The sequence below is a fragment of the Glycine max genome, chromosome 14 (genome assembly GCF_000004515.6).
Source record: "Glycine max cultivar Williams 82 chromosome 14, Glycine_max_v4.0, whole genome shotgun sequence".
Lineage (NCBI taxonomy): Eukaryota > Viridiplantae > Streptophyta > Magnoliopsida > Fabales > Fabaceae > Glycine > Glycine max.
The window spans coordinates 16342013-16414101 of record NC_038250.2 but is presented as its reverse complement, the minus strand read 5'-3'; the positions used below and the strand labels follow the sequence as shown (position 1 = coordinate 16414101).

Below are 72089 nucleotides of genomic sequence, written 5' to 3'. Positions count from 1 at the left end.
GTCAAATTGTTTCTTTACTTCTTCTTTTATTTTCAGGGACATCTCGGGCCTCATCCTCCTTAGTTTTTGCTTTACCGGGGAACACTCAGGATTCAGAGGTAGTCTGTGTTGTACGATGTCAGAACTCAAATCGGGCATATCTTGGTATGACCAAGCAAAGATGTCTTGGTAGTCTTTCAGCAGGGCCATTAATTCTTCATGGACGGGTGTGGTCATACCCGTGCCTATTTTTACTTCCTTTTTCCCACTGTCGGTTCCTAGGTCCACGAGTTTAGTCTCTTCTTGATGCAGCCTCATCTCTCGGTCCTCCTGCGCGATTATCCTTTCCAGTTCTGGGGGAAGCCCCACATCCTCGTCCTCTTCATTATCTGCCTAACTTGCATCTTGCTTGAAATCGACGACCGGGTCCCCGGTATTAGTACCTTCGTGGGACTCGTCGTCGGATCTGTATTGTTTTAAGCGTAACAAGGAAATAAACATGCAAATGAATGAGAATGAATAGAGGCGCAGGAACAGATGAAGAAAGATCTTTATATTATAACTTTAAGAACAAAAGACATAATGCCTTAACAAAAGGAAACTCTAAAGCCTAGGCCCAACCGTAGAGTTTTAAAGCTACAAAAGGTTACATTATGCTTGTCGCGTAAACGTCAGGGCGTTCCTCCACCCACCAATTTCCTAGTTGGAAACCGGGAGGGCATAGCCATACCAAATCTGATCTCGTCTAGATGTCATCATCGTATATCGCAGCAACTCAACCTTCGCGTCTTAAACCCGCACTTATGAAGCTCCTACTGATGTGGCACGGCGGGGCCTCTTTGGCTCGTTGTCCCAACCGCGGGCCCTGGCCTTTGTTCCTCCTTTCTGAGATATTTTTCCTTATGTCAGCCTGCATAGGTTTATAGCCTAACCCAAACTTCCCACGGTTTCCCCTGGTGCTTACCAGGCTGGTCCTACTGCCGTTGTTCTTGCCCAAACCCATTCTGAGCTCGTACATGCCCCAACATCACCCGGGCCACCATCATTGCCGCATTGGACAGGTGGGGCTGCCTAGGGAGGGAATCTACGGAGGCGATGCTTACTACTTCAAAACATTGGAAAGTCATATCCAATGACTCCTCCGCGGCTGCCACGTATGGCATAGAGGAGGGGCAACTTACCAGGACGTCTTCCTCGCCTGATACTATGACCAAATGTCCTTCCACTACAAACTTCAGCTTTTGGTGGAGTGTGGAGGGGACAACTCCCACTGAGTGGATCCATGGATGCCCCAAAAGACAGTTGTAGGCCGGGTTGATATCCATTACTTGGAATGTAACCTGGCAGGTATGAGGCCCTATCTGTACTGGGAGGTCAATCTCTCCCCTTACCTCTCGACGGCTGCCGTCGAAGGCACGGACCACCATGGAACTTGGCCTTAGATGGGAAGCGTTAAATGGCAATTTCTCCAACGTGCTTTTGGGCATCACATTCAGGCTTGAGCCGTTGTCAATGAGTACTTTGTCCATAATGTGTTCCATGCATTTGACTGACATATGCAGAGCCTTGTTATGTCCTCTCCCCTCGGCGGGGATTTCCTCCTCAGCGAAGGTGAGGTAGTTGTTGTCTGTGATATTATTGACGATTCCCCCAAAGCCTTCTATGGAGATGTCTTGAGCTACGTGAGCTTTATTTAAGACTTTTACCAGCAAAGCTCAATGAGGCTCAAAGCTCATGAGTAGTTCCAGAAGGGAGACCCTAGCTGGGGTTTTGTTGAGTTGTTCAATGACTTTGAACTCGCTGTGTTGGATAATGCAGAGGAATTCGCTGGCCTCCTCGAGCGATACCTCTTTCTTGCCACAGCCCTCTCTTCCCTCGAAAAGATCCTTTGTCGGAACATCCTCGTCCGGTGTGGGAATTACTTTGACATTTTGTCCTTCCGTCATCCTTGCTTTCCCTTTAGTGTTTGCGGGTTGTGTCGGCAGGCTAAGGGGTGCGAACACGCGACCGCTACGGGTTATGCCACTCAGCCCGATGATATTGGTTACTTTGGCCGATAGTGAGCTGATATCGGTGGTTTCTTCCTTCCTACGGCCCGGAGGGGCATACCTCCATGGAACTGCGTGGCTATTCTCGTAAGGAAACGAAACAGACCTATCATCCAACATTGCCGAGGGGTGTTGAGGTTTTTGGGGAGCCGTGTTCCTGGTGAAGTGTATTACCAAGGGTTTAGGCTTCTTAGGTCCTTCTTCATCTGCCGACTGCATGTATACATGTTGTTCCTCCTCCCCCTCATTGCCGATCTCAAGCCGGCCTTGGTCTATCATTTGTTGCAATAGATCTCCTATGGCTAAACATGTTTCCATATCATGCAGCATGCCCGGATGCATTAAACACGAATCCTCATTGTGCTCACCGTGGGTAATCACGCCCTCCTTTTGCAAGGCATTGTAGATAAACCATCTGGAGGTCGTTACGTCCTTCAAAAGTTTGGGCCCGTGCGACCTACTTACCTCGATGGCATTAATAGCTCCTCCTCCATGATTGGCAAGAGGGTTTGCCTTTATGTTGGGCCCATCCTCTTGAAACGTCAACCATCCGGCTTCTATCAAACTCTGGACCTTGTTCTTCAAGGCCAAGCACTACTCGATTGAGTGGCCCGGGGCTCCCCCATGGTACGCGTAGGTTGCGCTAGGGTTATACCACTTTGGGAATGGAGGCTGGGGCATCTTTCCTGGAACCAACACGGCCAATTGGTTGGTGATGAGAGACGGTAAGAGATCCACATACATCATTGGGATTGGGGCGAAAATCTGAGCTTGCCGAATGTGATCTATGCACCCTTAGGGGGCCCCTTTGTTATTATGTGCACATTCATTTTCTCCATCTATCATCAATGATCTTATTTTTCTTTGTAAAGTTCAATCTTAACTGATCACTAGTGTTGTAAGGTTATCTTTAAAGAGACCGAAAGTTAATAAACAAAACCAAGATAAAATCAACTCATAACCAACTTCTTTTTTATCAAATATCGCTTGAGATCATTTCAAGGTCCAATGCCTTAACGATTCTCTCCATTTTTCAAAATTTAAAACATTGTTTCAAGGTCCAACGCCTTAAATGACTTTTTGTTCGCAATCAAAATAAATCTTTCAAAAAACATAAAATCAATTTAACACACAAACATTCAGACTTAAAGAACTACGTAGGTCTGAATTCCTCATTGCACCTAAGGATATGTAGGAGTAAGGGCAACACCCTTGTCGACCCCAAAAAATAAAGAAACATATAAAGGGAAAATAAATAATATTGAAGTCACATTTTTGCACACTCGATTAAAGGTTGTCGTCCCTTATGATGCACACGTGACGTGCTAATACCTTCCCCATGCGTAAACAACTCTCGAACCCTTATTTTCAAAATTCACATACCTCTTTTTGGTTTTTCTAACAGTTTCCTTGAATAAATGTTGGTGGCGACTCCCACGCATTTTCCTTTTTTGGAAGACGCTCCATTGATTTTTCGCCCGCAATCCCATCGTAAGATAGGTTGCAGCAATCCGAAAAATAAAGAGATAACTTCAAACTTTCTTAATGCACGATGGTCACCATACAGAATCCAGCACACAACAATAGATGTCAGTCTATCCAAACGCTTACGATACGTTGACACTAGTAATGTCTTCCCAGAATTCCAACGGCAGGTACGTGATTTCCTCTCATCATAATCCTCAGCAGCAATAGAAGAAGCAATAGAAGAAAAGTGTTCATAGATCCAACACTACACATATTTTAAAAACAAAAAAATTCAAAACAATTCTCAATATGGAGTAAACATATAAAAATAAATTTTAAAAAATTAAAATTACTTGTAAAAGTGTGATATATCCTGCAAGTTGTCTAGCGATGCTCTTGGGCGCATCATTCAAATTCTCATACATATGCATCAGTCCAGTAGCTCTCCATGTGTAGCTTCCACCTTGCCACAGGTCACAAAATGCATCCAGGAATACCACATGAACATGTGTCGCACTCTTGTTAGCAAAGAGTGTGCAACCTACTAGATGCAACAAATATGCTTGAGCTACTATAGTCCATTGTGTTGTGTCACATTTGCTCTGATATATGTCTCGCAGCCAGGATAATCGAACATATGCCCCATGGCATTATATTGTCTTAGCTCTTGCCTCTCCAGAACTCACTTCAAGTTATTTGACTAAGAGGAAGATAACATCGTCCACATGAAGAGGCTCAAAGCTATGGAACACGCCTATAATGGGCAGATGCAGCAACGATGCCACATCATCCAGGGTGATAGTCACCTCTCCTACTGGCAGATGGAAACTACTAGTTTCCTTATGTCACCTCTCCACAAAAGCAAACAAAAATCCCCAATCAGCAGTGTCCAACGAACATGCGATCCGAGGACTTAATCTTGTGCTAGCCACTAAGCCTTCAATCTCTGGAGCAGGCCTGCAAAATTTCTGAACCTTCCTACCCTTGGAGGATAATTTCAGCTCAGGACATTCCTAAAAATCATAATTTAAATCATTTCAACAATAATAACAAGTACTTACGAAAATATGATTTATTTAAAAATATAAATACCTCTCCATTCCAAACAGTCAATGTCACATGATAAACATAGTCCATCAATACTGATAATGAGGGGCCCGCCTGGAAAACCCTCGGCATCAGAAACTACATCACCAGCAACTACTTCTTCAAGTTGTTCATGGACCTCATCATTTGCATGATCCACATGCTGAAAATCCTCAGCAACAAGTGTAGCTTCCCGTTGCCTACGTGCAGATGTTGTGGGCCTTTGCCGCTGGGGACCTTCATCGGCATCACCATTTACTTCTCTCCCTAAGGCTCTTCCTATAACCTTGCCTAAATCCTTACCCAAACCTTTGGTTTTAACCATAATCTACACATTAAAAGCATCATTAACAATTAATGACATCGTTCAAATAATAGTTCACTTTCATAAATATATATTTACTAATTTTTTATTTAACTTTTTTAATACTTTATATATTCATAAATCAATACACAAATTTTTTTTAAAAAAATAGACTACACATTACTTAAATTTTTTATTTAAATTTTTTAATACTTTTATATATTCATAAATCAATACACAAATTTTTAAAAAAAAATTAGACTACACATCACTAATTGTTGTACACTTAAATATATCATAAAAATCTTACGGCAAATTTTTAAATTTTCAATAATGAGTATTTTTTTACACTACCCAATACTATTTATATAAAAATTTATTACTATTAGTGTCAAAATACTTTATGACTACATCAATAAAAAAAAATTGTCATTTACATTTATACATTTTCTTGTTACACTAATTTGTACAATATATACTTATAAAAATTTTGATTCATTCATATTCAAATATTTTCAAAAAAATATTTCAAATTTCAAATATAATTTAATTTCTTAAACAAAAATCATACAATCATTATTTATTGAATTAATTCATTATTAAAAACCAACTTACAAAACAAATATAATAAATTAAATAAATACATATTTAAAATATATAACAATATATATTTATTAAATAAATATTATTTAAACAAAATTATTAGATTAATTTTTAAATTAGTAAGTTATTATAATAAATTAAAATTAAAAAGAAGAATACATATTAATCTGTATAAGGCATACAGATTAACAATTCGTATGGCTTATACGAATCACCAATACATATAAGTCATGCCTACGCAATAAATCCGACAAAGAGGAAGAAAGAGTTATGACGACGATGGAGAACAAGACAACAACTACGACAGTGGTCATTGGTGGCACGAACAACGGCAACGGAGGCACGGCGAAAAAGATACAAAAATAGAGGGAGAAGAAGCACAGGCATTACAGATGTGTAGCAGGAGAAGGAAACGATTATGTTTTTAAAAGTTATGTGAAAGGCATTTTTTTCACTTCACATAATTTGTTGGGTGTATCAACAATTGTGTTGGTGCCCAAAGCAACACCTGTCTCTTTTTTGTGTAATCTGTGTTCACCTTATTTCCAATTTATCTTGCACGCTAATGAGGTAGTTCAAGGACAGAATAATAAAAAGTATAAAAAAAATCTTAAAATTTCTATAAAAAAAACGTGTTATAAAAAGTTGATAAAAACTGAAAAAGTGTATAACATTAGCAAATTAGCAAAGAAAAATATAACTAATACGTAGGGATTATAAAAAATAGTAAAACATTAAATGTTAAGTTTCTATTTCTAAATTCTGATAAAAACATAAAACAACAATTAATATTATAAAAATAATTGGTCCACAGACCAACCTTGTAACTGGCAGAACCCAACTCATCTTACTTGAGTGCTAAATGAATCGAACCGCGGCAAGTACTTCCACTACCTCCCTAATTGTATGGTCTTAATTTGTTTGGATAGCGGCTTAAAACACTGCAGACCCATATATCTCGCTATAGTCTCATATACATAGAAGCTGTTATAGCAATAGTTGAGATGCAATCTCCAACTACCTAGATGACCAACAGCTTATTTTGTCGAACATTCTTAACCTATTTTGTTGTGACAGAAACCACAGCTTAATTGTTTAACATTCTTAACCTATTTAGTTGTGCCAGAAACCAAATTGTGTTGCTCCCACCCGCATATAATTCTAATTTGTATACTATATAGTCTCAACCGGCTTTTCAAAAGGATAATAGTAGAACAAGAAGTGCTCCGGTTTAGCTTGTATGTAATAGTTGCAGTTGCCTATCTTGGTTTCCCATTTGACAAATGATATTCAATTGTCAAAACGCACGTATGGGGAAAGTTGGCATTTGAAATTTTGATGAGAACATTCTCACTTGAATGTACAGAAAACGGCTTAACTAATGAACATGCCATTTTGTTTTTGAGCATGTATTGCGCAATTATAGGTAATGTGACTTACAGAAATACCTGACTCTATTATCATCTTTTGGAACATCATGGGATGGGACCCTAACACAATCATGTTCCATAACAAATTATCTGAATCTAATTGGAGCCTAACTCTGCTAGAACAGAAGTTAGCATACTCAAGGTCTTCAATCATTTGTTCAAGCAAAGCCTTCAGAACAATTCACAGCCAGGAATGGAATGCTATGAACTGATACCGAACCTGAATAGCTAAGAGGCAGAGACAGTAAAAGGATTGGCATGAGTGCATGGTTCATAATCTAATACCAAATGAGATAATTGTCTCAGAGAAATACAAGAATGATTCAGTTACAATGCAAAGGAAGCCATTAAAGGTCCTATCACTTCATTTTAGCCTCTGTAAACAGAACATGACGATTAACCCTAGGATCATATTTTCGGAACTCAAGCTTCTCTGTAAACTGCCTTGGCTTCCGCTTAACATAAAAGAATCCAGTCCCAGCAGCAGACACTAGCTTTACAAACATCTGAGCCTTCTTCTTCTTGTCACCCATTCTTTACTCTAGCAAAAGACAAATGAATCATTATCATAAACCCAAAAACTGTTCAACATGATCAACCGCAGTTCTTTTTTTTTCAATTAAAATGAAAAGAAAGCTATACATGGTACACTAGAAAACCAGTTCAAACAACAACATTGAATCAGCTAATTGTGTCTTTAAATAGGAACATCAACACATTACACATATTTCTTGTGTATGCAAGTAAGAATCAAACCCAAATCATAATTTTTATTTCCCAAATATTTAACAATTTCTTCACTTTCTTACATATTAGCACAACCACCCAGATTGAGATAACCACACATAATTTCATAATTTTCATTTCGAAATTCAATAGGTGACGTGAGGTGACGAATAAAAACCTCATGAACAAGAGTCAGTTCATAATAACGAATCTGAACAGTTGCATACGAATTTAAAAGTTGTAATAAACAAGAAAAGATGCGTCAAAAAACCAGAAATGAACGAATTTCATTTGAGACATAAAATTCACAACAAGCCTAGCGGCAAATTACAATGTGATCTAAAGGTAGAGACTAAAGAAGCCAAGTTTTCTTTTTCACAACACTGAGATTCAAACGCATTTCGCTTTATAATTTCTCTATACATGCATCCACAGAAAAAGATGGGAAAAAATGTCCATTTCTATGAACAAATAAACTATCTCCAAAAACGCATTGCACAGATAAAAAGAATTCTTTTTCTTCCACTCAACAAAAAAGGTGCTAAAGAATTGAGTGCTACACTGTCAATTAAACAAGGGAAAGGTTTATTGAACAACAGTGAACTAAATAATGGGGGAAAAAATGAAGACTGAACCAAGTTGGTGAGTTGAGAAAGCGTGCAAACAAATTTTAAGAAATGATGAGAACCATAAATGGGGTGGGAGTGTGAGATTCCAAGATCAAAGTTGTAGGGAGAGAGAAGCGTACCTTCGATGTCGCACGGAGTGAACCAAATGAATTGGGGGTGTCGGCGATTTAGGGTTTCGAATTTCGAAAGAGTGGGCTGTCCAAATCATTTTAAAAAAAATATAACTAAATTACAACTTTGGTGTCTTATGTATAATTCTTATTTTATGATTTGGACTCCTTTATTTTTTATGATTTTAATTCTTACATTTTTAAAAATTCACATCTTTTTGTCTAATTTTTAATTTTGTATATCTTTTTTTTATTTATTTTTAGTCTAATTAAATCTTAAACTTAACATATTTTGTAAAATTGAAAATTAAATCAAAAGTATGTATTTAACTAAATTTGTGAAAGAGAAAATAAATAGATCAAAATTGAAATTTAAAAAAAAATCATAAAGTTATTATTTTATATAATAATTATTCAATTTTTATTAAAAATTATTTCTAACTAATTCACAATGTAATCTTTTTATTGCTAATAATACTTATTTATTAAACTAGTAAGAATGAAAATTGTGCTTGCATTGGTTGTTGCTAGTCCAAAATAATAATATTACAAAAAATATATATGTTGAAACAATTTCAAATTATTTATCTATATTTTTTTTATGGATCAGAGATCACATGTGTCTATCAATTCACTAGATTAGACTAATCTTACTCGCAATGTATGACTGTGACCCGTTCAAAAAAATTTACACACATAAGAAATCAACCATAAATTATCTTACCAAATTGATTATTCTCCCACATGCAAGCTTGGCAGGACTTACAAGAGTGTGTCATCCCTCTAGATCTTTTTTCTATGTTATGATAGTTTTACTTAAAATTACAATTCATAAATGTTTCATGCAAGAATTTTTAAAATATACAATAATATTTTATGCTTAATAATAATATAAAATAGATTATTATAATTTAAATTTCCATAAATAACCATTATCAATTACATGATAAAAATATTAAATTACTTGTCTTAAAAATACACATTATTATATTTTTAATTACTTAAAAATTAAGGTGTAAAGACAAAAATCACAAAAGGGAGAGTTGAATTATGATATATAAAAATTTTCACAAACTTTTCATAAGGTAAACTTCGGTACAATTCAAATTTTTACAAAAGAGAGTTTGATAGGAAAAAGAATAAGCAGACGATAACTTTGAAACAAGATCAAATGAAAACATGTGAAAAGATAAAGCATAAAGACACAAAGATATATACTAATTCATCTCTTTCACTAAGATTATGCCTAGTTCTTAATAATTCACCTAGTTTCCAATGTCTACTTCAAACATAAAAGTGTTATTTTCACTAACCACTTCTAGCTTCACTCAAGTAGTGTTTGCACTAGTCTTTCCAACCTAATTTCCTACTAAACTACTTCTGATTTTACACAAATTAGCAAATTTATTTAAGGTTGGGTGCATACAAATTAAGCTAATGTCTTGTATACAAATATATAATAAGGTCATAGCCTTTTTCTCTTAGGATCGACAAGGTGTTTTGAGAGTGTTTTACAACTTTGAAGATTATTACAAGCATTTGAAAACTTAAGAGATGTGTTCGTTCAGAAATTCATAACTACAACACTTAAAAAACTTTTGGTATTTATAAACTTATTGAGAAAATAATCGTTGTCTCTAAACGACCTTTTTCATTTGTTGATTGTTTAAAGATAGATATGTTCCTTGTAGCAATTAATCAACTAGTCACATAAGACTGATAAAACATTTTGGTTATCCGTATTGAAGATCACTCCAAATTCAGCATCATAAATTATATCAACTTTTGTATTATGAAGTACAATATCTTTTGCTCTAGACATGCCTTTTGAGTTTTGATGGAATAGGTACCTTTATCTTTTGACTTTTCTCCCTCTTTTTGTTCTTCAACGGACCCTCAAAATAATCTCTAGACATTAATTGCACACAAGATCAAACAACAGAACATTAACTAGATCATAAATGTTGAGAACTTCAACACATGTTTGTTGTCATCTGATCCATCAAACACATACTCAACATTTTTCATCTATATGCATTTCAAACACAACAACTTCAGGATCTTGATTTGTCTTATGACTCAACATAAAGTTTAATTACTTGTGGGTCCATGAATGTTTACCAAAATTTTAATCAAGTTTCTAGACTTTTTATTATTATTTCAATTGGATTTTTGATTTTGTATTTATTTTTTTAATTAGATTAGCTTGAATGTCAGTTGCTTCTTCAACCTAATTCGGAATGTAAAGTTACATTCTAAGTTACATTATGGTAAGACTGATTCGAAATATAATTTTACATTTTGGATCAGTCTTTTAGGAAGTTTAAAAAGGTGCAGGAGGCAATTTTAAAGTGCTAGAAGCAATTGCCTTGCCAGTTATTCATTTTTTGTTACTTGGGCCTGTATTTGGGCCTTCAGTATCACTACACCAATAACCACCATTCAACCTCGTAAACGATACGCCGTTTTAAACACAAGTTTCGTCCCTATGAAGTATGATCCCCATCCGTAATGTTTTGTTCTTTACCCTTCTTTTTTTTTTTCCTGATTCATTAATTTGATAGCAGTTAAACGGCACCGCGTTCCGTCCCTCCTCTCTCTCTGTGTGGTTAACAGAAAGAACAACGCTGAGATCCAATCACAATCATTCATTTTCATTCATACCGTTCGCAACACGATCACTATTTCTGCGACGATGGTGGCACATTCGAGTTCTTGGGGCAGGGCACTCGTGGCCATCTCGCCCTATACCTTCTCTGCCATCGGCATCGCCGTCGCTATCGGCGTCTCCGTTCTCGGCGCCGCCTGGTAAACAAACCTCCGATCTCCGTTTTTCCGTTTCCGTTACCGTTATTCTCACGTGCGAACTCGCTTCGGTGACACGTGCAGGGGGATCTACATCACCGGTAGTAGCTTGATCGGCGCTGCAATCAGGGCTCCTCGAATCACTTCCAAAAATCTCATTAGGTAAAGTTAATAACTGGACTCTATACACACACACACACACACACACACACACACACACACATATATATATATATATATATATTTTAATTAGACTCCAAGGTTTTACATATCGGTGGCGATGGTGTTGCAGTTTGGTCGCATTTATAAATGCGCCGTTGCAGCCCTAATTGTGGTCGCGATTGGGAACCGTTAAAAATACCTTGATGTTCCTGCCCAAATCACGGTGGCGGACTGTTTTTTAAAACCCTGTTAGACTTCATAAATATTTAATTTTGGTGTTGCTCGGTTTTATTTTTCAGTAATTGTTGTAGTGGATGTGGTTGCTGAGAAATTTTACGATGTTTTTTTTTTCCCTGTAGTGCTAGGTTAGATGCGTTCGTTTTGAGATAGGGAAGTTAGGTTGTGTAGTTTTTGTTTCGGTCGAGGATTGGAAGTTGGAGATGAATTATTAGTTGCTGTGAAGAGGAGAGGACTGTGGCAGATTTGCATTGATTATAGCTTGCAATTGCCTAATAATGTGGTTCACACTTTCTCACTCGCAAAAGTGGTGTTTTTTCTTCTGATGGGTTGTGTTGTTTTCTGCTGAAAGGAAATTAGAAAAGTTATGATACAATGAAGTGTTTGGTTTGAGGAATCCATGTAGAAGTGCTCTTTTGTCAATTACTTTTACTGGATCTGTTTGCAAAGATTTTACTTTTTGGTGGCTTAATGTTCGTCTCTCTGGTAAATTGGGATTTATTGGTTGAAAAGTTATGATATATGATTTTACTATGTATTAGACTATTAGGCATAGTTTTTTCTAATAATGAATGGAAATCTTTCTTCATCAATGGGAGTAAGTGGATCATATGAAGATGTTTTCTTAAAAGCATTTTGCACACCAGGACTCCTGAGAGTAAAGATTTTCTGTAAAACAAGCATACAATCTATGTTATAGTTTATAGAGGGGAAATAACTTTAAGCCTTTATTGTTGCGTGAAACAAACATAAAGCTGAATGATATTTATGGAATGTAACATTAAAAATTCTTTGACTCATTTGTTTGTGAGAAGGAGAAAGATAGCGAGTGTGGGGATGCTTTTTTAGATTTGTCTCTTAATAAAGATCAATTGACCTTACAATAAAGATTTCAATTACTAGCAAAATCATTAAAGTGGTAAGTTAAGGTTGTTAAACCCAGTATTTGATGTAAAATTCAGAATAACTATTTCAAATGTATGATCTATTTAACTTCTGTGGAGATTCTTGTGATTAAGATCTTTGTTTGCATGTTTGGGCTATTCTTGGGATTATTGTGTCAGCTCAAGCAACATGGCTCTCAAAAGTTAGTTTGCCTTATATCAGAGCATGGAAATGCAATTACGGTAGAGCTCAATAAGTTTTTTTTTTGGCTTTGAGTGCATGTTTTGTCTCATTTGGTCAATCGTGGTAAAACTTTTAGTTTTATAAGCTCTATCAATAAGATTTTGATTGTAAGCTGTTTTGGATACACAATAAAACAATCCAAACAAACTTAATGATGATGATTCATTGACTCAACTTAAATGGTAAAATAAGGTTGTTAAACCCTATTATTAATCTGAATTCCAAAATGTGAATGTTATATTATCTACGTTTATCCTGCCATAGGTGATATAGTTCGAAATATAAACACTCGTAGCTTCTTGACAATATGGTTCTTGATGTTTGTGGTATTTCAGTGTAATCTTCTGTGAAGCTGTTGCTATATATGGTGTTATTGTGGCTATTATTCTTCAAACAAAATTAGAAAGTGTTCCAGCATCAAATATCTATGCACCTGAGTCTCTTAGGGCTGGATATGCAATCTTTGCATCGGGATTAATCGTGGGCTTTGCAAATCTTGTTTGTGGGTGTGTATTCTTTTTTATCCATCTGTCATATCTACGCAGGAAATTCTCCCGATGAATGCAGAGGGAACCTTTTCCATTCTTCTATTAAATGTTCAATTTTCCCCCTCTGGCAGGTTGTGTGTAGGAATAATTGGAAGCAGCTGTGCATTGTCTGATGCCCAGAACTCTTCTCTCTTTGTGAAAATTCTTGTGATTGAGATCTTTGGTAGTGCGCTGGGGCTATTCGGAGTTATTGTCGGAATTATTATGTCAGCTCAAGCAACATGGCCGACAAAAGTTTAGTTTCCCTTGTATCAGAATGTGGTGTGGGAATGCTATTATGGTAGAGTGCAATATATCCTCTGCACTGCCCGGGATTAAAAGTTTTCTCTGTTTCCTGTTGGTAGAAATGTAAAATCCAGCGTAATAGTTTGCCTCCATTACAACATTAGGCTGTATTATTTACCAATGAGTTGTTAGGTCTTGTGTATCATCAGATATATCTGTCTGTTGGTTGAATTTTAATATTTTTGGAGGACTAAATCTTTCATTAATCAATAAAAAAGTGAATTTATTTGTGCTTGTGAATAAACTCAACAAGCATTTTGTTATTACTAAGAACAATGCTAGTTTGATATTGTTGGGATTCAAAAGCGTTTGTGATTAACAGGGATGAGTATGAGATTATGAATGTTGGGTAGCCAAAAAATTTAAGACTAGGTGCACCAGCAATAATGCTTGTGCACCAGCAATAATGCTTGTGCACCAGCAATTTTAATTAATTCTATAAATACCCCTGCGCTTTCTTCTTTCTTTTTAAGTTGTTTTTAACTTTTTTTTTTCATTTACACTACGGTTTCTTCTTCCTTCTTCGCTTTCTCTCTTTCGTGTTGGTTTTTTATTGTTGAGAGAGGTGTTGCTTCCGTCGAGGTGAAAGTGTTATGGAGGTTCATTGATGGTGATTGTTGCAATGGTTGGTTCGGTATCGGATGTCGGTCGCAGGTACCCCGTAAATTTTTTTTGTGTTTGCATAACATACGGATTAAGTAATCCGTAAGTGTTTTTATAATTTATGGATTATATGTTCTATACGGATTATGTAATTCGTAAGTTAAATTAAAATATATGAATACTTAATTCGTATGATTTATACGAATTATATAATCCGTATAAGTCATATGGATTAGTTTATACGGATTATATAATTTGTATGAACCATACAGATTAAGTAATTCGTATGATTTATACAGATTTAAAAAAAATAAAAAGAAATATTAAAATTTTAATTTTTTAAAAATTATAAATATGTTATTATTTATTGTTTTAAATAAAAATTATTTGTTTATATGTTTATTTGAAATATAATCTGTATGTAGATTGATAATTAATTTGTAATACTTTTTTATATTTTTAAAATGGTAAGACTTGTAAGATAATTTATAGTTGTAATTTATGAATAATTTATTTGAGTTTATGTGGTCTAATATTGATTGTTTTGTGTAGTAATAATTTGATGGATTAGAATTAAGTTGAATAAAATAATTTATTTGACCACATATGATGCGGTTATAATTTTTTATGTATTATATGGTTATGAATGGTAAGTATAAAAAGTTGATGTTATTGATTTTTAATATATAGGGTTATCAATGTTAATGTTTATAAAATGGTATGTAATAAAAAAATTACGTAGGATTTTGTGTGATAGTATATGTATGGTACGGTTAGCTGTTGGTTGTTTGTGATGTTGAAAATTTTGAATGTGTTGTTAAGATGGACGAAGATTAGTGGATGTATGACAACATAATGTCTGAAAAAATTTATATGAATGATGAAAATGAAGACGAAGTTGGTGTGAATGAAGAAGAACATGTTGATTGTTCTGAGGCGTTTAATACTTATCATGTAATAATGTGATTTATTATTATTAAATTGATAAAATGAATGTTCATTTGAAAACTAAAATTGTGTGGTTTGCATTGTAGGTGTTTGCTACCCGAGATGATGTTTTGCAATGGACTTGATCAGTTGCTTATGAAATTGGATTTATGACGGTGATTATGAGGTCAAACACAAACACTGGTATGAGAGGAAGAACTTCATTTGTGTTAATTGGTTGTGAAAGAAGTAGTTAGTATAGGTCTAGGAAGAAAGATTTTGTTAGAAGAGATAATGACAGTAGGAAATGTGGGTGTCCCTTTAAGTTTCGTGGAAACCAGTGGTTGGAGGACAAGGTTGGATGGTGAAGTTAATGTGTGGGAGTCACAATCATGAATTGGTCAATCATTAGTTGGTCGATTGACTAAGGATGAGAAAATAATTATTGCTAATATGAAAAAATCAATGATGAAACTAAGAAACATTCTGCTAACGTTGAAGGAACATAATGTCAATAGTTGTACAACAATCAAACAAATATACAATGCAAGAAGTGCATATCGTTCTTCCATAAGAGGCAGTGATACTGAAATGCAACATCTAATGAAGTTTCTTGAACTGGATCAATATATTCATTGACATAGATTAAAGGATGAAGATGTTGTACGTGATATCTCCGGGTGTCACCCTGATGCAGTGAAGTTATGTAATGCATGTAATTTGGTGTTTTTGATAGATAGTACCTATAAAACAAATAGGTACAGACTCCCGTTACTTGACTTTGTTGGTGTGATACCAACGGGGATGACATTCTCTGTTGGTTTGGCATATTTGGAGGGAGAATGTGTAAATAATGTGGTATGAGCTCTAGAACGGTTTCGATATCTTTTTCTAAGACGTGATGTCCTCCTTAAAGTTATTGTGACCGACAAAGACCTAACATTGATGAATGTAGTGAAAAATGTATTCCCCGAGTGTACTAACTTGTTGTGTAGGTTTCACAACGACAAGAATGTCAAGGCAAAATGTAAATCCCTAATTGGTCAAACAAATGCATGAGAGTATGTCATGGATGCTTGGGAGACTTTGGTTAATTGTCGTTTCGAGCATCAGTTTGATGATTGCCTTAAGAAGTTTGAAATTACTTGTTCATCATGGTCAATGTTTGTTGACTATGTTAACAAAACATGGATAATTACCCACAGGGAAAAATTTGTTAAAGTCTGGACAAATAAAGTGATGCACTTAGGAAACACAACAACAAACAGGTATGAAAATGTCAATTTTTTTTATTAGGGTTGATGAATTCATAGTGTTGGACAAGTGGCATCAATAACTTAAGAGGGGGAGTGAATTAAGTCTTACAAAATGTCTCACTAACAAACTTTTAACCCTCTTTTAAATGATAGGCTCAGAATGCAGAAGAAGAAACAACAATCAATTTAATAATGTTCTTTAAACATGCAAGACAAAATTGATTGTAATAACATAAATGAGATAAGGAAAGAAAGAAATGTAAATTCAATTTATACTGGTTTGGCCACTTCCCATGCCTATGTCCAGTCCTCAAGCAACCCACTTGAGATTTTCCAATATCTCTGTAAATTTTTTACATACTTTAAACACACCTTGGGATCCCTCACCCTTGTGTTCAAATATTCTCCAAGAGACAACCTGTCTCTTGATTACAATTCTCACAATCCAAGAAACAATCAGTCTCTTGATTACAACTAACTTTCTGCGATGAACAGAAAGATTTCTCTCCTTTAGAGTGGATGATACAAATTGAAGTTCCTAGAAGAATTTTTCTCTTTTAGAGATGACAATACAATTTGAAGTTCTTGGATGAATTCTTAATAGATTTGCAAGTGTTTGTCCAAGAGTTGTTGAGAGAGCATTTGACAATTAATTTATCTTAGAATATTTCTCTCTGGATTTTCGATGTCAGACACACATATATATAGGCCATTTGTGCGTTTTCAAAATGGTTTGAAGAGATGTGTCTTTTCAAAAAAAATTTTGAAATTCTTCACTGGTAATCGATTACACAGTTATATTTTGAAGGATCATGTCTTTTCAAAGTGTTTTTCAAGAGTTCTGTTGTTGGTAAACGATTACACATCAATGGTAATCGATTACAACTTTTAAATTCAAATTTCAAAACCCTTCTAAAAGCTTCTTTTCAAAATTGTCTTCTGGTAATCGATTACACTACCTGGTAATCGACTACCAGAGCCTTGGATGTCTTGGAAACACTTTGTTTTGAGGCAAAAACTTGATCTTGAATTAATCTTGAACCAATGCTTGTTTTAATAAGCAACCTTGTATTAATCTTGAAGCAATGCTTAACCTTTGAATGTTTGTTAAAGTAATCTTGAAAGCAACCTTACTTGATTATTCTTTTGCATCATCAAAATCATGTATTCATACATTCACACATAGATTTTAATTATTGTATTTGTTTATTGGGATTTGTGTATTTGAAATGTAGGGTTGAATCTGCTCATTTGGCTTTAAAAAGACTATTACATAATAGCCTTGGAGAGTAATGTAGTGTTTAGGAAGCCATGAACAACATGATCATGCTACAACACACTGAAATTAAGGCATCCTTTGAGACAAGTACACATGTGTTTGAACATGTTTTTAAAGTTACCTTATATAGGAGGCTACTTGGCATGATTTAAAGGTATGCTTTAAATCAGATTGCTGCTGAGTATGGGCGTGTACATTATGCTGACAAAAATCCTTTTCGTTGTGGATGTGTAATGAGAATTACTCACGGTTTTCCATGTGCATGTGAGTTATACATATATTTTATTGGTACCATCCCACTTGAGACAATCCATATGTTTTGGCAGATGCTAAGTTTTTCAGACCAAAGGTTATCTGAGTCCCAAGTCACCATAACCAAAGAGATTAAAACCATATCCAAGCGATTTGAGGAGCTTGATGTTTGTGACAAAGTAACTCTAAAGAGTCAACTCCGGAAAATTTCCTACCTGATCTAAATTGTATGTGTCCTCCTCCAGAAAAGGTTAACACCAAAGGTGCATAGAAGAAACCGATGACCAAACACCAAAGATCAACAAAGCGTGATCTGTCATATTGGTAGTATGTTGATGCTTTACATTCTATGCAAAATAGTAATTCTTCAGTCAAACGTAGTGCATCATCTTCTGACCTGGCCATTCCAATACGGACCATGCCGATATTAGATCAATTTCATCCGTTCATTCACGATTCCATTGAAAACATTATGGATGTGAAAACTGGTGGTAACTGTGGATATCATGCAATTGTTGCATTATTAAGTATGAGTGAAGATTCATGGTCATTGGTGCCTAGCCGTTTGCTTAAAGAACTTGGAAAATGGTTTGATGAGTATATCAACCTCTTTGGTGGCATAGACAAATTTGAGGAATTAAAGAGATCCCTACTTGTTGATGGATTATCCATGGTATGTAATTTATGTTTTGTTTACTTTTTTAAAATTTAGTTTAAATAAATATCACCCGTATTCCTGGTTCATGTAGGTTACTATGGATAAGTGGATGGATATAACTAACATGGGATATGTCATTTGATCAAGGTATAATGTAATCCTTGTATTGTTGTCTCTGCAACAAAGCATGACATTTTTTCCTCTTATAATATGTATTGGTCACGTCTTTGGCAATCATTTTGTTCAGGTACATTCATCGTAATGATATTTTGAAATTAATCAAAATAGTTGTGTTATCATAACTTGAAATTTTTTGTGCATATGTAATAGGTTTATTTAAGAGATCGTTGTCCATTACCGGCTCTAGCTTTGTTATGGTCTAGGAATTGTCATCCTGAGGCAAAGTAGTGGCCAACTCTATGTATTAGTAGAATGCATCAGTACAGAAATTTGATGATGTTGAAAAGAGACTATGTTGATTTAAGTGAATAGTGAACATTTACACATTGATGGCATTGTAATGTACTACATTAATATATAATTGTTTCACTGCATATTCACGTAATTATGTGTTATACATTACATTAAAGTTAACTATTTAGGGTTTAGTGTTACATGGTTGTTAGAGTAAACTGTGATGTCAATACTAGGATTTAGTGATATGCTTTAGGGTTAAATAATTTTTCTTTCTTTCTTAACAATAACATTAATAGTAGCATTAAGAAAGTTCAATAAAGTTCGGTAAAACAAAAATGTTGTCAAATACAATAAAATTATAAACATAGTCTAAAAATTTTCCTAAAGAATTGAAAATGTCTTCAAGCGTGATCCGTGTGCCGCCTTCGTCGTGACCTGACATAAACATTGCGCTCTACAGTGACACCCCTAGTGATCCTTAAGCAGTCTTGCATCGTATGCTTCTTTGCCTTCGTCGTGACCTGACATAAACATCGTATGCTTCTTTGCCTTCAGTCACTATCCTTAGGTTGAGCAAATGCTCCAACCTTTGTGCAATTGCTTGACAAGCCTCACACTGACAACAATGGATAAAGTATTACCATATTGCATAATTAAATTCAATGAAATTAAAAAAAAAACATGAATATATATGTTACCGCTGCATGTCTAGGCTGCTCCACATCAGAAGGTGCATGTGTAGGTGCTTCCTCCATAGATGATGCTGCCACTGGGAACTCAAGCATATATGGTTCCACATATGTCTCATCTTGCATGCAGGTGAATGTTTGGGCGGATCCCTGGACTGGGTCTGTGTCATGAATGGATGCAAAATCATGTAGAACCAGTGGATGTAGTTCGGTGCACATTGTCCAGGCACAACACAAATCTACCCCACTGGTGCAAGGTACTCAGAGAAATGCATCAATCTGTTGTCAATATCTTCGAACGATAATCTTGATCCCAAAGAGTGTGGAGGAATGGTCTGAGCATACCTAAATTTTTGCACCACCCTCTTTGGTCGGTGTATCACGACAATAGGACCCCATCGGATATGTCCAGAAAAACATGAAATGAGGTCGAACTGCACGGTGGTCACCGTAAGGCATCTAGCAAACATCAACAATCGTCAGTTGATCTAGACACTTTCGATATGTCGATGCTGGTAATGACTTCGTAGAAGTCTAGCGGCAAGCACATGGTGACCTTTCATCATAGTCTGGGTCCGTAAAAGTGTCAACAATAGATGGAAAAGACTCATAAATCCAACACTACACAGATTTGATCAGAAGAAAACAAATTTCAAATGAACATATTAAAAACAATTAAATAACAATCATTGACCATAATTACTTGTAATAGTGTGATATATCCAGCAAGTTGTTGGTCGCCGCTCTTACAAGCATCATTCAAATTATTGTACATATGCACTAGGGCGACAACTCCTCATGCGTAGCTTCCACTCTGACTGAGGCTTGGAAGGCGTCTAAGAACACCACATGCACATGTGTTGCACTCTTGTTAGCAAAAAGAGTGTAACCTAACAAATGTAGCAAATAAGCTCGAGCGGCTACAATCCAATGTTTGGCCTCACATTTACTATCATAAATCTCTCGTAGACACGATAAGCGTATGTATGTCCCATGATATTGTACTGTCTCAGCTCTAGCTTCATCTTTAGAGACTTTAAGTAACTCGACTAACACAACACCGCTTTGTCGAAATGAAGAGTCTCGAAGCTGTGGAATGCACCTATGATGGGAAGATGAAGCAAAGAGGCTACATCATCGAGGGTGATGGTGACCTCTCCTACTGGAAGATGGAAATTGCTCGTCTCCTTATGCCACCTCTTGACAAAAGTCGATATAAGTCCCCAATCGCCAGTGTCCAATGAACATGCGATCAAAAGAGTTAATCTTGTGACAACGACTAGTCCTTCAATTTTAGCAGCAAACCTCCCAAATTTCTGAACCTTCTTTCCATGGGAGGATAACTTCAATTCAGGACGTTACTAAAAAAATTAAAATAATTTTAACAATAATAATAAATACTTATGAAATATAATTTATTAAAAACTATAAATACCTCTCCATTCCAAACAATGACTGCTACATGATCAGTATAGGCAGTCAACATTGATAGGTCACGCGGCTCGCTTGGAAAACCCTCGGCATCATCAATAACTTCTTCAACATGTTGGAATACCTCTTTAGCTGCATCACCCACGTGAGGAGCATGCTTAACAACAGCTGCAACTTCCCGTTGCCTACGTGCGGATGCTGTGGGCTTTCACCGCTGGGAAACATCATCTGAATCACGATTATCCTCTCTCCTCAAGGCTCTTCCTATAACTTTGCCTAAGATACGACCTAAATTTTTAGTTCTAACCATAATATGCAAATTTCCACATACATAATATTTTTTGTCAAAATTCAAACAATACTTAAATCAATTATAATACAATCATTCCTAAATAAAAAATTTATTTTATAGTTAAAATAAAAACAAATTCATTATATTTAGAATTAAAATAAACAACTATTTAATAACATAATTCAAAATAAACTATTTTTTATTTATCTAATAAACAATAACTATTTACAAATAAATAATAAAATAATATATTTATATTTCATACACATAAAATATTTATAAAAAGTAAAAAATTAGTATATTTACAATTAAAATTAATAACTATTTTATAACATAACAAAATATAAACTATTTTTATTTAAAACACAAACAATACCTATTTTTTTAAAAAAAATTAACAAATAAACTAACTATTTAAAAACATAATTTTTAAAACAAAATTAAAATTTTATATTTATAATTACAAATAAACTAACTATTTAAAAAAATAATTCAAAATAAACTATTTATTATTTCAAAAAATAACAATAACTATTTACAAAATAAATATTTATATTTCATAAAAAACATATTAAAAAAAAAACAAAATAACATTTTTTATATAAAAAAACTTTTTCTATTAAAAACTAAATTTTATTTTTTTAATAATTAAAAAATTAACATATGGATCCGTATGAGTTATACGGATCATATATCTCATACGGATCATATGATCCGTATGAATCCAGAAACAGCCCAACCACCAGTAGCAGTCATTAACGAAGAGCACGAAGCTCACCTCGGCGGCAAAAGCGGCAAAGATCAGTGGAGACATCCTTAATGCTGACAACAGAAGCACTCAACGGTGACGACACAGAGGAAACCAAGGAAGATAAAGCAAGAAGTAGAAGGCATAGTGTGAGGGAAGAGGAGACGACGGCGTACGAAAATGGCACATGAACAGTATCGCGCAACGATAGGGTTTTTAAACTACAAGTGAAGGGCATTTTTATCACTTCACTTAAATTGTTGGGTGCATCAACAATAATACTGGATGCACCTAGCAACACCCTAAAGTTTGTCGGCAAAGAGTTGGTGCCAGAATTATTTTTATACTTGTTGCCATAATTAATTTGATGGAATAGCAATGAAAAGGTTTGCATTAATTAATATTTATTATTGTCTTATTAAAGTAAAACCCCTTTTTCTTATTATTTTTTCCCTCTGCCCGCACTAGGGCACTAAAATTATTTGTTTATTTTATAAGATTTTAATATTCTTTGATAAGTGTTGTTAAAGAGGTGTAAGGTATAGATAAAAAAGTTTTATCTTTTACGCTTTATTTCCTGATCAGTCAGCAATAGAAAAATGGAACTCTTCAAGTAATGTACCAACTACCAAGACACTGTTAACAATTTTCTACTTGAGTTGGTTTTTTGATGTCACATCAAAGAAAAGTTATCATCTAATAGTATTTGAAAACCATGTTTGGGCACACCACCACCCTTGTATCCAAGTATTAATTTACCTAGTGGGTGTTTGGTTGGGTGTTCAGCCCACTTCATGGGCGTTAATTTAAAGCTAAAAATATTAGCTTTTACCTTATTTTTCAAATTTGGACATGGATTTGTTACAAAATATGGACCATTGACTTCGAACAAAACATGTTATTAGATTAATTGTGTTTGATTTTCATTTTCAAAAATTGCTATTAGTTTTTAAAATTAAAAAAATAATCATTTTTGTCCTTACATGTATAATTTGTTGACAAATGCGTATCTGAAAAATAAAAATGTAAAATTTAGTTTCAAAAGTGTAAAAAGTGTAACAAATATATTCGATCATTAACTTTCATTTGTCACCATTAATAAAATAGCCTATATGACACAAATGGACGAATTTGTCATTGAAATAATTGTCAACGTTAACTTCTTTTCGTTACTATTAATATTTTTTTGACTTGAATAAAAAAAAGAAGACAAACGAATAATTATGTTCTCTCAGTTATGGGAAAGGGTTGTGCAAACAGTTGTATGAATGGTTGTAAGACATCTATTTTCAAAGCATTAATAAAACACAATGCTATATCCAATCAGATGCGAAATGGAAGATGGTATTAAAGCAAGTGGCAAAGGCACATCATTAAAAAAGGGTGTGTTCCTTGGTAGAAGCTCCTGGTAGTCCTCTGGCCCAATTAATCCCTTGTTTCACCCCGCCCGAGATGCCTTGCATGCAGAACTTGCTTGGAAGTGACTGGTAGCCTAATGAACTGATACTCTTCTAAAGCTGATTCAAGCTTTTCTGCTACCCATTTCTCTATGCATTTGCCTAGCACTGCTGCATCCAATATAGACATGTTTGTGTTTCTAAAGCAGTGAGGAGTTGTAGGGTGAGCTACATCCCCTACCAATACCACATTCACCTAAAAGACCTTTTCTAAGAGTATGTTTGAATGAGAAAATTTAAAATTCTAAGAAACTTTAAATTATAAAAATTTTAAATATTTCAATTAAAATTTTTTTATTTTCAAAATTTTGTGTTTGAATAAAAAAAATTGTGAGGTGTAAGAAAATGAATGTAAAGAGAAGAATATTGATGCAACATGATATGGAGAGTCACAAGGGAACCGAGATACAACGTTGTACATCATCATACCCGACCACAACATTCAATTAACATGTAAGGCATGGCCCAGACCCTCTGCATCAGCGAGCACCTCCACTGCGTGATAGGCAGCGACGACTGTTCTCCTGATCGGCGGGTGCAATTCTATGTATTCTCCTACATCCGCACCCGATCGATGCTCTGCGAGCTCAAACATTTTCTTGAAGAGGATCATTGATGTGAGGGAAGAGTCGCAAGTTCGAGAACGAGATTTTAGGAACTTTCAGGTGGAAGAGAGGATGAAGGTTATAAAGGAAATACACGAACATTTTGGAAGATTCTTCTATCAAGAAGAGAATTCCAATTTCTCACATTTTAAAAGGAAATTAAAATTCCACATTTTTAGTTTAAAATTATGTTTTAAAATTCCAAAAATTTAAATTCTTCATTAAAAAATATCCAAACAATGAATTTTATATTAAATAAATTTAAATTCTCTAATAAATTACTTTCCTTAGTTAAAATTCTCTATCCAAACGCATTCTAAGGGATCACTATCACATATGAAATTTAAGAAAAGGTCACTTGTTTCCTTTATGACCCTTACCAACTCAGGAATCCAAACTTTTTCTGCTTCTTGGTGCATCTTCTGGATCACGTCACTATTTACTTTCATTGTCACTGATGTTCCCTTAAAAGTGAAGACTTTCGCCCCCAAGTGTTAAAATACAATTAACACAAGCCGATGTGGTAACAAATGGATGCATGAATACACACTAGATTTGAGATCAAAGTAGAGACTATGCTAGAAAGTTTATAGACCTTATTAGGAGTATGTTTTGAGGAGAAAAATGACAGAAAAATTCATTTCAGGATTATTATAAATCAAGGGTATCTCGTAAGTATAGGATGAGAGGAAAAAAGTTACCTTAACTTTAGGCTCTGGCTTCTTGTTTTGAAGCTCATACAACACAGTATGTGTGCTAGAGGCCAAGTCAAAGTACAAGCATTTTTCTAGATCAGGGTATACCTTTATGATGCCAGTGATGGTTTTTGAATTCTCAACATTTGAAAACTCAAGAACCCCTCTCCATGCACAACAGCCTGAATATCTGTTCAGATAAAAGGATAAAGAAAAGTAGATGTAAGCTCTATTTTGAAATACAAACAACAACAAAAGCATTATCCCACCAGGTGAGATTATCATTTTAAAATACAAATCTGAGTTTAAAATCAGGGAGATATTTTTAGTGGATGGAAGAGAGACAGCCATCTGCTGCAACAAGCAAATCCCCTACTATCCCTACAACCTTGTTAGTTTCTAGTACTTTGGCCTTTACTATGACTGGATCCTTATCATCAGGGTATACCTTTCTGATGCCAGTGATGGTTTTTGAATTCTCAACATTTGAAAACTCAAGAACCCCTCTCCATGCACAACAGCCTGAATATCTGTTCAGATAAAAGGATAAAGAAAAGTAGATGTAAGCTCTATTTTGAAATACAAACAACAACAAAAGCATTATCCCACCAGGTGAGATTATCATTTTAAAATACAAATCTGAGTTTAAAATCAGGGAGATATTTTTAGTGGATGGAAGAGAGACAACCATCTGCTGCAACAAGCAAATCCCCTACTATCCCTACAACCTTGTTAGTTTCTAGTACTTTGGCCTTTACTATGACTGGACCCTTATCATCAGGGTATACCTTTCTGATGCCAGTGATGGTTTTTGAATTCTCAACATTTGAAAACTCAAGAACCCCTCTCCATGCACAACAGCCTGAATATCTGTTCAGATAAAAGGATAAAGAAAAGTAGATGTAAGCTCTATTTTGAAATACAAACAACAACAAAAGCATTATCCCACCAGGTGAGATTATCATTTTAAAATACAAACCTGAGTTTAAAATCAGGGAGATATTTTTAGTGGATGGAAGAGAGACAACCATCTGCTGCAACAAGCAAATCCCCTACTATCCCTACAACCTTGTTAGTTTCTAGTACTTTGGCCTTTACTATGACTGGACCCTTATCATCAGCAAAATGGAAAGAGAGAAAAAGATGACCCCACAAAAATACATTTGATGGCAATGCATTGTACAGAAGGCCATGAAGATCAACCCAATGTGCTGCTATGAAGTAAAAACTCTCATCTTTGGTCAATGTGAAGGTGACCTTCTTCTCACTATTAGTTGCATGGTTCTGCTCAGGTGAAAAAACGTAAGACTTTTTTTTATGAGAAAGACTATAGTTTCTCATAGGATTTCTACTTCAACCACACATCAAGATAATCAAAAGGGTTCTTTTTATTGGTTTTATCCTTTGGAATTCCAAACCTAAGTGTTAACTAACTACCGCTCATTCAAATAAACACATACAACGATGACGATGACGATGGCAACAACAAAAACAACAAAAGTTTTATCCCACTAGTTGAAATCAGATACATGAATCACATGACACCATTAATCTCAATTAGACATCAAATTTAAAAAAATTCAAAGAAAGGCATAATCAAAGTTAAATGTGATCAATCTCCTGTCTCTTGGTCTCTTAAATGTTCATATATGGACTACAATATTCACTTTGGATCATCCACAAATCATTATCAGAATTCAAAGAAACTAGTTGAATTAATTAACATTTAGCAAGGGAGTGCTAGCAACACAATGTCTATCTCAATCCTTCTAAAACACTCTTTACAGTTGGTTAAAATCTATTGAAAACTAGAGATATAAGATGGGTTGGATGGTTAAGGGAGAAGGAAGATGGAAAAGGTCACGGGTTTGATCTCCTCTGCTAAAAAAACTAACATTCCAGCAAACTAACATTTGTCAATGAAAAACAAAGATTTTATTAAAAACTACAAAATCGTGACAAAATGTAGGTGCCACAAAATTTTGGAATTTCTAATAAATTTCAACCAATAGGGGAATGTGTGTGAGAAGGTGTTCCTGGCATTTCTCCAAAGCAAGGTAGTCTCTCATATCTAAGAAACACAAGCCAATCACTCATAATTAAAGCATAACAGGGATACCACACACTGGCATAAGAAATGAACAAAAGAATAGCCTCCATAGAGACAGTGAGACAACTTGAAATAAGAAAAACATACAAAAATTAAGAATAACCAGAAAACTAAGAATATATATCGACAAGTATTAATACAAATGATGAAACCAAAAAGGGTGGCACCTGGTCAATGGTGAGTGGTAAAGTGGTGTTGTGAAGGAGTTGTTCTTGTTGTGGGTGTGGTGGAAGCCAATAGTGAATGATTTGTTGGGACAAAGAGTTGAGACCAAGACCAGCACCAGTGGGTGTAACATCCCATTTTTCGTAAATTAATTTAAAAAGGATTGTTATTTATAAATAAATAGAGTTTTAGAAAAATGATGAGGTTTTTATAATTAAATAAATAAGGAGAAATAAATTTATTAATTAGAATAATGGTTTGAGAAAAAATAAAAATGGTATTTTTTTTATTCATTTGATAGGGAAGAAAATAAAATTTCTTGTTATAAAATAATAAAAATAAATAAATAGAGTAAAAAATAACCTTAACTATAAATAGAGACGTGTTAGATCAGTTTTCACACTGATTGTGCCTTCTCTTCCTCTCAATTTCGTTTTCCCTTCTCCTCCAAAAACCCTATCTTTTTCCCACATACCACCACACCTATCTTAGAAAAACGATGATCTCGAACTCATTCACCATTGGATCGTCGTGAACTTTGAGCACTAGGTTTGAAACTCATTTCTGAACCTTCTCACCGTTGGAAATTACGAAATCATATCGGAGCTGAGAGAAAAACCCTTTTTATTGAAACTTTTTCTTTCTCACAGAAACTCAAAACTGTCTCAGTAAAACTACGATCCCGGACTCGTTAACCGTTGAATTGTCGTGAAAGTTTGATATGTGGTTCACGATTCTATTCCGCAAACCTTCACCTTATGAAATAATATTCGTGGAGAGAGAACTAAATCTCACGAAGGCAGTACAAAATGGAGGCTTCAATCCCTTCTCCTTCTCTCTAACGTTTGGGAACCCTAATAGAGCAATCGGAGGAGGAGCTCTAGAGAGCACTAGAAACGCCATAATTGATAATGGAGAACACTTGAGCGACTACATCGACGTAAGGGATGAGTTATTCACAATTGGGGATTAGTGAGAACATGTGTAGGAATCCTTAGAGTATCAATTGGAATGGGTTTTGGGGTGTTTCCGCAATTTTTTATTTTATCCTTATAATTATAACTGTGAATTATATATGTTTGATGAACCAATTGATGTCCCAATGAGAAATTACTATGAAATTGATGTATTCTTGTGTTGAGTGTGAACCCTTAAAAAAATTGAGTTCTTTTTATTAACGTGAATTATATTCTAAATAATATTATTCAATGACTTATTTTATACGAATTATTATATTGTTCTAATTTTTCTACGACGATGATCAACATGTTATGTGTATATATTTATTGTAATGCTAAAATAATAAATTAAAGAATGCTGTAAGGTTAATGCCTAGTGGTAATTTCTTTTGATGTAATATTAAATTAATTGTTATAAAAACTCTCTTGATTAAAAATAATGTAGCTTGATTTGCTATATATATATATATATATATATATATATATATATATATATATATATATATATATATATATATATATGTTTTTGTCATGCAAATATGAGTATTGTGTGATGTGTATATGAGTTATGAGGTGTAATAAATTATTATAATGACATTATAATATTATTATGGAGATCGAGTAGTACAAAGTGGAATGTGTCAATTTGTGAGATACATGTAAACATGAGATACTTGATTGTGACATTATGAGATGTTAAATTGTGAACATGATATTTGGTTGTGAATAAGTGTGTGTGTTTAACACTTATGTGATAATAATTATGTTGTGAGCTGTGAATTATACAATAACTCGACCAGTGTTGATATTGAGAAAATGTTTATGCGCAGTGTTAAGAGAAAGTGTAGGTTTCCTATTTAGGAACCAATGTTAAATTGTAGCGCAATGTGTTGAACATGTTTAAAACATGAGTGTGAGGTCGTGAGTATTGTATAATTCATGAGCAGTGTCTATGAATGAAATATGTGATGAATTATGGAATAACATGTTGCTTTGAGATTATAGTATTGTTATTGAGATTGAGTATAAGTTCAAAGTTGAACATGTGTTAATTTGTGAGATACGTGTAAACATGTGATGATGGATTCTGACATTATGAGATGTGAAATTGTGAATGAGTTTTGGTTGTAAATAAGTGTGTGGTTAACACTTGATGTGACATTACTTGTGTTGTAAGCTGTGAATTGTACAATAACCCAACTAGTGTTATCTTGAGAAAAGTGTTGATGCGTAATGCTACAGAAAAAGTGTAGGTTTCCTATTTAGGAACCAGTGTTAAAGAGAAAATATAGGTTTCCTATTTAGGAACCAGTGTTAAATTGTAGTGCAATTGTGTTAAACGTGTTTAAACACACGAGTGTGAGGTTGTGGGTATTATATAATTCATGAGCTGCATGCAAAAATTATTTTAGGGGTTGGACCTCAATCAGGAGGGAGAGACATTCTCGCAAAAGAGCGTGACCCTGACTGGTCTCCCTATGATTTTATTTAGTAAGAGTGACCTGACATATCCATTGTGTGGTGTGCCTTGTTATGTACTCCTAAGAACGCTCTAACCAACTAAGTTAATGAGTCAATTACATTATAAAATAAATAATGTTACTATACATAACACTACAATTTCTAATGTATATTTAATGCACTTGTAAATTTAAATAATAAATTTTGTGACAACTAATTTTGATATAAATCATACGAATTATTTAATTTGTATATTTTTTTATAAATAAAAAATATTTACTATTACAAAATTTAATATATATTAAATTTTTTAATAGTAAAAAAATTTAATACACAAATGAGTAGTTTAACATATTAATAATTACAAAAAATAAAACTTTAAGAAATTAAAAAAAAAAACAAAAAACCAATATGGATGAACTTCATCCGTATGCTTTATACAGATGAACTTCATCCGTATTGGCTTTTTGTTTTTTTTATTCCTTAAATTTTTTTTTTAAATTACTAATATGTTAAATTACTCATTTGTGCATTAAATTTTTTTACTATTACAAAATTTAATATATATTAAATTTTGTAATAGTAAATATTTTTTATTTATAAAAAAATACAGATTAAATAATTCGTATGATTTATATCAAAATTAATTGTCACAAAATTTATCATTTAAATTTACATGTGCATTAAATATATATTAGAAATTTTAGTGTTATGTATAATAACATTATTTATTTTATAATATAATTGGCTCATTAGCTTAGTTAGTTAGAGTGTTGTGCTAATAACCTGAAAGTTATATGTTCGATTCTTGCTTGGGATATTAATTTTAAATTAATTTGTCACATATATTTTTCAAAAAAAATAAAAAAAAAAACTTTTACAGATGAACTACAAAGGACAAAATTGGAAAAAAAAATATGAAAATGCTGGGTGCGCCTAGCAACACCCAAACTTGATTAGGAGAAGCCCAGATACGATGCCTCAATTAGTCCGATCCAATGAAAAAATTATCATTGAAATGATAAATTAATTTTTTTTTGCCAGTTTTAAACATCCAGAGATGTAAAAATGAGATGGGTGAGTCAAACTAACAAATATATTTATTTAAAAAAAAACATATACATATATTTTTTACAAAAATTGTTCGTGTGATGTAAATAAGGATGAAAATAAATCAAACAGTTCAACAGACCAATGGATAAGAACTCAATGTTTTTTAATTTAGCATGTTGCATTCTTTAAGTTTACTTGAGTTATTGACGTGGTTAGGCATACTAATAAATCATCTAATTCAATGCAAATGGTAAAACTTGAAAATTTAAATAATTAAAAATAAAAACAGATATGAAATTTTTTTATTGGATTTGACTCCTCTAGACTGCATTTTAAAAGATAAAATATACCTACAATCGTTGATTACAAAATCAATTGCCGAAAATTGAGATTAAATCAAATTCATACTTAACAAAATCTAAAACTAATTATAATATGATTTTTATGTTTTGTATTATTTTTTTAATGAAAATGTGTAGAAGAGGTGAAATAAAATATATTCACGAGTTTAATAATCATACACAAATAATATAAAATAATTTTACGGCTAATTTAACATTATTATTAATATGACAATAATTATTATAAAAATCAATAAATTAATACATAATCTATTTTATCTATATTTATTACCCTCTAACAAAGTACTAGTATAACATATCTGATCCAAATGGTTTAAAATCGAATCTTTTTGAAGTTCATTGAGACATCAATCCATGGCATGCTGCAGTTTGAACAGAGTAAAAAAATACAAAAAAAAAAACAAAGAATGATGGAGTAATGAGATTTTGAGAACTCATACATTGGCAAAATATGCATATTCATGATTAATCATACATACATTCATACAAGACACAATCTCCTTTGTAAAAGGCCATATATTTAGATGAGTACATACATATTTATAAGATCTTGTTGATTGTTCAAAACTAAACAAAAGCAGTACATTAAGTGCTTAAGAAGTTAATGGTTCTAAATTGTGGTCCCCAACGGTAACTAATTAATTGTGGTGTGATTTTCAATCACACGAAATGCCACAATGCATCTCACTATTAAAAAAAAGTTATTTTTATGACATACATTTTAAGGCAGTTTCCAGAAATCATTTTAGATTGTCTCTCAGTGACATTTTTGTAAATAACAGCAACATAATTACGATGGTCTTTGAGGACTGTCTTTGTAGGCATTATGCAATGGCATTTTGGTAATTTGACGACTTATTTCTACTATGGGTGTGATTAGAAAACCGTTTCATTTTTTAAAAAATAAAAAAGGTTTTTTGATTAGGGTTCGCATTCTGCGCGACGCCGCAAAGCTCAAAATCAACGGTCACTCCTCTCTCTTTTTCTCTCCACACTCACTGCTCTGCTTGCTTCTCTTCCCTTCCCATTCCCAATCCCAATTCACTCTTCTATTGCTCCCCTCCATGCTCCGCCGCACTTTCACCTCTCCACCGCTCGTCCGCCGAGCACCACCTCCGCTCACTCCTCCGACCTCCGTACCGCCCTCCGCCTCCTCCTCTCCCACCTCCTCCTCCTCCTCTCGTCTCGTCGGCCTCCTCTCCAATCGCCACATCCTCACCGGCGCCATGGCAAAAATGATCGCAAAGCAGCGCGGTGTCCCCAACGACGACGCCGTTTTGGAGGAAACCACGATTGCGCTCAGCGCGGTGCTAACGAACGTCGTGGAGGGGCACGATAACGAATGGCGCGCCCTCGGAATCGCGGTTTTCGACCACATATTATCTTGAATCAACCATAGTTGTTCCCCCAACTGTAAAAATATACATACACTGATCTAAACATGCAAATAAATTTAAATAGCATATTTAGATCAAACAGCGGAAATTAAAAGGAATTACAAGCGTACCTCCAGCCATTGCAAATCGAACGGGAAGCGGCTCACACACGAACCTGAAAGACAGTTTTGTTCTTCCAGACCCTTACTCACTCTAAATAGATGGTGTATTTTTTTTTTTCTGAATAGAGAAGTGGGTTTGGTGATACAAAACTGAGAGCACCCCATCCTATTTATAGAGTCTGTCCATCACAGAGCTCTCTCAACTTGTTATCAGAACGTGAGATAGGAAGTTATCAGACGTGAGATAAGAAGTTATCAGTACATGAGATGATGGGTACGTGATTTGTTACTGAAGGTGGTTGCAAATATATTTTGCAAAGATATGGGATGAATGTGGATGGAAAATGGACCAGATTCAGAAGTAACAAATTTTCCAAAATAATAAAATATAAAGAAATGTGCAACGTGCACATAACGTGGGCCTCTAACATTCTCCCACTTGGTCCATTTAACTCAACATCAACCATAACAAGAAACATAATATATGAGTCATGGCGATAGGTCCTCTGATGATGAGTAGTATCTTCCATGTACCACAATATATCAAGTCTCTCAACACTAGCTCTCAACTTAATGAATAAACCATATGTTTATTCTATATCTAAACCGAATGATTTTTCTCGAAATAAATAAATATGTGCACAAAACGATATGAGAAAATATCTAACTGAATAAGAGTTTCATTGAAAATAACAAATGTACGTACAATGAAATTACATCATGGAACCAAGTCCCATTCGTACTACATGATCCTTAAAATTCTTTGGTGGCATGCCTTTAGTTAAAGGATCAGCAATCATTAACTCAGTGTTGACGTGTTCAATGACCACTTTCTTTTCTTTAACACGTTCTCTTATGGCTAAGTACTTGATGTCGATGTGCTTACTTCGACTTCCACTTTTGTTGTTTTTAGCCATAAACACTGCAGCAAAGTTGTCACAATACAACTTTAATGGCCTAGAAATAGAGTCCACAACTCTAAGGCCAGATATGAAACTCTTCAACCATACACCATGCGAGGTAGCCTCAAAACAAGAAACGAACTCAGCCTCCATAGTGGAAGTAGCAGTCAAGGTTTGTTTGGCACTTCTCCAAGATACAGCTCCACTGGCTAACATAAAAATATAACCAGATGTTGATCTTCGTGAATCAACGCAACCAGCAAAGTCTGAGTCGGAGTAGCCAATCACTTCCAGACAATCAGTTTGTCTGTACATGAGCATGTAATCTTTTGTTCCTTGAAGATATCTCATCACTTTCTTTGCAGCTTTCCAGTGGTCAATACCTGGATTACTTTGATATCTTCCCAAAACTCCAACAGCGAATGCAATATCAGGTCTAGTGCAAACCTGAGCATACATAAGGCTTCCGACTGCTGAAGCATATGGAATATTTTTCATGTGTTCCCGCTCAAAATCATTTTTGGGGCATTGACTCAAAGCAAGTTTGTCACCCTTCACAATGGGAGCTACACTTGGTGAACAATCTTTCATATTAAATCTCTCTAAAACTTTGTTGATATAGGTTTCTTGAGACAAGCCTAAAATGCCTCGAGATCTTTCTCTATGGATCTTTATGCCTATGACATAAGATGCCTCTCCCATATCCTTCATATCAAAGTTCTTTGAGAGAAATTGTTTCACCTCATATAGCATACCCTTATCATTAGTCGCAAGCAGAATGTCATCTACGTATAATACAAGGAAACAAATCTTACTCCCACTGACCTTCTGGTATATACAGTGATCCATGACATTCTCTTCAAAGCTAAATGAAGAAATGACCTCATGAAATTTTAAATACCATTGGCGGGAGGCTTGTTTCAATCCATAGATGGACTTATTAAGCTTGCAGACTAAGTGCTCACCAACACTAGATAAGAATCCCTCAGGTTGTTTCATGTAAACCTCTTCTTCTAGATCACCATTCAGGAACGCCGTTTTCACATCCATTTGATGCAGCTCAAGATCAAAATGAGCTACTAATGCCAGAATTATTCGAAGAGAGTCTTTTTTAGATACAGGGGAAAAGGTCTCTCTGTAATCGATTCCTTCTCTTTGAGTGAATCCTTTAGCAACAAGTCTTGCCTTATGTCTCTCAATGTTGCCTTCTGAGTCTTTCTTTGTTTTGAAGACCCATCTACATCCGATGACTTTTACACCAACAGGCAACTCAACGAGATCCCAAACTTGGTTAGATGCCATAGAATCCATCTCATCCCTCATAGCATTATACCACAAATTTGATTCCTTAGAACTCATGGCTTGTGAAAACGTCTCAGGATCATTTTCGGCTCCAATGTTGTAGTCTGATTCTTGTAGGTACACTACATAATCACTAGGAATTGCTGTCTTTTTTATTCTAGTAGATCTTCTTAATGTTGTTTGGTCATCTTGCTGAGGAACTTGTTCAACTGGTTCTTCACCAGTTTGTTCAATATCATCATGTTGTTCCTCACAAACAACTCGATCTACATGATCACTTTCAACAGCTTGTGGAACTTCAATCACTGGTTGTCTAACACCCATTTTAACTTGAGGGGTGGGAATGACTACCAACCTATTACTTGTCCCAGAAGGTTCAGCTTCACAGTGATCCCTTTCAGAAGAAATGTTCTGAAATTGATCACTCCCACTGATCAAGTCATTTTCAAGAAACTTTGCATTCCTTGATTCCACAATCCTAGTGTTGTGGGATGGACAATAGAACCTATACCCTTTAGACCTTTCAGCATATCCAATGAAATACCCAGTAATAGTCTTAGGGTCTAGTTTCTTCTCTTGTGGATTATAGATTCTTACTTCAGACGGGCATCCCCAAACGCGTATATGTCGCAAACTTGGTTTCCAACCCTTGAATAATTCAAAAGGTGTCTTTGAGACAGCCTTGGTTGGAACTCGGTTTAATATATACGCAGCCGTCTTAAGAGCATCAATCCACAAAAATTGAGGAAGCTTTACATTACTCCTCATGCTTCTCACCATGTCTAATAAGGTTCGATTTCTTCGTTCTGCCACACCATTCTGATCCGGAGAACCAGGCATAGTGTATTGGGCAACAATCCCATGTTCTTGAAGAAATTTCGCAAATGAACCTGGTGCTTGTCCATCCTCTGTGTATCTACCATAGTACTCCCCACCTCTATCTGATCTCACGATCTTAATTTGTTTTCCACATTGTTTCTCAACTTCAGCCTTAAAAACTTTAAAGGCATCTAAAGCTTCATTCTTAGAATGAAGTAAGTAGAGATACATATATCGTGAATAATCATCTATAAAGGTTATGAAGTATTTCGGACTATTTGCATCCATGTCTGGACAACATATGTCTGTATGTATGATTTCTAATAAATTAGAACTCCTCTTTGCACCCTTTTTAGACTTGTTAGTTTGCTTACCCTTAATGCAATCTACACAAGTCTCAAAATCAGCGAAATCCAAAGTACTAAGTACTCCTTCATTTACTAATCGCTTGATTCTTTCAATAGAGATATGTCCTAATCTCCGGTGCCACAACATAGAGGATTCTTCATTCACAATACATCGTTTTAACCCAACAGAAACGTGCATAGAAGTAGCGTCATTTTGCAATTCAATCGTATAAAGACCATCAACCAATTGACCACAACCAATAATTTCAGATTTATTTAGTAAATTAAAACCAAAGTCTGTAAAATTAAAATAAAATCCCAAAGGTGCAAGTTTAGAAACAGAAATTAAGTTTTTACAGAAACTAGGAACATAAAAAACTTTCTCCAAATGTAATTTAAAGCCACTACTTAAGACTAAGACGCACGTTCCAATGACCTCTACATGTGAGCTCATCCTACTCCCTGAGTAGATGCACTGCTCACTTCCCACTGGCTTCCTTAGGCTTTCCATACCCTGCAAGGTATTAGAAACATGGATTGTAGAACCAGAGTCAATCCACCATGTATTATGATTCACATTAATCATATTAGATTCATAAAAAACAAAGGCAAATGGTGTACCTTTCTTCTCAAACCAACTTTTAAATTTGGGGCAGTCCTTCTTCATGTGTCCTTTCTTTTTACAGAAGAAACACTTTGACTCCTTTTTAATTGTTGGTTGAGTCAGAATCTTTCCTTTATTGGTGCCTACAGACTTCTTCCTATCCTTTCCAGAATTAGAAGTAGTCAAATTTACCTTCTCACCCTCTTCCATTATCAATCTCTCCTCTTCTTGAACACACATGGTCATCAATTCATTAATAGACCATTTATCCTTATGTGTGTTGTAGGAGATTTTGAAGGGTGTATACTGTTGAGGTAGGGTGCACAAAATGAAATGTACCAGGAAGGATTCAGACATGGTAACTTCCAAGGTTTTCAATTGAGCCACTATGTCCCTTAAGCGCATGATATGTTCACGCACACCTCTCGTTCCAGTAAGCTTAATGGAAGAGAATTGCATAATGAGTGTGCTAGCAAGTGACTTCTCAGAGGTTGTAAACTGTTCATCAATGGCTTTCAACAGATCTCTGACCTTATCATACTGGTCAACTGAACCCCGGATACTAGCGGATATGTTGGTTTTTATGAACATAACGGAGAGACGATTAGATCTCTCCCACTTTTCATAAAGATCAACAGCATCAGGTTCGCTAGTTTCAGTAATAGCCGGTGGCTCATCCTTCCTTATAGCATAGTCAATATCCATCCAGCCCAAATGAAGGAGAACTCTTTCCTTCCAAACCTTATAATTATCACCTTTCAAAATGGGAAGGTCACAAGAAATATTCATAGATTGTGAAACTGCAAACAAACACACATGCTCATTAAGAAAATTTGAGACTAAACAAATGCCATGTTTTGCCAATGCAAATCATGTCTCAATATATGAATCTAGTGACACAAAACTTGCCTGTGGGCTAAAGTCCTACTCAATTAGATCCATCATGCAACTTTATGATAAAACTATTAAATCATGTTCTTTTCCTTAATTCCTGTGGGTAAATTAAGAAATATAATTTAATATTTTATCCTAATTAATCATACAAATATAACAAAATTCCTGTGGGTAGATTTCATCACATTACATATGATTAATCACAATTAATATTTCTAATGTGATTATAAATTTAGTATATAATTTTACTCAATTAAAGATGTTGTGGCTATTCTCTAATTTAATAAAATTATATTAATCACTTAACATTAAAAATAATCCTTGCATAAACATACTTAATAATGCAAATGTGCTCAATATTGAATCATAAAAAATTACATGTATACCAATTCAAAATAACATTGCACGTATATTCATTAAACATCTAATAAACTTTAAAGGATTAAATCCAATGCATACCAGTATTTAACATAATATTGCATGTTCAACATAACTTAAGAGACAAACAATTTTTAAACAGTTTGTGCATAAATGATTTATCCTTCAGAAGTTATAAATACACGTGAACTGCAGTTAATAAACAATTAAATTGCAGTAGCTTAGCGGCAAAGGGAGTCCTTTCATGCTTGTAGGGTGAGGGTTCGAAACCAGCATAAGGTGTTTTCGTTTCATTTATACTTCCTTTTAATTAATTAAAACGAAAACAAACAACAAAAGGCAACAACGAGATTCAAACCCAGAACAATGAGATAATACACATCACATCTACCACTAGACTAAGCCGTGCTTTGTTTAATATTGTTAATTTAAAATGTATATTAACAATTCCAACACAGTAAACAAAACCCACAAGACTTCGTCTTCAACCTCCAGCAGTGGTAAAAAAAAAAAAAAATATTATTACCTCAATTTCGAAAAACCCACACATTATATGCATTTTAGACACCCAAAAATACGTTTTAAATCATAGAAAAATTAGAAAACTCACATCATTCCTAATTTTGATGTTATTTTGAATTAAGGAGGCTTAAAACATAACACCCATATACTCAGAAAATAAACTCCACATAGGAACGACCCAATAAGCAAGACAGAGGTACAAATAGGCTCTGATACCAAATGTAAAAATATACATACACTGATCTAAACATGCAAATAAATTTAAATAGCATATTTAGATCAAACAGCGGAAATTAAAAGGAATTACAAGCGTACCTCCAGCCATTGCAAATCGAACGGGAAGCGGCTCACACACGAACCTGAAAGACAGTTTTGTTCTTCCAGACCCTTACTCACTCTAAATAGATGGTGTATTTTTTTTTTTCTGAATAGAGAAGTGGGTTTGGTGATACAAAACTGAGAGCACCCCATCCTATTTATAGAGTCTGTCCATCACAGAGCTCTCTCAACTTCTTATCAGAACGTGAGATAGGAAGTTATCAGACGTGAGATAAGAAGTTATCAGTACATGAGATGATGGGTACGTGATTTGTTACTGAAGGTGGTTGCAAATATATTTTGCAAAGATATGGGATGAATGTGGATGAAAAATGGACCAGATTCAGAAGTAACAAATTTTCCAAAATAATAAAATACAAAGAAATGTGCAACGTGCACATAACGTGGGCCTCTAACACCAATACCTGCTACCGCTTTGTCCTCTCTTCTTCTTCGCATTCCGAGGAAGCCAAACTTAGAATTGCTCCACACCTACAAGTGAAGTACTCTTTCTTCTCCCACTTCTTTTTGAGATTTTCTGCCCTTTTTTGTTAATTGTCGAGACGAGAATTGTGTTTTGCAGATGAATAGTAGCAGGGTTAGTATTAGCAGTAGTGAATTTGCAAAAGGTGCTCATTTTTGCTAATTCGATGTTTGTTTTTATATGCTTAGTTTCTGAATAATAGAGAATTAGTTACGAATTAGGGCCATTTTTGTGCTTGAGAATGTAGGGGCCTGGGTTATGGTCCAAGATTGGTTGTGAGGAGTATCAAGAAAATAATTCTCTTTTAAATTTTACCCACTAAATCTTAATTAATTGTATTAATTATTTAATTAATGGATTTTTTTATCATTTGTCTCATAACTTTAAATATTTTTACATTTTATCCAAATTTATTTCAAATACACGCACGAAATACTTGCTATTTCTTTTATATAAAAGAATGTTCCGAGAAAACTAGCTGGCACTGCCACTTGACAAAACAATTAATTATACTCTGTTCATATTTTTCATGAACCTTTGTATAAAACTTCAAATACGCTTCTATTTGGTCCCTAATGATAGCGGTGTTAGACTCGATTATTATCATCCAATAAGCATTTCTCTTAATTTTGAATTAAATTAAGTTAGCTTGGAATTCGTATGCTCATCTGTTAGTTCCGAGAACACACTCCCTAGCTTTTTGTGAGACTAATCAGTGTACTTGCTCGAAGATTTGTGTATTCATATCTTTATAGTGGAGGATGAAATTCTAAGGCTATTGTTTGTGTTTTTTATTTTAATGTGATTTAGGGCAGCATGTTGAGTTGTACAATCCCAATCCTCCTCCCAATTGTGTAGGTTATATACATACAAATATGTCTCCTATGAATGTGGCAAGGAATGCTAGTGAGGATGCACGTTCTATGTGTTATCGTGAATATGGCAGTGCCCCAGATGTTCGCATTTACGGGGATCCTGATTTTACTTTTCCGTGAGTAAAATCTGTGAATTCATTTGCCTTTTTGTTTTTCTCCTTAAATTCTATGTTCCAGCTCACTTGCATCTTATGGTATTTGAGTTGGTTAAGAACTCGCTGCGTGCTGTCCAAGAGCGTTTTATGGACTCTGACGAAGTTGCTCCTCCCATTAGAATAATAATAGCAGATGGAATAGAGGATGTTACCATAAAGGTAAGTTTCTATAACTTCTGAGCAGAACCTTTTTTGGGGATATCTCCACCCTGTTCTCAGTGTTATTTGATTCTGCAAATTGCCTCAGAACACAACTTTTAAGGTGGGTTTGTGAGTTAGATTTTGAAGGAAAAGGGAGGACAATTTTGCACTTTTCATTTCTAATAAGTTATCTAATTTCACAATCTCTTTTAAATGAAAACAATAAAATGACTGATTAGCATAGATTTAATGTCTTAATTTTTATTTACTTTTATAAACATTATATAACTATCTTTTTTATGTTGAGAATTTTAGCCTTTTGTTTATATAAATGACATGTTAGGTCTCAGATGAGGGAGGTGGAATACCAAGGAGTGGTCTTCCAAGAATTTTTACATATCTCTACAGTACAGCTGGAATCTCATTGTCAGTCGAACATGAACTTTCTGATATTGGAACAATGGAAAATGTAACAATGGCTGGATATGGTTATGGACTTCCTATTTGCCGCTTGTATGCTAGGTATTTTGGTGGTGATCTTCAAGTAATCTCTATGGAATGATATGGTGAGTAAACTATTACTTCATTAGTTCATAATATTTGTTATTTAGACTTCTCTTCCAAATTCTAACATTCTTCTGTAGCGTTACGAAATCACAGGGTGATGTTGGGTCCTATGACAAGATGCAGAGCGTTGAACTGGATTCCACAGGCAGCACTTGCTGAATACTACGCTCAAAGATCAACACCAGGTGGATTTCTCATCAGCGAAGGCACCTTGATCTCCCCCACTGCTCCTGGGTACTTTACCTATCTCTTTCCATTATTATTCTTTTCAACAATATCATAATAATATACTATTCATAATTTCATGTGTCTATATGGTTTTTTTTTTTTTTGCGGAACTACGATCCATCTCATTTACTTTAACTGCTGGTGGGAATATTATTTGTTTTATGATTTTTAATTATTAAATAAAAAATCACTTGATGATTTATAATGTTAAATATATAATTCACTTTAATTTGAATATTAAAATATTATTGATTGCAAGACTGTGTAAACATTAGTCAATTGATAAAACATTTATTCCTTGTGCTTCAACGCAAAACTGTTTGTTTTTGTACAAAGTCTAAATGTTCCTCTTTTTTTTTTCCATAATGAGATTGAACGGTCAAATAACGCGTCCTTCGGTGGAATGAGTTCTACGTGGGTGCCGCTTGTGTTTAGAATCTAATATCGATAAATATTAATTATTAATTTTTTTAATAAAATAGATTGAGCCCACAACATTTTTCTTAATATTTTTTAATCACCCAAAAAAACCTTATATCACCTGTGTACCATTGACTGCTGCAATTAAAAGACTTTTATTTTTGTGTAGTTGTTAACGGGCTAAGAAAAAAAAAGTTAAAGATGTATCAAGTAAAAGAAAAAAAAAGTAGAAGTAAAATTAACCCAAGAGATATGCTTGTTTCTTTCAAAACATTGAGGTTTTGTTTATTAAAATTTAAAAAAGTGATTAATTTCAGGGTCGGACCTATGGCTTGCATATGCAAGCCTCTGACTTTTGTGAATTTATTTTTTCATATATAATATATTAACTAATTATTTTTATTTAGGATTTTAAGTATGTAAATAATATCTTTAAGTGTTATTTGTTTATTTTTATATTTTAATAAATATTCTATTATTTTTTTTGTAATCTTTGTAGTAAAAATAATTATAAATAACATTATAAGTAGGGGTGGGAATAGGTCAGGCTAGGCTTTGAAAAGCCTGAGCCTAGTCTACGATGAATCTTTGAGGTCTGAGTCTGGCCTATAACCTATCAAAGACTTTTAATTTGGTTCGGCCTGACCTTTTTAAAAGTCTGGCCTGACCTGACCTGACCTGATAGCCTTTTTAAAAGCCTTCTTCACAATAAATATTTAATATTTTATGGAGTAGGAACGTAATAGGAAAGTTAAAAAAAAGGAAAGTCAATCAAAATAATGAGGAATATAAAAGGGCACATGACTCACACTTAAATTGTAATTAAAGTCTTTGATTATAGGAATAGAAATTATAGAGCAGTAATGTGTAATCAAAGTCTAATAGTTTCAAAAAAAAATTTAATTATATCCAAAAAATAATATTATATATTGATACCCAAAAAATAATATTATGTATTGGTACCCAAAAATAATATATATATATATATATATATATATATATATATATATATATATATATATATATATATATATATATATATATATATATATATAGGCCTATCAGGCTTATAAGACTTTTTAATAAGCATAAGCCTGGTCTATTTAATTTAATAGACTTTTAAAAAAGCCTGAACCTAATCTTTTAATTAAATAGGTCAGTTCAAACCAGACTTTATGTAGGTCAGGTCGTAGGTCCTTGTAGGCCGGCCTGACCTATTCCCACCCCTAATTATAAGTGAGAGAGAGTGCAGTTTGTGTCTTTATGTACGTTGGCATGGTCTTTGGCAGTTTGTGTCTTTATGTACTTTCTACCCACTTTGCTGATATCGGTATTCTTCAATTCTAATTTTTCTTCATCTTCTTTTTAACGTTTTAGTATACATCCACCTCCTGCTTTTGGTTCTTCTAATCTTGAAGCACTGGCTCTTGAAGCAAATAATTCTGAAGAAGACATAAAAGAGGAACAATCTGTACATGCCAATGTTCAATAGTCACGGTGAAACTTCTAATGCAAGCTATTTTTAGAACTAGGCTTGGAAAATTTCTTTGAATGGTGACCTAGAATCTAAATTACTCATGCTTTGCTTTTTATATGGGGGGATCTGAATATGTAACCCAACTGGTCTTTGATACTTTTAGCTTCCTTTTTTTCTAATCATGTTATTACTTTTTGACTTTTTTGAGGTTGAGGTGCTGATATTATTATTATTATTATTTGTATCCCAGTCCGATCTTTGCTTATTTCCTTTGGTGAATCATGTAAAATACATATTTGAGAACTTATCAAGTATGCCTATCTAAACTTGTATGATGTGTGGAGCCTTTATAGCATATGGTGTATAAAGTTCCTAGTCAAATTGTTTAATTTAATTTTGATGTTTATTTTGAAATGTTAATTGGTTCCAGGATAATTAGTTTAGTTTGATTTTGTGTGGGAAAATATTCCTTGGCAGCATGCCTAATTTGTAAAAGAAGAAATCACTACTAAAAAAGCTATAATTTACGTCGTTGGTTCTAAATCGGTTGTAGAGAACCGTCTTAAAAAGGCTCGTGGTGGCATTTTTGTAATAAAGTGAAACATAACAACGACGTTTGTGCAGAACCGACTTTGATGAGGTGTGCGGGATGGTGGAATGGTAATTTTGTAGTCTGATACAAAGACGGTTTTGTCCGAAAAACCGTCTTTGTTTGGTTAATACTGCGTTCATATATTTTGTATCAGTACTTGGTACTATTGCTAACCCGAGAAGCCCGCGCGCGCTCCCGTGACATTCGTCCCCAAACTCCACTGTGTGCATTTTGAATGCAATCGAACGTTCACTGTCTCCCAGCATCATGCCCCTTCCCATTCCCCTTTGTTTCCGCTTCGAAGCTCCCTCCCCCTTTGTTTTCGCTTCTTCATCTCATCTTAGCACAAGAAAGAAAGAAACTTCAATCCTCACACAAACGAAAACAAATATCTTTTACTTCTTTTGCCTTCGACGGTAGAAGAGGTGTCGAAACAAACAAGCTTCGTTTCGCCGGAACAATGACCGGCGGCGGATCGATGGGGAGATTGCCAACATGGAAGGAGAGAGAAAACAACAAGAGGAGAGAGAGGAGACAAAGAGCGATCGCCGCTAAGATCTACACTGGCCTTCGAGCTCAGGGGAACTACAAGCTTCTGAAGCACTGTGACAACAACGAGGTTGTGAAAGCTCTATGCGCCGAAGTTGGTTGGATCGTGGAAGAGGATGGCACCACTTATCAAAAGGTTCAGCTTCCCCTCAATTTCTCAGATCTACTTTCAGTCACGGTCAGTGTTTGTTTTTGGAGTCCTGATCTAAGTTTGAATAATTATTGATGTACAGGGATGCAAGAGACCCAGCGCGAGTGAGATTGAAGGAACAACAACAAACATAAGCTGTTTGCTTTCCTTTGTGTCAACTTTCCTTTGTGTGCCTGTTATGTTGGAATATAAAATAATGTCATTTTACATAAGTTGTTTGCTTGTGAGGCAATCGTTCTTACACAATGATCCCAAGAATTTTGCTAATGTAGGAGGAGGTGTAATTGGATGCAGGGGTTTCCATTCTAGCTTTAGAACTACACAAAGTGGATTGTCTTTGAGCATATGTTCGATCTGTTGTTTGCCTTGGACACTATATTGGTTCCTCATAATATTTCTTAATTCTTTCTTACAATTTGTTTAGATGTCTCAACCACGATGATAATTACCCCTGGGCCTGTTGTGGACTTCTTAATATCCAATCAAAATGTGAGAGACCCTTTTTCACTTGACTGGGCAAAGGTAAGCTAATTCAATGACCAATTGATCATAGTGCTTGATTAACTGTTATATACAATAATCTCATCTTTTATTTATTTTCTTGAATAGGCCAAGAGGACATTAAAAAATCTGATGTAAGTGTCTTTTTGTCCAGTTTTGCATAATTGGATTCTTGTGTATATTTTGCTGGGTTTACCTGATATTATTTCTATTATTGCAGGCACTTAAAAGTAGCAATTATGGTTCTGAACCAATGCTACATAATTGTGAGATCTCTATAAGCCCCAACTTTACTGAAGTTGAGGGTCGGGTTTTACAAGCTCCGCGGGTAAATTTCAAGTCATTATAATTGTGCATGTGCTTATTCTTTTTTATTTTGTTACCTTTATGTTGATGTTGATGAATATTATAGTGGTGAATTGTTTTGTTAATATTGTGCCCAGAGAGGTAGGTTTAGATATTGCCTTGCTTTTGTACCAATTCAAATTGCTTTTGTACAGAAATGTTGGTTGAATTATCAATGTTGTGTTCTGTAATTGCCTTGAGCACATACGGGCTATGGACAACAATATGATTATTATGGACCGCGATGGTTGCAGATGCAAAAACAAGTAATTTGACTTTCTTGGTCATTCATTTTATGTGCTTAATAGATACAATAGAAGTATAACTTGAAAACTTGGTTAAACTTTGTTCTTAAGGGACCTGTTTGATTTTTAAAAAAAGAAAAACAAGTTAGAAAGTTTGAATCCACTTGTATAAGCTTTGAGACTGCATGTTTTTATGATATAATGTGTTTATATATATATATATATATATATATATATATATATATATATATATATATATATATATATATATATATATATATATATAGAATTATTTTTTAGATTTAAGAAAAATACTTAAACATCTTTTTTTTAATTATTCTTAAAATAGTAATTAGAGAATTTTATATAAATCACGTCTTATCGAAAATAACAATAAGAACATAATACACTTTTATAGTCTTGTGTAAGAGATCTTTAAGCTTAGGAGAAATCCTATTTCGAAACAAACAACCATAAGAAAAAAACCAAAATTCTAGTAATTAGAAACCTAATAAAAATAGGAAATTATGACAAAAGAATAAGATTAGAATAGAGAAAGAAAATAATAAAACAGCAAAAAGAAAGTGTTGGATATACTTAAGATTTTTATATTTGCACATCAAAATTCTGACATTTTAATAAAAATAAAAAAAAAGACCTGTACTCTTTAAATAATATGAAAGAGATGAATAATTATTTTAATATAATATATTATTATGACTAGGACCCTACCATTAAGGTGATCGTGGTTCAGCTTCGTGAGCAAGCTTGAAAGTTGAAGTGTTTATATATATATATATATATATATATATATATATAAAAGGTTGACCACTTCAATTTTCAAGGTGAGGTAATCGTATGCTTTATTTGTGAAGTGTGGATGCATGTTTCTTCTTCTTCAGAACAGCTAAAACTTTATGACTCTTGCATCTTTTGCTTTAGTGGCATTTAAGTTATCTAGAAGGAAGAATGAAGATATGTTCAAATTGCTCCATACAATTCTCTTTTGAAGGATAGGAAATGTATGTCTTACTTCATTTACTATCTGTGTTTTTTGATACAGCTGTTATGCCACCTCAATTGACTTTTATTTTAGTTTTTGACTTTTTGACTTTCTCATTTTATTTAATAAAACGTTAAATTTGCTAAAAGATCAAATAAATCTTAAATACACTAACTTGTTAATGAGCCTTTTAATTTCTCTAGGTAGTGGATGTAGGGGATCTAAAATTATTGTGTCTAGCATGCAAAGTATGAATTGCAGTTATATTCTTATGGTTAATTGGAAATATTTTCACATTACTAATTAATTTATAAATAAATGAAGCTTATTTTTCCATTGTTAAAAGAATATACAAAATGGTATGTTTGAAATATTAGTCTCTTTCAGTGCATTTTGCTTACATAATTTTCTCTTAAACATAAGAATAGGAGTGTGTGAATTGAAAAAAAAATAAAAGAGTGTGGATTGAAAAAAATAAGTAGAAATAAATCTTGCTGGTCAACCAACAGGACCAAAAACAAAGATTCAATAAAGGTAGATAGAACTTTAAAGGTCCACTAGAACAATGTGACTACAAAACGGGAGTTGCTATTTGCACCCTTTTTTTACTTGTATACTATTTAACAAAAATATTTACTTTTTAATTAAAATTTACATAATTTAATAAAAATAACTAACTTTTTTATTAAGTAAGAAATTAGTTATTTTTTCCTATTAATGAGAACAGATACAACACTTGTAATTTGATTTATTTTTTCTGTTTGTATTTTAAGATAATATATAGTTATTAGGTGAGATGAAATTTGTCATATGTAATTTATATCAATTATTGCATTATTTAATAAATTTTAATTAAATAATTTTTATCTTAAAGTTCATTTTATGTAGATCATTTTTATTAAATTTTATATTAATAAATAATTATTTGATACATTATTCACATAGATCAAAGTTATATATATATATATATATATATATGAGAATGTTCATAGACACACACATTTATAAGTGCATTAGCAATCAACATCATAAATATTTGGACAAAAAATTAATATATTCATTTGGATTAATAAGTTTAATTTTAAGATATTATAGTAATTTATGTTTCAATTTTAAAATAATAATTTATCTCTCATCTCTCATTTCTATCAACATTCAATTTTGACACTCTCAAATTTCCTCTTTAATAAACATTAAATTAGATTATATATTGATTTAAAAAGTAATGAGTGTAATTGATTTAGATTTATTTACAAAGTAATAATAATTGTTTTATTTGTGGTTTGATTTGTGGTTTGATTTGGCATTCAAAGAGTTGAACTGCACATACTGTATGGTAGTTTGATTTATGGTTTGCATGATTTGAACAACAGTTCATTGGGAGAACATCAAATTATTCTAAACAATTAAACATGAGATTTGCTGTAAATCATGCCTTCTGAGATTTGTTGTAAGCTTTCGATTGCTTTTTATGCTAGTTATTATTGTGACTACTACTGGATTAGTGGATTTTGTTTCCTATAACATAATGTTATAATTTTTACTTCCAGATGCTGAACTTCATATGAATTTTGTATGCAATAGTGACGTACTAAACTGCTTGTGACTTCTTCTCTTAGGGAAGTCATCTACCATTGCTTTGTTGTCTGCTGTCCAACTTGTTTGTTGCGGTAGAAAGGCTTCACCTATTTTCTAGGGTAAGTTGCATTAGTTCTGTAAATAGACACTTATTACCAACTTAATCTAAATTGTGGATTTAGCCTTAAATACTAGATGATTTGGGCTTGTCATTTATTCTTTAAATTACAAATAGCAGCTTAAATTTTAAGCTTGTGTCATGTCCTGAACAATTTCATTTCATTTGTCAACAAATGGAGAATCAAACAAGAGCTATGCAAAAATTGTTACTATTATATTTTTTGGTAACCAGTGAAAACCTTTTCACTTTGACCAAACAAAGTCTTATGTGAAATAACCAAATAATATTTTATTCTTCCAAATTTTCATGTAGGAAATATTTGTGTGGAAAGAATTTGACTGAGTATCTTCATTTCTTTAGAGAAATTGGTATATTACATTGTTAATGATTAGAATATTAAGTGATTTTATTCATCGATTCTCTTAACTCTTCTACTTGTGTGGTTTCAAGGGAGTTTCCGTTTCTGATATGCAAGAGGCACAACAACCTTGTGGCATTAAGAATTTGCTTTCTGGTATTTCTATATATTGTTTGTATATACTTGCACTAACGGGTAAGGACATGGTGGTATATTTATTTAAGAGTTTTTTTTTTTGTTTCAAATGCATAATGGTTTTATTGTACTATGGTTAGGCTTTTGAGAATTCATTTTGCATTATATAGCTGGTATCAATCTGCGGCATTTGCAGGGCCATGAACCACTCTATGTATTCCTTTATATATACATTATTTACATAAATATCTATTTTCAAATGCGGTAAATTTTCTCGTTGATACAGTTATGGAATTGCTGCTATTGCTCTCATCATGCAAAACTTGACAAGGTTAGAAAGTGGCATATGTATATTATTAACCAAATCAGAGTATCAGACATTCTGGTACATTCAAATATATATTGACTTCATTATGCAGCATTTTTCTGTTTTTTCTTGAACCATGCTCAAGTTTTTATTTTCTTCGTATTCAAAATCTTGTGATTATATATAAGGATTAAATTGCTCATCTAGCCATGCTAGACTTTGAAATGGAAAATTTAAGTGTGTTTGGCAGAGTGCTCACATGATTTTATAAAATTGATTTAGTTAAAAGTGAATTTGAAGTGATGTAATTTATGTTTTAGGAAGTTTTATTTTAAAAGTAAGTTTGAGATGTAATGAATTCAAATTTATGTTTTAGGAATATTCAACCTCTGTCTCCTGTAGCCCATTCCCTGTTGGGATTATAATGGAATTTGTGTTTTCTATATTATGCTAGGGAGTAATAACAGCTTTGCTCCTCTATTACTAATTAGGACATATTGTGAATTTCTGATAGTTTCCCTTTTCCTTTTGTTGATAAAATCCTTCTTTTACACAATAAGTATTGTGATGGTTCTTGTTTCTATTTTGGTATCTTTGATATGTTTGATGTTTTTAAAGTGAAAATAGTTATACCCAAAATATGGGAAGACTGTTAAATTGTATTGGATGTTAATGGCACTTGAAGGGTAGTGACAAACTCTAATTTTTTGGTCAGCAGGATATGACATCTTTGTTAGAAGTTGGTGCTCCCAAATGCATTATTTAGTTTACTCAGAGCTATAAGCAATGTAATCAGTGCAAATCCTTCTAACCTAGAATTTGACATTTTATTGCATGTATATAATCATGAACATGTGCATGACATTTGAATTGATGTTTGACTTGAATCCTGAATGACAGATGATAAAACAACTAATAACAAGTTTCAGGTATTGACAGGTCTAGTGGTTGCTTATTTAATTTCTCACCACAAATGGCTAGCTGTGGCTGATTGGTTGGTAAGTGGTCACTTGAAGGTATCCTTTCTACAATATTTGGAAATCTATAAAATTGTAGCATTAGTATGCCTTCATTTTTGCCCCTTCTGTGTCTCTGGTACAAATTTGATGTATAGAATGTTAGCTTATTACTATGTACAATGGTCTAATCTAATCACCTAATGCCATTTCTTGAAACAGGGGTCTTCTGTATAGAATGTTATAGTACATGGTCTTCTGTATAGAATGTTAGCTTATTACTATTTTCATTGCTAAAATTTGACCAGGGTTTATAATGTAAGTCTCATACGAGATATTAGGTTTAATTATATTTGAATATTGTTATTGTCATTCATGAACAAAAAGCAAAAAAATAATTTTTTTTTTGATAATTCTACATTGGTTATTCGAAAATCTGATGTAGTATCCTGACAATTCTACATCGGTTACTATGACAACCGATGTAGAATGCTTTACCATGGGTAGCATGCTACGTTTGTCGCCCAAACCTGATGTAGTATCTTGACCATTCTACATCGGTTATTAGGACAATCGATGTAGAATTCTTCCCATTTTATGACGGGTTGGCCTCCAAACCCGTCTTAAAATATCAGATTTCTACATCGGTTGTCCTAATAACCAATGTAGAATGATTAGGATGCTATATCGGGTTTGGGCTGAAACCCGTCTTCGAACTTAACCCATTCTAAGATGGTTGTTTAACCGTCGTAGTAGGATGACGAACTTTCAACATCGTCGGCTACAATGACGCGTCAAAACCGATGTAGAAAGGCTTATTTAACCGATGTAGAAAGCCTACTTTATAGTAGTGTCTGCAGCGTAGCTACAATGGAACCGCATTAGAGCCACAACGGAAGCTTAACATTGTTTTATTCCACTTTTTGTCAAAAGAAAGATAAAATTTATATTCCAATCTTTTATTTTGAACTTCTAAGTGTCAATAATTAAATCACTATAACCATATAGGATGTTGATAGATACCAAATCTTGAAATGAATGAAAAGTTATGCTATCTTACAAATAAAATATATAATATAATAATTAGAATAATTGTAAAAAAAATACATATAATGCAAATATATAATAATTTCATGCAGCAACAGCCGCAATCCGTATCGCAAAGCTGCAATGGCCACAACCACAATCGCAATTTATATCTATTACTTATCATTAGCCATGTAAAAGAAAAGTTACTTTCTACCCCTCTACAAACAAACAGTTTAAGATCTTTCTTTCCTTGTAATCTGCTAACACATGTTAAGTTGAATCGGTGAGAAGTACACCTAAACCATTCAAACTGCAAAAAAATACAAGGAAATTATACCATCAACAAATACATATTAGAAAACAATATATGAAGTATATGAAAGCAAATGTGTATTCCTGGCTAATTATCAGACAATTACTTATTGTTGAACGTGTATTAGTAGTTGTCTATTAATTTGTTATTTTCTATTAATTGTTTGAACAAGTTTTTAGCATTAGTTGTTTTATTTTCTGTTATAGTTGTTTTGTTAGTGGTTGGTTATTGTTATGTTCATGATTTGTTATTATGTTACTAGTTGGTGGTTATTATTTAGTGAAACCCATTACAAAAAAGCCTAAACACCTTGCTTCAATTCCTCCTTGCAAGCATTGTTGTAGAATGAGTCATCCTCCTTTCAAATGATGAAGAAGATCTGATGTTAAGTGTGAAAAGTGCAACAAGTTAGGGCATCATGTGAGAATTTGCAGAAGCAATTTTCAACAAAAGAATGTGGCTCAAGTTGCAGATCGACAAGAAGAAGAGCAATTATTTGTAGCAACATGTTTTACACGCAGCTACTCAAGTGAATGTTGGCTAGTGGGTAGTGGTTGTACCAATCACATGACCCATGATCAAGAGGTTTTCAGAGAATTGGACAAATTACAGGTATCAAAGGTTAGAATTGGCAATGGTGATCTTATCACTATTGAAGGAAGGGGAACTGTAGCCATTAAAAGTTGTGCAGACACAAAATTAATTTATGATATTTTGTATGTACCTGAGATTCATCAAAACTTGCTAAGTGTGGGACAACTGATTGATAAGGGGTTTAAAGTCATCTTTGAAAATAAGCACTGTCTGATTAAAGATGTCAATGACAAGGAAACTTTCAATATCAAAATGAGAGGCAAAAGTTTCTCATTTGATCCATTGAAGGAGGAGCAAACAACTTATCCAGTTACTGTAAACAATACAAAAGAAGTTTGGCAAAAAAGATTAGGTCATTTTCATCATGCAGCTGTTGAGGAACAATGCACAATCTCACTCGGCCATTATGCAATGAATGCTTTAAATAATGCATACTTTGCCATGAAGAGAGCATCATCAATGTATTCAAAAGAAATGGACCAATGCCTTTCATCCTCTAAAGCCTTGGAGGTTAAAAAGATGGAGTTGGAGATTGAATCATAATTTATGAATGAAGCTTGTTTAGAATTGAATAATACCATTGAACATTCAATCCAAAATGAAAGAAAAAAGAAAAAGAGATTCTTTGTAAAAGAAAGGATGTGTTAATGGGTGAATTGGAACAATTTCTTGTTTTAGTTAAACAGAAAGAAATGGAGATAGCAGACAATGACTCTAATTTAGAAGCTGTAGATAATAAGATAAATAAATATGTCTCTAGATTTAAAGAGATGCAATCAAGCATCCATCAAAGTATAGCATCCTTCAAGCAGAGGATTATTTTCATAGATAAAAAGTCCAAAAATTAGAAGCGGAGAAGAAAGTTGCTACTGCTACAAGAAATTTCAAGGAGGTTGCATGAATAGCTAATGAAGCAAAGTCACACTATGTGTTGAAAAAGAGAGCATTCAGTTATACATGGATACGAGGAGGAGTGTTGAACATGTCAACCACTGAGAGAGAAACTTGGACTTGTTAACAACCGATACAAAGATGAGTGTTGAATGTGTATTAGTGGTTGTCTGTTAGAGTTCGTTATTTTCTATTAATTGTTTGACCAAGTTTTTAACATTAGTTGTTTTATTTTTTGTTACTTAGTAGTTGTTATGTTAGTTGTTGATTATTGTTATGTTAGTGGTTTGTTATTGTTATGTTGGTGATTGATTATTATTTAAGGAGTTAGTTATTATTGCTTCTTTTTGTTACAATAAACCTGTATTTAAAAACAGATGATCATTCAATAAAAAGTATGCATTCATCTCTCATAATTTTGTGTTACACTTATTTTACAACACTTATTCACATGCGAATCATTACTAACTTGACCCAAGTGAAAGTAGCCCGAATACATTGACCTTTCAAATCCAACAAACTATAGTGGGAGAAACGTTGTGTTACTAGTGAAGTTGTTTATTGGATGGTTCCAGAGTAAAATTGTGAGGGACAAGAGATCAACATAACCTCAATGCCATTATCTTGATGTTGCTGATCATTGCACTAACATTATCTTGATGTATTTTTGCAAAAAAAAAAAGTATCATATCATGCATGTGAGTCTAAGTCCAATAACACCGTATGATCGATATAGCTAAACTTCACCTAGTGGAATAATACTTTTTTGCCGTCATTGTTATTATTCTTTGTGTGTGAGTATTCCACCAGTCATTCTATTTTAAAGTAGTAATTTTCTGCTTTTGTTTTGAAAATTGAATGCATTTTGCTCTTCATGAATAAATTTTGTGATGAGAAACCAAATAAAGTGAATTTGGTAATTAAACTATTTCTAGGAGCCAAAATAAAGTTTGAATTTTGAAGCTTAAAGGCAACAACACATCAATATGGCAATCACTTTATGGCAAGTATGAAATGGATTTTTCAAAGCAATGCTAAAACTTACTTTTATAGGCACTCAAATGAAGGGTCATAGTTACCAAACTCTCTGAATATCCCTGCGTAAACAATTCACCATACCATATACTGCATACCTACACCCATATGAAACCACATACCTGCTAGTTATGTGGAGGCTAGAATTGAAGCAAGTATCAAAGGCATATGATTGAAAAAAGGAGTGTTCCTCTGTAGAAGTTCCTCACGATCCTCTTTCTTGGATGACTTGTGGTTAAAAGGTTCTCTATCAGAGAGAACCAAACCTTGTTTTATGTGGCCTAGTCACCGAGCATGAAGAACTTGCTTGGAAGTTACTGGTAGCCTGATGAACTGATATTCTTCCAAAGCTAATCTCAGTTTTTCTGCTCCAAACTTCTCAAGGCATTTTCCTAAGACTGCTACATCTAATATTGACATGTTTGTGCTTCTAAGACAGTGAGGGGTTGTGGGGTGAGCAACATCTCCTACCAATACCACATTGTCCCAAAATGTCTCTCCTAAGGGTTCACCATCATATATGACATTTAAGAAGGGTTTCTTTGTTTCTTTCAAAACCTTAAACAACTCAGGAGTCCAAACTTTTTCTGCTTCTTGGTGCATTTTTTGGATCATATCACTACTTACTTTCATGGTCACTGAGGTTCCCTGAAAAGTTTTGGTCCCAAATGCAAAGATGCAATCAGCACTAGCTGGTTTGGCAATAAAAGGAAATGTGAATAAAGTGTACATTTGAGGTAAACATGGACACTGAGTTGTCCTATTATCCTGACAGTGAAGTCAGTGTGTTTGTAGAAGAAATTGATTTTGAATGAAATTGATTTTACAAAATTGATTGATACAGACCCAAATGCTACTGGGCCTAGAGAGTCCTTGATCCAAGAAGAGAAAGGTAAGAATAGGTGGGGGCAGGGTGTATGTGAGGAAAAGGCCTAGGAATGATGATGTGGCACACTAGGAGAAATACGTTCGTTGGAAGAGAGAGAACAAGGGGTATTGGCTGTTACAAGTAGGAGGGAGGGAGGATTCGAGGATCATTCTATTTTTTTGATTGATATTTTGGGGAGGGAGCCTTTATGGCTACTTCTTAGGAGCCTAGCTCTGGGCAGTAGGATATTTCTATCCTTTGTATTTTCTTGGCTTTCAATAAACGAAATACAGTTACTCTTTCTCTATATTTCTTGTTTCTTGATTTCTACATTTTCAATATCCATGAACTGATCCGACCTGTCAAATATTATTCTCATCTGGCAGGAAACAATGCCACCAAGGAAGAACATTGCCTCGGGAGAACCAGCAGCTAAGAAGCACGGAGACATGAGAGTGGAGTTTGTAGCAGGAGAGGTCACCAAGCTCAAAGCCGTAGTAGATGAGCTCGTTGCACAATCGTTGCAGCACCACAATATCAGATGGAGGTGATGCACAAGGAAGTCGCTGATAATCAGACGCGGCTGCTCAATCTCATGTCGACCTTTTCGAAGGGATTTGAGGAAGAGGGCAAAGGTCAGGCATCGGTGAAATAGGGGCAACCGAGTACGAAGACAGGTAAATCTGGTGGGAATCCGAGACTGAAACCAGTCGAAGGTGATGATTTGACGAAGTTTTGTCAATTGATGAAGAAAATTGAACTACCGTCATTTTATGGTGATGACCCAGCAGAGTGGATTGCGAGGGCCAAAATCTATTTCAACGTTCAAGAAATGCGCGAAGCTGTTCGTGTGAGCCTTGCTCAACTCTGTATGGAAGGAGTTATGATACACTTTTTTCATTCTTTGTTGAATGAGTATGAAAATCTGTCATGGGAGGATTTGAAGAGGGAGATGTTGGAGTCGTATGGTGGAAGGGGAGAAGGAAGTGTTTATGATCAATTGGCATCGTTGAAGCAATCAGGGAGTATGGAGGATTACATTCGTAGCTTCGAATGTTTGATTGCCCAGGTGCCTCGAATGCACGATGAGTAGTATTTTCCATACTTTACCCAGGGATTGAAGGACGAAATTCGTGCGAGAATGCGAATCCTGCACGTTGTGAATCCTTTGTCCAGGGGACGAATGATGAACATTGCTCGTGCAATTGACGTAGAAATCTCTGGACAAAGCAAAGTGTGGCAGGGAAGAGGCGAAATATGTGGAGATGGTAGGGCCCAACCTGGAAACCGACCCATTTCTAGTATTTTAGGTAAAACTGGCCCGCGGTAGAATAATGGAAATTGGGGAGGAAATGGGCCAGGCCCAAGTGGAAAAAATGATGGGGGTGAGAAAATAAAAAATGGACACAAAGATAGATGGGCTCATCACCTTTCCTACCAGGAGTTGCTGGATAAAAAACAGAGGGGATTGTGTTTTAAGTGTGGAGGGTCATTTGGACCACTCCACTAGTGCCCCATTAAACAACTCCGAGTCATAATGATTAATGAGGAGATTCGAGTTGAATGCAAAGAAAACAAAGAAAATATCGAAGGAGATGCTACAGAGGATGATAGCGATGTCGAAAGGGCCTGTACAACATTGAGTCTTTGTTCGATGAAGAAGGAGAAGGAGGAACAACCACGAACGAGGAAGTTGCGAGGTAAGGTGGGTGGAATTCCAATGCTGTTTCTGGTTGATAGTGGGGCAACCCATAATTTTATATCACGGAAGCTAATTGAAGCTCTGGGTTGGAAGTGGGAGAGAACAAAACAAATGAGAATTTTGATGGGGGATGGGCACAAATCTGAAACGCAAGGCGTATGTCGTGGGATTAAGGTGGAGTTTGATGAAAGGGAATTTGTAATTGATGCTTTTCTCTTTGAATTGGAGGACATGGACGTGATATTGGGAATGTCGTGGTTGACCACCTTAGGGGAAACCATGGTGGATTGGAAAAATCAGGTGATGAAAATTAAAACAGATCAAGGAGAGAGGTGGTTAAAAGGAGTACCCCGTGAAGATTCGTTGTTGGTGTCAATGTTTGGCCTATTGGAGGAAAAAGGGGAAAGTGAAGAAAATGGATTGATCCAAGAACAAAGATGTGTCCTGGATGAGGTGTTGCAGAATTTTGTTGATGTATTTGCTGAACCAAAGGGGTTGCCACTTGTATGTGCAAAGGAACACAGGATCATCCTTCAACCAAGGCAAGGTCCCATTAATGTTAGACCATACAGGTATGCATATCACCAAAAAAATGAAATTGAGAAACAAGTAAGGGAATTGATGGAGGTGGGTCATGTGAGGCATAGCCAGAGTGCATACTCCAGCCCAGTCATTTCGGTAAAGAAGAAAAACAACAAATAGCGGATGTGTGTGGATTATAGAGCACTAAATAAAGCCACCATACCCGACAAATTTCCTCTTCTAGTGATAGCAGAGCTCTTGGATGAGTTACATGGGGCCAGGTTCTTCTCAAAGCTAGATCTTTGTTCAGGCTACCATCAAGTAAGGATGAGAGAGGAGGATATTCCAAAAATGACTTTTAGAACACATGAGGGTCACTACGAATATCTCGTAATGCCTTTTGGGCTTATGAATGCCCCTTCTACTTTCCAAGCACTCATGAATAAAGTCTTTCGTGCTTTGCTAAGACAAGGAGTATTGGTGTCCTTTTATGTAGTAGAAGCTGGGAGGAACATGTGCAATTACTAGAAAAGGTGTTGGGGGTGCTGAGGGCCAACATGTTTGCTAACAAGGAAAAGTGCACCTTTGGACAGGAAATCATTGAGTACTTGGGCCACACTATATCAATACAAGGAGTTGCAGTTGATCCTATCAAGGTCAGTAGTGTTGTTGAGTGGCCTGTCCCTAAGAATGTAAAGGGGGTTCGCGGGTTTTTAGGATTTATGGAATATTATCGTAAATTTATTAAGGATTACAGTAAGATAGCCAAACCCCTCACTGAGTTGACAAAAAAAGACGGTTTCGGTTGGAATGAAAAGGCTCAAGCAGCTTTTGAGGAGCCTAAGAGGAAGATTACCACAGCACCGATGTTGCAATTACCAAATTTTGATGAAGATTTTTCTTTGGAGTGTGACGCGTCTGAGACAGGAATTGGGGCTATTTTAATGCAAAACAAGAAACCAGTTGCTTATTACAACAAAGTGTTGAGTCCCCGTAATTTAACTAAGTCAGCTTACGAACGAGAATTGATGGCGGTAGCACTGGCAATACAGCATTGGCGGCCTTAACTTCTGGGGTGAAAATTCATTGTGTTCTTAGATAAAAAAAGCCTCAACCAATTATTACAACAACATATCACAATTGGAGGGCAGCAGAATTGGTTGGCAAAGCTCTTAGGGTATAATTTTGAGATAATTTATAAGCCTGGAAAGGAGAACCGAGGAGCTTATGCTTTGTCCCGTAGTAGAGATGAAATGGAACTGAACAATATGATTTACTTCCCAGTATGGCTGCATTGGCAAGAAATCAATGCTGAGGTGCATGCAGATGAGAAGTTGAGAAAAATAATCGAAGAAGTGAAGAAAGGACAGGGGGAGAAGATCAATGCTGGATATGTATATAAACAAGGGGTACTTTATTATAAAAATCGCCTAGTCATCCCAGAGAAATTAGCTTGGATTCCAAAATTTCTAGAAGAATTCCATGCTACTCCTCAAGGTGTTCATTCCGGTTTCTATCGCACATACAGAAGAATAGTGACACATTTATATTGGAGGGGAATAAAGGGAGATGTCCAACAGTTTGTCCAAGCTTGTGACACGTGCCAAAGACAAAAATATGTTACATCAGCCCTTAGTGGTCTCTTGCAGCAATTACCAATTCCGGAGAGGTTTTGGGAAGACATTAGCATTGACTTCATCACTGGTTTACCAAGATCTAGAGGATTTGAAGCAATCTTGGTGGTAGTAGATCGTTTGACGAAGTATTTCCATTTTGTGCCCCTTAAACATCCTTATACTGCAAAGGCTCTTGCTGAAATTTTCGTGAGGGAGGTAGTTCGACTCCATGGAGTTCCAAATTCTATTGTGAGTGATTGAGACCCTTTATTTATGAGTTTGTTTTGGAAATAGTTCTTTAAAATGCAGGGAACCAAATTGAAAATGAGCACAGTCTACCATCCGCAAACAGATGAATAGACTGAGGTAACAAATAAGTGCCTTGAAACGTATCTTCGATGCTTCATCATTGACCAACCCAAAACTTGGTTGATTTGGATGCCTTGGGCTGAGTTTTGGTTCAACACAACTTACCATGGATCTACAGGAATGACTACTTTTGAAGTGGTGTATGGAAGACAACCACCCAAACTTGTTCCAATGGTTCAAGGGGAAGTGAGAGTGGAGGTTGTCTAGCAGGATCTTATCGAGAGGGATGAAGCCTTAAGGCAGTTGAAATCTCATCTACTTCGAGCTAAGGACAGGATGAGAGCTCAAGCAAATAAGCATCGTAAGGAGAGGTATTTTGTTGTGGGTGATTTCGTATTTCTGAAGCTGAAACAGAACAGACAACAATCTGTAATGAATAGGGTCAATCCCAAGCTGAGTGCTAAATATTATGGGCCTTCTGAGGTTGTGGAGAAGATAGGGGAAGTGGCATATCGTTTGAAATTGCCACCATCTTTGAAAATTCATCCGGTGTTCCATGTGTCCTTATTAAAAAAAGTTGTGGGGAAATACAAGGTGGAGGAGGTTCTTCCTATTGAGCTGGGGGATGATAGAGCTGAATTAATGACACCTGAGGCTATCTTGGCTACTAGAATAGTGCAAAAAGGGGGGAGACCAAAAAACAAGTGTTGATACATTGGAAGGGGCAAGTTGTGGATGAGGCTACATGGGAGGATGAGGTTACCATTCACAGTCAGTTTCCAGAATTTGGCCTTGAGGACAAGGCTCTATTTCAAGAAGAGGGTATTGATACAGACCCAAATGCTACTAGGCCTAGAGAGTCCTTGATCCAAGAAGAGAAAGGTAAGAATAGGTGGGGCAGGGTGTATGTGAGGAAAAGGCCTAGGAATGATGATGTGGCACACTAGGAGAAATAAGTTCGTTAGAAGAGAGAGAAAAAAGGGTATTGGCTGATCATTCTATTTTTTTTATTGATATTTTGGGGAGGGAGCCTTTATGGCTACTTCTTAGGAGCCTAGCTCTAGGATATTTCTATCCTTCTGTATTTTCTTGGCTTTCAATAAACGAAATATAGTTACTCTTTCTCTATATTCCTTGTTTCTTGATTTCTGCATTTTCAATATCCATCATTGATTTTTATTAAAATTGAATTTACCTTTGGATTTATGTAATTTACCTTTGGATTTATTTTTTCTTTCTAAAAGCAAGTTATCTAAATCAAATATATAGACATTTACCTAAAATGAAGTTAAATAGTATTTTCATCGTGATTTTGAATGACTAAACATGAATCCAAACTTGCAACGATGTTGAGAATATGTTTTAACAAAAGATAAAGGGTAGAAGAATTAATTATAGGAAACATTGAGGGAAATTATCAATCAGGGTATGTCATAAAGTATAGGATAAGAGGAACAAAGTTACCTTGACTTCAGGCTGTGGCTGATTCACATACCAAATCCAATTGATCTTTTTGTTTAGAAGCTCATAGAAACCACTGTGTGTACATGAGCCCAAGTCGGAGTACAAGCATTTTCCTAAATCAGGGTATGCCTTTTTTATGACCTTGATGGTTTCTAAAGCCTCAGCTTCTGATAATTCAAAGACCCCTCTCCATGCACAATAGCCCAAATATCTACAAATGACACTAGAGCCTTAGAGGAACTGTAGTATGTATACTTCCATTCAAATGAAGACACTAAAAATTCTTCCCAAAAATAAAATTAAGTTGCTAAATTAAGGTAACACCATCAAGGGAGCAAATACTATAGGAATACCAAATTACCAATAATTTGTTCCTACTTAAGGCAAAAGATATTAGAGGAGCAAGCCCATGATCACACTTATATTAGGAGTATGTTTGGATAAATTTCTCAATAAACACTTATGAGAGAATAAATAATATGGTAAATGAATTACTTGTTGTAGTTAATAGACGTGTAGTTAGTGATAGACCTACTTGTCACTAACTACCACATCTATTTGCTAATCTAATTATTAAGTGTGATCATTGGCTTGCTCCTCTAATGAAAGAAAAGAGGAAGTTAAAGTCAGCATCATTCTGAGCTACAAACCTGAGTTTAAAATCAGGGAGATATTTCTGGCGGATGGAAGAGAGACAACCATCTGCTGCAACAAGCAAATCCCCTACTATCTCTATAACCTTGCCAGTTTCTAGAACCTTAGCCTTTACTATGACAGAACCCTTGTCATGTGCAACATGGAAAGAGAGAAAAAGATGACCCCATAAAAATACATTTGATGGCAGTGCATTGTATAGAAGACCATGAAGATCAGACCAATGTACTGCTCTGAAGTTGAAACTCTCATCTCTTGCCAATGTCCAACTGACCTTCTTCTCATTATCAATTGCCTGGTTCTACAGAGGAAACAAAAATTCAATATGCTTTTCTTTTATTTATCTATGCATTTTATTTTTGAGAAAGACTACTGCTGATCAAGGGGTTCTAAACATAAAGACCAAAAAGGGTTTATTTATGATCAACCACTCATTGAGCACTCAAACAGAAAAAACAGTCACATACATAGCTGAAGTTAATTTAGGTCAATCTACTTCTCCTTGTCCCTTTCACATGTCATATGTTCATAGCATCCAAAAAGAGCATAATATTTAACACTGAAAGAGTTATAGTAGATCCTAGATAGTACTATATAATACATATATTGAAAAGGGGGATTGAGAATTAAACAAATTTCTGGGACTCCAAACAAAGTGATACTCAGCCATAAGAAATGAATAAGAAAATTCACCCTCTGTAAGGAGAGGTAAAAAAAAAAGCATAAATGAAGAAAAACTAGAAAAGGATAAGAGTTTGAGAGGTTACAGGAAACCAAAGACAAAGAGGGTGGCACCTGATCTATAGTTAGCGGTACAGTGATGTTGTGGAAGAGTTGTGGCTATGGAAGCCATGACTCTGATTCTTTGAGAAAGAGGGTCAAGTCCAAGACCTGCACCAGTTGGACTTCCCCTATGAGGTGCATTGGTTTTCTCAAGCACAGTGACATTCCAACCAGCTAAAGTAAGAACATGTGCACTTAATATACCAGCTATGCTACCACCAACAATCACTGCCCTTGGCTTTCCTTCCCCAACCATCAACCTATTATGTTGTACTTTCTCTCAAAATTTTTAGTTTCCAAGCATTATTATTCTGTCTCACAGAAGGCTGTTAACTTCACATTTTGTGTCTAATTCATAAGATAGATGCAAATGTTCAAGGTGATATAGCTTAGCCAACGAAGATTGGTTTAATTGGTAAGGATACAACAAACATCTTGCAAAGACGTAGTTTAAATTTCATTTGCCAATATAAAAATGTCATTAATATTTGATAGATATATAACTGCTTTTGTAGACACTTTTTGAGTTATAAGGTTTGTCTTTACTGTGACAAACTTCCAAAGATATAACTCACCTAAACTTTTATTCATTAAAAGTTGATATAGCTTAGCAACATCATTATGTAGACACTTGGTTGTGAATTTCATTGAGTAGAAATCATAAAACAAAACATCACTTCTACCCTTTCCTTTATTTTAGTGCAATTGCAGCATGTATGGCAAACTGATATTTTAATTACAGTGATTTTCGTCCTCACAAATGTTGAAATATCCTGTTTGACTTCGTTTTCATGAGTCTCTCTTGAAATCTCCAAAAATTATGAAAACAGCTTTCAAATCACTCATGAGTCATGAAACAGGAATTAGTGAGTTTTGAAGTCTTTTTTGTAATTGATAATTGAATTATCCATAAAAAGGTATTCCACTCGAATGGACCCCCTGCAGTGAACATTTGAGAAAAGTCACATATATAAAGCCTTTTCTTGGACAAACTTATCCCATGGATGCTATATTTGATATACGAGGAAAAGGTGATGAAAAGTAAGTAAAGATATTTTTTTTAATTGATTGTATGAAAATAATAAAATGATATAGGTTATGTTTAACAAACTAATGAAAAGTTGAAAAATTATCGTATTTAATCACAATTTATAAGTTTTTGGTAAAATTATCAATTGAAATAGCTCAAAGATATAAAATTGCATAAATAAACATATATATGTAATGTTTTTATATACAAAATTTTATTTTATTTTCATGATAAAAATATATTTTGTAATATTTATAATTTTAGTGTTAAATTAATTTTAAACACTTATGGCTTTTTTTATTTATAAAATATCCAAAAATAAAAAAAATTACATACAATTTCATATATAATAAAAAAAAGTAAAAATGAAAAAATCCTATCATATGTAAGAAAAAAAAGTAAAAACAATAAAATTTTACCTTAAATAGAAAAGATTAAAAATAAATTCAATAAATATTAATAAAGAAAATAAATATAAGGAAAAAAAACTAGAAGTAGAAGGTAGTATTTTAAAAAATATTAATAAAAATATTAGAAATATTAAAAACTAATAAAAAAATTTGTTAATCAAAAAGTCATACAAATTTTTCAATTAATAAAAAAAGTTAAAAAATAGTTAAAATATCTTATCAGACACATTACATAAATGAAAATAAATTATTATATTAGTAGATATTTTTTTTAAATGTTCAACATATTTTCTTCTTCACCATTAAACAAAGAGTAAATTTAATAATAACCAGCATGTGACCCACCTGTGCTGCGGAGTAGCACTACACTCCATGCTACTCGCCTTACGACCTGGTAAGTTCGCAGACAATCTATGCAAAAAACCTTCCAACATCATGGACGAGTTACGAGAACAAGCCAAAGGCTATATTCAAATGGAAGAGATGTCAAGGTTCAGAAACGAGGTCTGACAGGTCGGACAAAAGCATGATAAAAGGGAAAGAGGCACTAGGACTAACTCACACAAGTCAGAAAAAAGGCACAAGCTGGACAAACATTAGCCCTTTCCAAGGGGACCAAGGTACGGGCATTACACACCACTAACAGCTAAGCGAGCTACTATTCTTGAAGAGGCCTTCAACATAGAGATACCCATAAAGCTACCTCTGGCACTTCCTCCTAGACCTGGGTTAGACAGAATCAAACACTGCAAATATCATCGCAGTTATGGTCACAATACAGAAGACTATTGGACTCTGAAAGATAAAATTGAAGAACTCATGCAGGCTGGATACCTAGCCTAATTTGTGAAAAGCCTGACAACAACCTAGCAAGAGGAAGACATGGAGGACACCAAGGCGACCATCATAGAAGTCATGATGGCGATAGAAGGAGGGATAGAGAAAAAGATAAAAGGAGACAAAGGCATCACCTATAGAGACGTAAACATCAAACCCAACAAGAGAAGGATAACAAACCTTCTCAACAAATTAGGGAAGTCATCAACACCATTGTAGACGAATTTTCCTACGGAGGGTTGTCCAACCAGTCTCGAAAGTTGATGTGCCATCATTTTCTTCTATTTTCTAAACCCTTTTTGCACCATTTTAATTATTGATTGGTCTTAATTGTCAATTAATTAGGCAGTTTTATTATTTGGGCTCATTTAGCTAATTTGATGTTTTTAATCTAATTTCAGGAATTAATGAAACATTGGGCTTAATCCGGATTTTGGTTGTGGACTTGAAGAGGGCAAATAAAGCAGCGCTTACCTTAGTTAATTTCTAATTAGGAAATTTCGCAATTTTATTTTATGTTGTTCAGTGTTTATTTCGTTTTGGGCCAGAGTATTGTAATAGGGCCCAGTGACTTTGAGTGACTCTTTTTAAATAGCTGCCTTGGGATTTGTGCAGGGCATTCTATTCTGCTATGCTATTTTCATTATTCAGAGCTTTGGTTTTAGGTTTTCACGTTTTTCTGTGCCCTTGTTACAGTTTTCGTTCTTAATGCAAATTTCCGTTTTCTGCTTCTAATTACGAGTTCATTCTTGCTTCTTCTTCTACTTTCATTTACGTTTCTGTTCATTTACGTTTCTGTTCATTTACGTTCTTGTTCATTTACGTTTCTGCTTCATGTTTCATTTGCGTTTTCTGTTTGAATCCATGGAAGGCTAGATTTTCTGGTGTTGTTTCCTTTTGAGGACGAAGCCCAACTCTCTCTGAGGTTTCGTTTGTAATGTGGTTTCCTGGCAGTTTTCCCTTCACCAGTTATCCCAATTTCGTGAATATTAATCAGTGCACGCTTCGTGTTCGATTAATTGCCTCTGAGCCTAACTTGCGTTCATGCTTAATGGACGAAGGGCTAACTGGTGTATGTGGTGCCTAATCACGTATTGAAAACCCTAAGTTGATTTTCGCTTAGTAAATTGAAATAGGGTTGGATTAAGTGGTTGACTGTTAGGGACGAATTCTCCATAACCCAGGATAAGAGAGTGGCTTCTGAATCAGAGGAAACAACCCGTTTTTAATATTAGTAGTTTCGTATTCCATTTTATTTGTTCTGCTCTTTAATTACTAAACAACCAAACCCCCCCCCCCCATCGTTACTGTTACTGCAAGTATATTATGAACATTTGGCTTGTCACTGCTCGTTGGGAAACGACCTAGGATCACTTCCTAGTTACTGCATTTTCATGTTTATTTGATTCGGGTACGGCCTTGATCAGCGTCATCTCCACATCATTCGGGATATCGACATCAACTGCATCGACATACAATAACCAAGAAGTCTCCCTCCCATAACTTTCAGCAACAAAGATTTCAAAGGCTTTAATCCTATTAACTAGGATGACCTCATGGTTGTTGTTAGACCCTAATTTTGTCCAAGAATTATCATTCACTGATGTTTTGATTCTTGCTAACTGAAAGGTGTTGTTGGACACCAGTTTCTGCACAAGGCGTGAGATCGTTTGACGTTTTGGTCAAGGATGCGAAAAATATCCAAGGGAAGGGTCAAAAAGGTCATTTCATGCAATTTTCTAGACCTTGGCTCGCCCAGGGCCCCCAAATTGCTTAGGGTTGAAGGAACCAGCTCGCCTAGGCGAGTTGCCTTAGTCCCAAAGGCCCTCATTTAGCTATAAATAGGCGTGAGGGAGGCTGAGGAAGTTGTTGGACATTCAGTATTAAGAGGATTTTAAGAGAAATTAGAGAGAAGAGGAAGAAAGAAGAGAAAAACAAGGCCGAGGCGCTACCGAATTGCAATCATAATTGACTTCTACATCATTCGTCGTTCGGTGTTCTTCGTTCGTCATCTTGTTAGTTTTTATTTTAAGGATTTGGATACGATCTATGCACCTTTAGGGGTCCTCTTTGTTGTTTTGTGCATCTTCATCTCCTTCTTCTATCATCAGTAATCTATTTTCTTCTTGTAAAGTAAATTTCAACCGATCATTAGTGTCGTAAATCATCTTTTTAAAGAGATTGAAAGTTAATGAATATAACCAAGATGAAACCAACATATAATTGAATTTCTCTTCATTAAAGTCGCTTTAGATAGTTCAGGGTCCAATGCCTTAACGACCTCTTTTTGTTCTTGTTAGTTAAAAAAATAAATCTTTCAAAAGCCTAAAATCAACTCAACACACAACTTTCTCGCTTAAAGAACTACGTAGATCTGAATTCCTCATCGCACCAGAGGATACGTAGGAGCAAGGGCAACACCCTTGTCGACCCCCAAAAAAATAAAAATATAAAAAGGCAAAAGAAAATAGTTTTTGAAGTCACATTTTTGCACACTCGATTAAAGGCTGTCGTCCCTTGTGACGGGGCGTGTGGGGTGCTAATACCTTCCCTATGCATAAACAACTCCAGAACCCTTATTTTCAAAATTTGCAGACCTCTTTTTGGTTTTTCTAACGTTTTCCTCGAATAAACATTGGTGGCGACTCCCGCACGTTTTCTTCATGAGAAGACGCCTTTTTCGATCTCGCCTTGTCCTCCCGTCGAAGGGTAGGTTGCGACAGTTGTCTCCATCATGATCGCCAATTTCATGGTGTCCAAGGTCCTTATCGACCAAGGTAGTTCCATGGATATACTTTACTAGAGGACATTCGAGAGGCTCAAAGTCTCATCTGATATAGTCCAACCACACTGTGGATAACTCCTCGGCTTTGTAGGAGAAAGAGTGGAAACCAGAGGCTACGTAGACCTAATGACTACCTTCGGTTAAGGCAGACTCTCAAGAAGCTTCACCATTAGGTATTTAATTGTTGATGCAGAAACCTCTTACTTTTCTTTGATTGGTAGGAAAACACTAAACGAACTTGGAGCCATCATCTCCACACCATATCTCAAGATGAAGTTCCCAACCTTAACGGGAGAGATCGTAACTGTCAAGGTAGACCAAAAGCAGGCTTGACAGTGCTACACAGAAATCTTAAAGGTGGAACCCTATCCTCTTGTTTGAGAGCTAAGTAAGCCTAATCTCAGTTTAGGTGATAGCAGTCAACTCATGAGCGTGGATGAAGGGTTCCCAATCCAAATCCTGGCCTTCTATGAAGCAAGTATGGCAGATCAAGATGATGTATTGAATGTGGATTTGCGTGATGACACTGTTGAAAAAGGCCCAGAGCCTATTAAAGGACTTGTCAAGCTACAACTCGGACCCAAACCCGAACAATATACACAGCTCAGCAGTGAGCTTACCACCCACGAGTAAAGACACATAGTTGATGTCCTACACAGGAATGCAGACCTATTCGCATGGTAACCATTTGACATGTCGAGTATCTACCCTAGCATCATACGCCACAAATTGGCCATATGCTCTTAAGCTAAACCAGTTTCACCAAAGAAAAGGAAGATGGGAGAAGAACGCTGCAAGGCAGCTAGAGAGGAGGTGGACAAGCTACTCAAGGCCCAGTTTATAAGAGAAGTCAGGTACTCTACCTGGTTAGCCAATGTCATCATGGTCAAAAAAGCCAATGGCAAATGATGAATGTGCATTGACTACACTGACCTCAACAAAGCATGCCCTAAGGAGGGATATCCTTTGCCCAACATCAATAGGCTAGTTGACAGTGCGTCCGGGTTCCAAGTACTGAGTTTCCTAGACGCCTATTTAGGATACAATCAAAACAGAATGCACGCCCCAGACGAAGAGAAAATAGCATTCATAACTGAGGATGCTAATTTCTGTTATAGGATCATGCCCTTTGGCTTGAAAAATGCAAGCGCCACATACCAAAGATTAATGGATCGGATCTTCAAACAACAGATAGGGCGGAATGTCAAGGTTTACGTGGATGATATGGTCGTTAAATCTCACAGTGTGGCCTAACACGTAGCAGATCTAGAACAGTTGTTCAGAGAAATCTGCAAGTACAACATGTGCCTCAACCTATAAAAGTGCACTTTTGGGGTCGACGATGAAAAGTTCTTGGGTTTTTTTATTACACATCAAGGAATAGAAGCCAACCCTAACAAATGCACGAATATACTAGAGGTGCACATCCCTTCCAATGTTGGGGAAGTCCAAAAGTTGAATGGTAGATTGTCGTCTTTGTCCAGGTTCCTCTGAAAGCTTGTAGAGAAGGCAAAGCCATTCTACAATCTATTAAAGAAAATCGAGCCATTCCTATGGGATGAAGCATTTGAGAAAGTTTTCTTGGCCTTAAGAAGACTATTGCCACATCGCCAACCCTAAGTCACCCAAGCTAAGAGTACCTCTACTTCTATACCTCTCAGTAGCTGGTGAGACTGTCAGCTCAGTCCTCGTACAGGAGGACTGGAAACACCAAATTCCCATCTATTTTATCAGTTGTATCCTTCATGATGCTGAGAAGCGGTACTAGATGATAGAGAAGGTAGCGCTGACACTCATAATCTCGACCTGATGCCTCAGATCATACTTCCAAAGTCACTAAGTGGTAGTCAAGATGAACTACCCTATCTGGCAGGTGTTGCGAAAGCCTAAGCTGGTAGGAAGGATGGTAGCATGGCTTGTAGAACTATCATAATTTGATCTCTTATATGAACCTCATGGTCCCATGAAGACCCAGTTCATGGTAGACTTTCTGGAAGAGTTTATTGGCAATGACCAAACCACCTCAGATTGGTGGAACCTCTACATGGATCATCCTTGAAGGGAAGTGGGGCAGGCACATGAAGGGAAGTGGGGAAGACATCATCCTTGAAGGGCCTGACAATGTCACTTTAGAGAAAGCTCTCAAGCTCAATTTCAAAGCATCAAACAATCAAGCTGAATACAAGACACTTATAGCATGCCTAAAGCTAGCAAAAAAAGTTGGAGCTAAGAAGCTAAGGTGCTACACTGACTCGCAGCTTGTCTAAGGGCAAGTTGCAAACATATATCAAGCCAAGGAGGCAGTACTGTTTAGGTACTATCATGCTGCAAAAACCCTCATTGATGTCTTCGATTGCTTTGAGATGTACCACATACTAAGTGTAACACCCCATTTTTGGTAAAATGAATTTTATTTAAAAATAAATAGAGTTTTAGAAAATGATGAGGTTTATAATTAAATAAATAAGGAGAAATAACTTTATTAATTAAAATAATGGTTTGAAGGAAAATAAAAAGGATATTTTATTTATTCATTAATAGGAAATAAAATAGAGTTTTTGTTTGTAAAATAATAAAAATAAAAAAATAGAGTAAATTATAGGTTGAGAGTACTATAGTTATAAATAGAGACATAATAGGTCAATTTTCAGAAGACAATACATCTCTACACTTTCTCTTCCTCTCAAAATCATTTTCCCTTCTCCCCTCCCAAAACCCTTTTTAACGCATACACTCAAATTTGTCTCAAAAAAATGACAATCTTGGCTCGTTAACCGTTGGATCATCATGAAATATGAACACAAGATTCAAAACTTATATCCACACACACCCACCGTTGGGATTTTCAATATAGTGTCTATGGTGGAAGAAATGTTCCTCGCACTGACCTTTCTTTTTTCCCACATACACCCAAACCTATCCTAGTAAAAGTACAATCCCAGACACGTTATCCGTTGGATTATCGTCAAATTTGGACACCACCTTTGGTACTCATTTTAGAACATTCTCACCGTTATAATTTACGAAATAATGTTCTTGAAGAGAGAAATTAGACTTGTACGTTGGCAGTAAAATGGAGGTTGCAATCTCTTCTCCTTCTCTCTAATGTTTGGGAACCCTAACAAAGCAAAAAAAGAAAAAGCTTGAGGAATCTTAGGGAACTTCTAGAGATGTTGCTATCACTGTTGGACTACACACGTGAGCCCGCTTAGAGGTAAGGGATGAGTTACTCACGCTTGGGGATTAAAATGAACATGTGTATGGATCCCTAGAGGATCAATTTTTGGGTTATTTTGGGCTGTTTTATGAAGTTCAATTATATTTTTTATATTTTTAATCGCGGATTCACTGTGTTTGAAGGACCAATTGGTGTTCCAATACGAATTTGTTGTGAAATTGATGTGTTTTTGTGTTGAGTGTGAACCTAGAAATTGAGATTCTTTATAATTAGCATAAAAATTGTGTGGCAATGATTTTTTTTATACCTGATATATTGGCCTTTCAATCTTGTTGATTTCTTTTTCTTATTTCTAAAATTTTTGACCCCGCTATGTATAAACGTACACATATTGACACTTTTATTTCACAAGCTTAATTTTTTTTCTTCCACGTAAGTGACTTCTGTTGGACCTTGTGGCCTCAATAATCTTAAGAGGGATAGGCTTAGAATACAGAAGAAGCAACAACAATCAATTTAACAATGTTCTTTAAACATGCAAGACACAATTGATTGCAACAAAATAAATAAGATAAGGGAAGAGAGAATGCAAACACAGTTTAATACTGGTTCGGCCACAACCCGTGCCTACGTCCAGTACTCAAGCAACCCACTTGAGATTTCCACTATCTTTGTAAAATCCTTTACAAAGTCTGAACCACACAGGGACAACCCATCCCTTGTGTTCAGATGCTTTACAACAAGAGACTCACAGTCTCTTAACCAATCTCATTGAATAAGAAGAATAGAAGAAGAATTCTCTCTTCAAGAGAAGAATATTACAATGAAGATCCATGGATGAACTCTTAATGGATGTGCAAGTGTTTGCCCAAGAGTTCTTTGAGAGAGCATTTGACAATGAAGTTCTCTTGGAATCTCTCTTATTTTCTTTTGAGAGGATAAGACATTTTGGACCAGCAAAACTCTCTCTCTAAAATTCGTGCCCAAGTCACCTATTTATAGGCCTTTGATGACCATTCACAAATCTAATGAAAAGATGTGACTGTTGGCAGATTTTTTGAAAACTTTCCACTGGTAATCGATTACAATGTTTGTGTAATCGATTACACAGTTATAATTTGAAGGGTTATGACTTTTGAATTTGAATTTCCAAAGTTTCGTTGCTGGTAATCGATTACAGACATATGGTAATCGATTACATGTTGAAAATTCAAATTCAAAACCTTTTTCAACAGCTATTTCTCAACCCTGTCTTCTGGTAATCGATTACACTTCCTGGTAATCGATTACCAGAGCCTTGCATGTCTTGAAAGCACTTTGTTTTAAGGCAAGGCTTGGTCTTTAGTGAATCTTGAAACAAGGCTTTGTTTGTTGAAGCAATCTTGAATTATTCTTGAAGCAAATGCTTATCATTTGAAGCAGCCTTGTTAGATTCTTCTTTGACATCATCAAAATCATGTATACATACATTCACATTCAATGTAAATCATGAAGAATTTTGATGATATCAAGAAGAATTTGCTTGAGAAAGAGGGAGATGTAAATCATGCAAGCTTTGATGGTGTCGAGAAGAAATCACATGTTTGTCATCATCAAAAAGGGGGAGAATGTGAATGTATGTATACATGATTTTGATGATGTCAAAGAAGAATCTAACAAGGCTGCTTCAAATGATAAGCATTTGCTTCAAGAATAATTCAAGATTGCTTCAACAAACAAAGCCTTGTTTCAAGATTCACTAAAGACCAAGCCTTGCCTTAAAACAAAGTGCTTTCAAGACATGCAAGGCTCTGGTAATCGATTACCAGGAAGTGTAATCGATTACCAGAAGACAGGGTTGAGAAATAGCTGTTGAAAAAGGTTTTGAATTTGAATTTTCAACATGTAATCGATTACCATATGTCTGTAATCGATTACCAGCAACGAAACTTTGGAAATTCAAATTCAAAAGTCATAACCCTTCAAATTATAACTGTGTAATCGATTACACAAACATTGTAATCGATTACCAGTGGAAAGTTTTCAAAAAATCTGCCAACAGTCACATCTTTTCATTAGATTTGTGAATGGTCATCAAAGGCCTATAAATAGGTGACTTGGGCACGAATTTTAGAGAGAGAGTTTTGCTGGTCCAAAATGTCTTATCCTCTCAAAAGAAAATAAGAGAGATTCCAAGAGAACTTCATTGTCAAATGCTCTCTCAAAGAACTCTTGGGCAAACACTTGCACATCCATTAAGAGTTCATCCATGGATCTTCATTGTAATATTCTTCTCTTGAAGAGAGAATTCTTCTTCTATTCTTCTTATTCAATGAGATTGGTTAAGAGACT

The 72089-nt window shown here is 34.8% G+C and overlaps 3 protein-coding genes and 2 pseudogenes across 29 annotated transcripts; 2 read left to right on the top strand and 3 right to left on the bottom strand.

Moving 5' to 3' along the window:
* Positions 1–6920: 6920 nt before the first annotated feature.
* On the bottom strand, positions 6921–8512 carry LOC100778721 (50S ribosomal protein L33). Of its 3 annotated transcripts, none has more exons than NM_001379227.1 (2): positions 8392–8449; positions 6921–7451 (listed from the first exon to the last, which is right to left on the bottom strand). In NM_001379227.1, the coding sequence occupies exon 2, from the start codon at positions 7448–7450 to the stop codon at positions 7277–7279; it is 174 nt and encodes a 57-aa protein (NP_001366156.1). In that variant the 5' UTR covers position 7451; positions 8392–8449; the 3' UTR covers positions 6921–7276. The 3 variants fall into 3 exon arrangements, with proteins under 3 accessions (NP_001366156.1, XP_006596114.1, XP_014622783.1); XM_006596051.4 differs by having other exon boundaries at positions 7192–7458; positions 8392–8512; XM_014767297.3 differs by lacking the exon at positions 8392–8449 and adding an exon at positions 8332–8356 and having other exon boundaries at positions 7192–7458.
* A 2339-nt stretch (positions 8513–10851) lies between these two features.
* LOC100778175 (V-type proton ATPase subunit c''1) lies at positions 10852–13781 on the top strand. The gene is made up of 4 exons (XM_003544572.5): positions 10852–11190; positions 11272–11349; positions 13050–13220; positions 13334–13781. Exons 1-4 carry the CDS (start codon positions 11078–11080, stop codon positions 13500–13502), a joined length of 531 nt encoding a protein of 176 aa, XP_003544620.1. The 5' UTR covers positions 10852–11077; the 3' UTR covers positions 13503–13781.
* Positions 13782–23396: 9615 nt separating this feature from the next.
* LOC100813495 (6-hydroxynicotinate 3-monooxygenase-like) lies at positions 23397–27271 on the bottom strand (annotated as a pseudogene).
* Positions 27272–38982: 11711 nt separating this feature from the next.
* BES1-8 (protein BRI1-EMS-SUPPRESSOR 1) lies at positions 38983–52846 on the top strand. 25 transcript variants are annotated; one of them, XR_005888381.1, is made up of 14 exons: positions 38984–40223; positions 40549–40771; positions 40850–41006; positions 42798–44174; positions 44272–44711; positions 44799–44824; positions 44911–45018; positions 45191–45301; positions 46005–46302; positions 47903–47980; positions 48433–48535; positions 48762–48806; positions 49501–49570; positions 49712–52842. XR_005888381.1 is itself a non-coding variant. In XM_041009114.1 (9 exons), exons 4-8 carry the CDS (start codon positions 43725–43727, stop codon positions 44969–44971), a joined length of 900 nt encoding a protein of 299 aa, XP_040865048.1. In that variant the 5' UTR covers positions 38984–40223; positions 40549–40771; positions 40850–41006; positions 42798–43724; the 3' UTR covers positions 44972–45018; positions 47903–48082. The 25 variants fall into 25 exon arrangements, 1 of the variants encoding a protein (XP_040865048.1); XR_005888374.1 differs by having other exon boundaries at positions 38983–40223; positions 48433–49570; positions 49722–49798; positions 49961–52843; XR_005888376.1 differs by having other exon boundaries at positions 38983–40223; positions 48433–49570; positions 49712–49798; positions 49961–52843.
* Positions 52847–53729: 883 nt separating this feature from the next.
* Positions 53730–61774, bottom strand: LOC100811522 (6-hydroxynicotinate 3-monooxygenase-like; annotated as a pseudogene).
* Between the last annotated feature and the right edge of the window lie 10315 nt (positions 61775–72089).

Coding starts and splice junctions, on each gene's coding strand:
- LOC100778721 (XM_006596051.4), bottom strand. CDS start 7,450: ATGGGTGACAAGAAGAAGAAGGCTCAGATGTTTGTAAAGCTAGTGTCT.
- LOC100778175 (XM_003544572.5), top strand. CDS start 11,078: ATGGTGGCACATTCGAGTTCTTGGGGCAGGGCACTCGTGGCCATCTCG. Junction 11,191..11,271: donor TCCGTTCTCGGCGCCGCCTG/GTAAACAAACCT, acceptor TGACACGTGCAG/GGGGATCTACATCACCGGTA. Junction 11,350..13,049: donor ACTTCCAAAAATCTCATTAG/GTAAAGTTAATA, acceptor GTGGTATTTCAG/TGTAATCTTCTGTGAAGCTG.
- BES1-8 (XM_041009114.1), top strand. CDS start 43,725: ATGCAATCGAACGTTCACTGTCTCCCAGCATCATGCCCCTTCCCATTC. Junction 44,537..44,613: donor TGGATTGTCTTTGAGCATAT/GTTCGATCTGTT, acceptor CAATTTGTTTAG/ATGTCTCAACCACGATGATA. Junction 44,825..44,910: donor AGGACATTAAAAAATCTGAT/GTAAGTGTCTTT, acceptor CTATTATTGCAG/GCACTTAAAAGTAGCAATTA.